Genomic DNA, 72,089 nt, shown 5'->3' on the forward strand with positions numbered 1-72,089 from the left:
TCACATTGCATTCCAATGAGGTCAAAGTCATGAACTTGAGGTACACAGGTGGGGAAGTCGGTGCAACCTCTGCCCTGGTCCCCAAGATAAGCCCCTAGGATCTATCTCCAAATCAGGTTGGTGATGACCTCGCCAAAGCCAGATGACTGGAAAGATCTAAGGATTCGGTGAAACTGGCCATTCAGAACAGACAGGTCCAGATTGAGGTGGTACTTCTGCTTCTGTCCTGATCATCAAAGACTTTAAGGAACCACCCAGAGAAAAAGAGAAGCAGAAAAATAACGATAGTAGAAATATCACTTCTGTTGAGATTGTCAACATAGTCTGACAGATGCCACATGGATCTTTAGCTAGAGAACGCTCTGGAACCAGTAAAGAGATTCTGGAAACTGCTCAGTCTGTGCACTGCAGTGTTGATGGCTCACATGATGTCAGTGATGACATCAGCAGAGGTGAATGAAATGCCTGGCAGTTAAGAACTACAAAGGGAAATAAGATAACATTTCAAAAAGAAGATAAAGAAAAAGTTCCATAGTGGACTTCCAATCATTGCATTTACTTTTAGGAATACATGTGCCAGCTGTGGTAGGTGAATGTGAAAAGTCAACCAGGGCAATTCCAGCGAGCATGGGAACTTCCAATAGGTCTTTCATCCTTAGTAAAGTGGTGAGCATTGCTTATCATGGGAAAAAGTGGGATTGAGTTCATATAGAGAAGATGCTTACACTAGTTAAAAGGAATTTGTTTGTATGTCTACATGTCCACTCAAAGGCTTTTATGCATTTCTCTAATCAAGAAAATGCAGCTGAACAACGTATTTTCCCTCACTTCAGAGGGTTGGGAAGTTATTAGGAATGACTTCTGAAACCCTTTTTGGCTTATCACCGCATAGTATATAGAATGAAAGTTTTGTACTTTCTCACAAAAAGATGAACCTTGACACAAAGCCACACCACTTAGCAAACATTCCAGCGAATTCACAAATTTATTGAAAATTCTGTGCCTCAGACTATGAATCCCTTGAATTTGGGCATCTCCTTCATTTCATGTAACCTAGTTGTAATTATTAAGAAACAAAGTTTCTGAAGTGAAATCAAGCCTAAAGCTGCTGAAGAAACATCTTTAAATTGAGGCCGCATGAATCATTAACTTCAATACTGTAAATTAGAAGACAAAGGTTCACCACTCCTGAAACTGAGATGCTAGTCAAATGGGTTCTGTGAGTGTCTAATCTCACAGTGTTCATGGGATATAGGTATCTGATGATGGACTTTGGAGAGGCCAAGTTGACGGGATAGGTTCATTTTTAACCAGGAGTGATTAGAACCCGTCCTGCAGCTTCTCTTCAATCCTTACCATGAACTTCCCATGATCGACATTATATTTGAATTCTATTTTCCTCATTTCTTTGGAGGAAGGAAATCTGCAAAAGTATTTCTGAGCAACAGCATTTCTCACAAGTAGATATATAAAGCCTGTACAAATTGAACTCATATTTTTCCTTTAGACTTTTCTTGTAGTTTCTCACACGAAGGTGGGACCTGACAGCCCCACGTCGTAGGTGTTGCGTAAGTCGTGCTCTATCCAGAAGTTCTTGCTTTTGGAAGATTAAGAGATGGAGAAAAAATACCAAGAACTGATGGAAGTAAATAGATAAACCGATAAAACCACATTTATAGAGGGATATTTTAGAACAATTCACCTCTCCGAAAAGCTAATTTTTGCATGGTCTGGGAATCGAACCTGGGTCTCCCGCACGGAAGGCGAGCATTCTACCACTGAACCACCCGTGCACCCAAAAACTAGTTTTATTTTATTATTTTTTTTGTGAAAAGCTCATTTTAAAAGATGCATATAAAAACTGAAAACAAAGTAATTTTAAGCAATGCAATTCAGAGATTAGACCTAACATATATAGAGAGAACATTGTATATGTCAACTTCAGGATTCAAACATTTTACAAAACACATGGAATCATCTCATATTTGACATTTTACCAGCCACAGAGCAAGGTTCCAAAAACATAAGGGGTGTAGAAAGATACACTCCATTATTTCACAGCAATAAAATTGTGCCATAAATGAATAACATAAAACTTTCAGTGTATTTTGTTTGCAAAATAAGAAATATACTTTTAAATAATTCATAGTTCAAAAAGAAATCACAAGTGAAATTAGAAATAATTTCAAAGTAAATAATAATAAAAATAGGAAATATCAAGAGGCATGTTGTGCAGTTGGAAGTGTTTTCAAAAGGACACACTTAAGGATATGTACTAATAAAATAAATGCTCAAGAATAATGATCTGTGCAATCAGTACATGAGGTTAGGAATCAATCATGAACTTATACTCAAAGAAATTATAGGAAAAGAAATAATGAAGCCAAGAGTAGATATTAATAAATAGAAAGTAAATATAAATGGAAATGATCAGTAAAAACAACAAAATGGTCATTTTCTTAACAAAATTGATGATCTCCTAATAAAATTGACAATCTCCCAGAAAACAGGAAAAAAACTAAAGTCATAATCAAATCAGTAATGGAGAAAGCACTATTATAACACCAGCTGATATCAAAATTGAGAAAAGGAAAAGATGAAAAGCTTTGTCATTAAATCTGAAAATTAAATATAATGCACAAATTTATAGAAAGAATACAATTCCCTAAATTATAATAGGTTAATTTAAAGTGTTCATGGCCCTACAATGTAGAAAATTGACCATGTCATTTAAATCAGTGCTCACAGTAAAGATTCATATGCAAACCAGTGTATTTCTACCAAATTTTTAAGGAAGATAATCACCACTCTTTGACTATTGAAGAGAACAGAAAAGGACTCAGAAACTTATGAGGTCAAACTAACGATGATACTAAAATCAGATAAACATATCACATGAATTAGCAGTGAATATCTTTAAATGGATTAGCAAAATAAATCCAGCACTGCATAGAAGATACAATAAATCATGGCATATTTGGGTTTATTTCAGAAATAGAAGGTGATTTAAAATAAAAAACTTAATCCATATAAAAACAAATCCTTTTAATTTATAAAATCAATAGAATAAAAGACAATAATTATATGATTGTGGTAGTTAGGTTCAGGTCCCTATTTTCTACATGTTTTAGCTATTCTAATAAGTGTGCAGCCACATCTTACTCTGGTCTTAATTTCTCTAATGGCCAGTGATGCAAATATTTGTTTTCCATATATCCTCTTTGTTTATATATCTTCATGTCTTTTGGTCATTTTCTAATTTGGTTCTTTTATCTGTTGAATTCTGAATGTTCTTTGTATATTCTAATACAGTAGATAAAGTATATTGTCAGATATGTGACAAAATATTTTCTCCCTGTCTGTAGCTTATCTCTTCATCCTTTAGACAGGGTCTTTTTTAGAGAAAAAGTGTCAATTTTGATGAAATCAAACTTACCAAATTTTTCTAAATTGAATCACACTTCTGTTGTTATCTCTAAGACCTCTTCTTCAAGCCGTAGGTCTCAAAGATGTTCTCATATATTTTCTTCTAAGGCTTTTGTAGATTTACACTGAAATCTATGATCCATTTTGAATGAATTTTGTTTAAATGTGAGGCTTAGCTAAAAGTTCAATTTTGCCTATTGATACTGAGTTTCTACAGCACTATTTGTTGAAAAGATGTTCATTCCTGAATTGGGTTGCTTGTGTAATTTGTCAAAAATCAGTTGGCTGCTAGGTTTATACTCAAAAGAACTGAAATCTGGAACTTGAACAGATATTTGTGCTCTGATGTTCATAGCACCATTATTTCACAATTGTCAAAAGATGAAAGCAGCCCAAGTGTCCAACAAACTGGCGAATGGATAAATAAAATGTGGTATATACATGCGTTAGAATATTATTCAACGAAATTGTGAAATACGCCATGGCATGGATGAACCCTGAAGACCTCGTATTAAATGAAATAAACCATCACAGAAAGACAAATACTGCACAATCTCACTGATTTGAAACAATTTGAATAAAGAAACAGAGTCAGGAACTGGAAAACAGGCTACTAGGGGCTGGAGCAGGACAGAGAATGGGAAGTTAAGGCTTAAAACAAACCAGGTTCCTACATGGAATGACAGGAATGTAATAAATGGTGGTGATGGCAGCACAGCATTGTGAATACAATTCACGGCACTGAAATATGTATCTGAATATGATTTAAAAGGGTAAATATTAAATTGTGTGTATGGTAACAGAACAAATTTTTTTTAAATCCATGGCGCGAGCCCAGCGCCCGCCCCCTCCCGCCACCTGGTTGACGTGGGGGGCTCGCGGATGGATGCTTTTGACCGAAAGATTTCACATAGCAGATTATGCTTTGGTAGAAGGTCACTGTCTCACACACAGTGCTGTCTGTGCCCCTGGATTTATCAGTAACGATTATGTTCGAGGGACTCAACTTTACTGTGATGGGGTGGGTAAACAGTGCGAAGACTGTACTCCAAGTGAGAAGACCGTGGAATTGGACATGTGCAGTCTGTGGCGCAGTAAACCCGTTTCTGTTCTGCATGATACTATGATGCCATTAACGTTAAAGTGTGTGTGCTCTGGCCACTTCTGCTCCAACGTCAGCAGAGTTGTGTGGTGTCATGATTGCATCCCTGTGGAGAGAGCAGCAATTCTTGTGCTTCTGAGATAACTTTGAAGAAATTACAACACCTTGAGCTGATGGAAGATGTAGATTTGGCAAAGAAGGTTGTGAATGATTCATTCTTTATTGGAGGCTCATTAAGAATTGCTTACAAAATAGCAGTGTAGACAACAAAAGCTATAGGGTGAGCCCCCAGTCTTGGGGTTTGTTCATATGAAACTTAACCCCACAAAGGATAGGTCAAGCCTACTTAAAATTAGGCCTAAGAGTCACCCCCAAGAGAATCTCTTTTATTGCTCAGATGTGGCCTCTTTCTTCAGTCAACATAACAAGCAAACTCACTACCCTCCCCATGTTCACTACCCTCCCCCTGTCTACGTGGGACATGACTCCCAGGGATGAGGACCTTCCTGGCAACTGTGGGACAGAGATCCTGGAGTGAGCTGAGATTCAGCATCAAGGGATTGAGAAGACTTTCTCGACCAAAAGAAGGAAGAGTGAAATGAGACAAAGTGTCAATGGCTGAGAGATTACAAACAGAGTCGAGAGGTTATCCTGGAGGTTATTCTTATGCATTAAGTAGATATCACCTTGTTATTCAAGATGTAATGGAGAGGCTGGAGGGAATTGCCTGAAACTGTAGAGTTGTGTTCCAGTAGCCATGTTTCTTGAAGATGATTGTATAATGGTATAGCTTTCAGTGTGACTGTGTGATTGTGAAAACCTTGTGTCTGATGCTCCTTTTATCTACCTTGTCAACAAATGAGTAGAACATATGGAATAAAAATGGATAATGGGGGAACAAATGTTAAAATAAATTTAGTTTGAAATGCTGGTGATCGGTGGAGAGGAGGAGTAAGGGGTATGGCATGTATAAATTCTTTTTTTTTTTTTAATTTACATGGGCAGGCACCAGAAATCGAACCCGGGTCCTCTGGCATGGCAGGCAAGCATTCTTGCCTGCTGAGCCACCGTGGCCCACCCTGTATAAATTTTTTTTGTTTTTGTTTTATTTCTTTTTCTGAATAGATGCAGATTTTCCAAGAAATGATCATGATGATGAATATGCAGCTATGTGATGATATTGTGAATTACTGGCTATATATGTAGAATGAAATGATCAAAATAGGAATAGCATTTGTTTGGTGTTTTTTTGGTATTAAAAAAATAAAATAATAAAATTACAAAAAAAAAAAAGAATTGCTTATAAAATAGGGAACAAAATTTTGGCCATGGAAGAGGCTTTAAATTGGGTGAAATAAATTGGGTGACTTAACAATACTACCTAAATTAGGAGCTGTTGACAAATTGTTGACCTATGTTGAGCATTTTCTTTACTGAATACAAGTATCACATAACTAAAGTTGTAATGGAAAACTGCAATTTGCTTGAAGAATTTAGAACCAAAAATTGTGCACAGTGTATAGAGCAAGGAGAACAAATGAAAATGAAAGGAAATGAAGAGTTCTCCAAAGAAAGATTTGACATAGCTACTATCTATTACACCAGAGCCATTGAATATAGACCTGAGAATCATTTTCTTTATGATAACTGAGCTCCATGTTTTCTTCACATCAGACAATTGAGAACACATTCTTATGTAGAAAATTTGGAAAATACAATTAAAAAAGAAGAAAAAATAATCACTAGTCATCTGGCCACCTCAGAGAATACCAGTGTTTTTAAAGTTGTGTAGCTTTTAGATGGTTTAAGCCATGGACAGATCAACGCTATATACACTAGAGGAATTTATAGGCTTGACATGTCTTCCATCAATACTACGCTCTTCCCCTGATTCTGACGAGAAATGAACTGCAAATGTTTTTAAACTCCTGCCTCTGCTAGGACCAGAATTGCATAGTACATGCTGATTGAAGGTGAATCTGTGTGCTTTCAAGATCAGATGAATAGGTTGACAACTTAGCTAGTCTCTTTTCAAAACTAGCTGAAACCTTGACTGGGTGGAAGGTCATCCCTTTGCCTGAAAAACATCTGAGAGCTGTGAGGCAAACCAGGGTGCTTCTGTTCTGTGTTATCAGTGTTGAATATTAGACACACAAGGAGGATCCTCCTAAAATCCTGCTGCAGAAGGAGGTGAATGAAAGTAGAAATAGAGAGAAGGCAGATAGCCTGAGAGGTAAAGGTCAGGAGCAGGGTTATGGATCCATTCTTGTACCTCCTTCCTGAAGGTCGAGCTTGTTATTCACCACCATTTACGTTTTCACTGGCGTCAGGTCCAGAGCATTTTATTGAGAATCCTTTGTTCCTTGTCAAGCAATCAACAGATTTATTAACGTGCCTATTAAATGTACCAAGCTTTAAAATTAAAAAAAAATCCATGGAGCAACACAACATAGTGAACCCCAAATTAAACCATGGACTTTAATTGATAATATAATTATTAAAATATGGTTTCATCAATTGTAACAGTTGTTCCACACCAATGCAGGGTATTGGTGATGTGATGGGGCACGGGAATCTTGTTGCGTGTGTATGATTTTTCTGTAAACCCATGGTTTCTCTAATAAAGAATATATATATATATATATATATATATAATATAGTTGGCTAGTTGGCTGTATTAACTTTTTTTTACAAATATGAAGAAAAGTAAGAAGGCACATTATTTTCTAAAGGGAAAATAAACTATAGGAAACACATTGTTTATAGTACAATGTTGAACAAATTACCTGTGTCAACACTTTTAAGATTACACCACATGTATTAGCACATTAAGGTTATAAAAAATGGTATGAGAAATCAAAAGAAAATACATTATATTATTACACAGACAAACCAAAACACCTCCAGATTAATTTTTAGAATTAATATATACATTAGGAAAGGGCAGTGTATTCGCAGCCAATTTAAAAATTAATTATATTTCCAGGTACAACATCAACAACAAGAAAATTCAGCATAGATGTGTGTGCAGTGACCTGTTTCCTGCCAGTGCTCCTTAATGTTAGGGACTGTCCCAGAGAGGAAGCGCTCGGGCTTTCTCCAAACCCTTTTTTTCACCTGAAGATTTTTGCCCAACTCTCTGAACACACCTTTTCTGCTTAAGAGTTCTTTTGTTTTGTTTTGTTGAACTCTTTGTATGTGCTACAGCATACCAGCTGGAATGTTTTCTTTCTATAGATTGCAAAAAAAAGGAAGGCTGCCCGTGTAGTCGTGGCCGAGAGGTTAAGGCGATGGACTAGAAATCCATTGGGGTTTCCCCGCGCAGGTTCGAATCCTGCCGACTACGAAGTTGGATTTTATGGATGTCACGAGCTACTCTCTGAGGAGAGAATGAAAAAGAAGCATTTCTTATTCTGTAAAAAAAAAAAAAAAAAAAAATGTTAGTGTTAATTTACTAATTTAGATTGGGAGGGAAGGGACAGGTCAACCATAATAAGATATGGCAATACTAGAATGGTGTAATGTATTCCACTCCATTCTGGTAGTTTGAATGCAGAATATAAATTGCGCCAATATCCTCCAGCCAAAGACCACCCGAAATATGCCCACGGTTCACCACGCTGAGTTTATTGGTCCTTGCAGTGAAGGAGAGCACACAATATGGGGTAGCAAGGGGCTTTCAGTAAGAGGACTAAAAGGAGATAAAGGACTTCTTGAAGTTAGGTGCTTAGGGGGAAGACTGAAGGAAACAGGCCTTTGCTCTAGATTGGATGCAGTTAGGAAACGGGTTATTCAGAGATTCAGTAGATTAATAAATCTCATCTAGAAGGAGGGAAGAATAGAGCAAGGCTGAGATTGAATTTGGTAATGAAGCTGCAGTCACTCATATTTGCCAAGGTAGAGCAAGTTTGGTCTTTATTGTGGCTTTAACAAAGTTCATCATTTTTGTCTGTGTTCAGACATGATTACAGAGTGGTCTTATTATGTCTTGCCCCATCATGGTCACGGAGTGACCTTGTCTGATACGGATGAACTGTGGACCGATTATGCTCAACAAGAGAACATCAAGGCCAGATCCTGAGTGTCACAGGCTGCTTTTCTCTTTCTCAATTATGTATGTTACTAATTTAACTGAATATTATATCATAAATCTTTTCAGGAACATCCCAGATGTCATTTTATTAGATTGGTTCTGTTCGTTTATGCTACCGCAGCAAAAATTACTTGAGTATTTTCCTTTGTTAGACATTCAAGTTCTTTCTATTTTGCTACTATGATAATGAAATACCATAACTCATTTGTGCCTGTGCTAGTTTGAAAGGCTATATGGACCCTAGAAAAACCATATAGTAATCTAAATCCCATTTCATAAAGGTAGAATAAGCCCTAATCAATACTGTATGTTTGAAACTGTAATCAGATCATCTCCCTGGAGATGTGATTTGATCAAGAATGGTTGCTAAACTGGATTAGGTGACAACATGTCTCCACCCATTTGGGTGGGTCTTGATAAGTTTCTGGAGTCCTATAAAAGAAGAAACATTTTTGAGAATGAGAGATTCAGAGAGAGCAGAGAATGCTGCAGCACCACGATGTGGGAAGTCCACAAGCTAGTGACCTTTGGAGGAAGAAAATGCCTCCCGGGGAGCTTCATGAAACCTGAAGCCAGGAGAGAAAGCTAGCAGATGATGCTGTGTTCCCATGTGCCCTTCCAGCTGAGAGAAACCCTGACTGTGTTCACCATGTGCCTTCTCACTTGAGAGAGAAACCCTGAACCTCATCAGCCTTCTTGAACCAGGTTATCTTTCACTGGATGCCTTATATTGGAAATTTATACAGACTTGCTTTAACCGGGACATTTTCTTGGTCTTAGAACTGCAAACTAGCAACTTATTAAATTCCCCTTTTTAAAAGCCATTCCGTTTCTGGTATATTGCATTCTGGCAGCTAGCAAACTAGAGCAGTGCCCAAATGATTTTTTAAAGTTAAGATTAATTCTCTAAGGCAAGGTATGATTTACCTTTACCTAAGGCAAAGTGAATTATTGATTCAAATGTTATTAACCTTAATACGAGTTGAAATAGCTGTTATTTGTTCAGTGCTATGCTTGCAGGAGAAAATGACATCTCTCAAGAATGCGGAGAAGAGAGTTTTATTCTTGCCCCAGAGGATAACATAGGCGAGTCATATTTAACTGCAAGGGATAGTTTGGGGTATAAGAGCATAAGTGAACTTTTCCCTTTTATCTGAAAATTTCATGTGATCTGTTTGCATCCTGGAAATGCTCTTCTGTTACCAGAATTGGGAACCAGAGTCTGTGAATTTACTTTCCCTGACATAGCTGCTTTAAAAAACATCCTGGTTCAATATCTACCTCTAATAAACCATATGAGCCCACCATCAACCCTCTTAATATAATAATATAGCTTAATTTTGACTGGTATTTACATATTTTTATCCTTTCTTTCCTCTCTTGGGCCGAACAGAAGGTCCTCCGTGGAGTCTGGCTCTTTGGAAACCTGCTCTCTGAGCTTTCCCCTTGGCTGGCTTCTGTAGCCACAGGCTTTCCTCTCTTGGGAAGGGATCTCCCGGAATTCTCTCTCCTTTCCCTCTGAGCACCTTGGAGAGCTTCCTGGAACCCTCCTCTTCAGTTAGGGAGGGAGCTGCTCTGTTCCCCACAGCCTCTCACCTGGCACTCCCTCTCCAATCAGATTTCCTTTGAGTCCTTTGAGCCAGGGAAAGGACAAGTCAGTTTCCTGCCATCAAACGAATCGATGATCATTTATAAAGGTGTGAAAGTGAATGCAGATGACCCCGGTTCTCTCAAATTCCCCTCACAGGGTCTCCCTCTCCCACGAGGTCAGTCCCAGCTCGCCTTCCCGCGGGCCCCCGAGACTTAGACGCGAGCCCGTGTGCCTCAGAGATGAGTGGCAGGAGGATAAACTCCCTGGTGAAGGAAGCTCGAATCTCTTGTAGGGCGCCCTTTTTCAATGTCACCATTCTCGTCTGGTTCACGATTTACAAGGGATGAGTTATTTAATCCACGAGCGAGGGGCCCTGGATAAGCCAGGAAATTCTTTGTTGCTCAAGTGCTTGCTGATGCGCCACAGACCAGACCCGGCTCAAGCGCACTTACCGTGTGCCTATCACTGTGCTGCATGAGGGTTAATAAGGCACTGTGAGTGGTTAAAGGACTTGAAGTTCTTTGAGGTCTCTGCGCGCAGGTGCCAACCTGCTGACCACCAAAGGCGCCAGAATCTTCTCCTGTGTTTCCTGGCTGGTTTCTCTCCCTATGCTCGCGAGCTTCGGCAAGTTCCTGCGCTCCAGTGGGTCCTCTTCAACACACGTTCTCCATCGCCTTACAGCCCTTTCCACTGATTCAGATAGTCCCCTTTCTCTCATTTAGAGATTCTCAGTCTGAAAAATCAAGTCAATCTCAATTGTCGGTGTCAGTATGTGTTTGGGTGCACCTTATGTCAAAAGCAGGCATACTTTACAGAAGGCTCCTTAGTCGTTACCAGCTGGAATCAGGGACATTTGCAAATCTTGAGCATTAAGTCAGATTCAATCCACCTATGCTGTGACAGTGTGAGTGGAAGAGGGTTAAGTCCACCTTAGTGGGCAATGTCTATTCAAGTAATCCAGAATTCCTAAAAACAAACAAAGAAAACTTGAAGACTAGAGAGATATACTTCATCGAATACTGAAAACACGCCAGAATTTGAGCTGACTTCCTCTACAAGGTAGGTAGATACCATTAATGCAATTTTACAGATGATGAAACCCAACAATATTTTTTCCCAAGTCCACACGTGAAATTGCATTGGAACTGAGCACTTCCCAAATGAGACTGCGAACTCAAATTTTCTCAATTATTACAGAATAGTTTCAAAAAATATGGAGAGGGTTAGGTGAAGTGGTCAAGACTTGAAAAGGTGAGAGTGGAATTTATTCACATGCTTGCAATAACCTCTTGATTTCTTTCTAAAAGGAGATTCCCTAGGGAAGATGGCAGGGTAAGAGGATTCCATTCCCCAAAATCTAATATTAGCTGGTTTGAGGGCTTTTTGTAATAGAATAAGAAACAATCCAGAATGTGGGAAAAGTGACAGTAAAAACCCCACCTGGAGAAAATTTAAAAAGAAAAGTGGTTGACAGATTCGTTTTTTCACTTGTTTTGTTTTCAGTATGCAGAAATGATTAATATCAGGTCTTGTTTTTTCAAGCACGTACTTACGCTACACTTCCAACAGCTTTGCCTGTATTAAGTTCTTGCGTCGTCACAACATTCTCATTTTAGGGATCAGAAGACTGAGGCCCATAGAGATTAAAAAGCATGGCCAAGGTCTCAGAGGCAGGGAAAAGCCGGGAGGATCTAGAATACTGACTGGCTCCAAAGCCCTCACACCCAACAGGGGTCCTGGTCGGCACCCGTGGACCTGGTTTAAAACGCCGTGACAACGTTTTCAATTTGGTTCACTGTTCTGAATTTATACTCCATAGATAAGTGGAATTGTTGGCTACTTTCTGATATGGCTGTGTGCTGGGTGACCTACACAGCTGGGCTTACCTTGAGAGGCTCAAATCAAGTTATCACATATGTAGGGGGCGCCGCATAGCAGACCAAGAGGTTTTACCTGATTTGAATGAATTGTGTCATAATAACTGCGTTTGTTACTTTATGAAGAGCTCCGCACACATCATACCTCTCAGGCTCTAAATTGCAAAACTTGAGTCTGGAAAGGACTTTTTCAACCTCTGAGATTAAGGGCAGACTGCTTAGCTCTGCTACAAGCTCAAGAGCAGCTTGTTGGTCAGAAATGTAAACATTTCTGATGGTGTCACTGCCCAAAAGACGGTGAGGATGGGAATCACACTACACATATTGAAAGAAGTGGGGTGTGCCAGTTTTAATTTGTGGACCTCAGGAAAATCTTGTCCTTTAATCCTCATTCAACATTGTTGGGTGGGAGCTTTTTTATTATCTCCATGGAGATGTGACTCACCCAATTGTGGGTATCAACCTTTGATTAGAGGAAATTATGACTCCATCCATTCTAGGTTTATTTCTCCACACCCTCCATCCCCCACCTCCGAGGCAGATCTTGATTTGTTCCCAGGAATACTTTAAAAGAGGAAGCATTTTGGAGAGAGTGAGCAGAGACATGAGAGAACCATGAAAATCATGAGAGCCCATGAGAGCCCACGTAGCCAGACCATTGGAAATGAAGAAGGAAAAATGCACCTGAGAATATTATTCAGCAGTAAGATAAAATGATGTCCTGAAGCACATGACAAGATAGATGAGCCTTGAGGACATAATGCTGGGCAAAATTAGCCAGACACAAAAGGGCAGATACTGTATGATTCCACTTTCATCACCAGCATAAAGGTATAATCAGAGACTTATCATACAGAATAAAGGGGACTTAGAGATACATAAAAGCTAGGGATGGGTGAACCGTTAGCTAACGAGGTTGAACTCCAGTGTAAGGAAATAGATAGGAGCAAAGGTGATTCTCTAGTGGGTCTAGAAGTAATATTACCATATTGAAGATGAACAAGATTGAAAGGGGTTGTATAGACCTACGTGTACCACTGACTCACACTAGAAATATGAATGAGTTCCTATAAGAATTACTTCAAAGATATGATTCTTGTATAGAAAGTGTTTAAGTCCAGGGTGTGGGGGGCGGAAATGCTATTGCATGCTATGAACTATGTTCAAAAGGAAACCATCAGCACTACCACAGCATCAGCAGAGGTAAATAATGGGGTGAGGGACAAGAATTAAGAGGAAGTTCAGATCTCCTATTTGGTAAGGGTGTGTTCATTGGTTTTCTGTCTCTTGAGAACAATGAAATTATCTGAAATTGAAAATGTTGATGGACTGTAGACTTTGGGTCCTCAGCACAATGCCTGATGTATGCAGATGGCTGAAGAATGCCCTGACGGAGACGTAGAATGGCGAACGATGGCGTATACTTATGAACGAAGGTTGTGCTGCTACAAAAAGAAACAATGTCATGAGACATGCAATGATGTGAATCAACATGTGAGACATTTGAGGAGACAAAATAGGCCAGAATCAAAAAAAACAACAATGGTATGGTCGCCTTTAGAAAATGCTTATGAGAAAACAGGGGTCTAGATTGTAAGCTTTTAGAGCAGACACATTAAGTCTGGAGTGGTGATTATGTTTCTGATATTTAGAGATGAGAATGAAGCTGAACAGGTTGGGGTTAAAGTAATTCAGAACATAGGGGTAAGGAAGACAGTGACTATATTTTAGGACAACACATACTCTTTGAAACCAGTAGAAGAAACTTTTATTTAATCTGGAATTGAAATTTTCTGTTGTACATAATCTAATTCAACCTATCTGTATAGTTCATTTGAACAACTGAAACATTATAGAGAGCACAGAATGAGAAAGAGGTCCTTTAATCCTGTATAGATTATTGTAATGAATGGAAACATTCTAGAGTATATTAACCAGATAATCAAAAAGTATTGGCAAAGTTGCCTGAGGGAGGGGAGAAAGACTATGCAACTATTAAACCTTACGATCAGGGAACCCCCTGATACTGTGTCAAACTTTAGGGACACTTAAATCAATAGGCCATGCCCTCAATCATGAACCTTACTCTTGTGAAGCTTGTATAGGTAGTATAGAAGCCTAGACTGCCTATAGGCATGCCTAAGAGTTACTCCTGGAGGACCTCTGCTGTTGCTCAAATGTGGCCTCAGTTTCTCTAAGCCCAACTCTGCAAGTGAAATCATTACCCTCCCCACTATGTGGGACATGACATCCGGGGTGAGAGTCTCCCTGGAGACATGGGAGAGGACTCCCAGGGATGAATCCAGACCTGGCACCATGAGATCAACAATTACACCCTGACCAGCTAGGGGGAAAGAAGTGTAATTAATAAAGTACCAGTGGCAGAGAGAGTTCAAATAGAGTCGAGAGGCTACTCTGTAGGTTGCTCTTACACATGTTTCAGGTAGAATTTGCTACCTAGCATAACCTGCCAACCCCCAACCAGGACCATTCCAGCCAATCCTAAAGAACACCTAGGGCAATTTATAAGATTCCACAAGGGTTCCAGGCACTGCAGTAACTTTCTAGAAACCTACAACCTCCAGATGGGTGTCTGGTTGAAATAAGTCCTGAAACTTAAGCCAGCCTCTCCAGCACATCAGATATGTCCATCTCCCTATACCATATTAGTGACAGACCCTTCCAAAATATAAAAAATTTAAAATTGCCATAACCCACACAACCCCAATGAGAGGTAAGGAAAGATCAAAGGTGATGATGGAATTACACATAGAAGATAGGACTTAACAAATGAATATGAATGTTGAATCATTAAATAGATATCTCTTTTAGTCTCCAGTATTTTAGAGTAGTTAGAAATAAAAACTTAAAATTGTGACATTGTAACCCACGTCAAAGTCTGAAATATATTCTACAACTAATTGTGGTGCCGTGCTTGGAAATTTGTAGCTTTTTTGATTATATGTTATTGTTCACAAAAAGAAGGGAAAAAAGTCAATTGTGAGGATAAAAAAGTGGGGGAAAAAAAGTCCTTGATATAGTATAACAGAGAAGACAGGATTTAACAAATGGGTATGACTGCTGAATCATTATATTGATATATCGGTTAGTCTCCACTGTCTTGGAATAGCTAGAAGAAAAAAAGTACAACTCATGGAAATTTAACCCATACCAAATTTTAATGTTTTATAACTGCTTGTTAAAATGTACTTGGAAATTTATTTATTTTTCTACATTTGCTATATTTCACAGTAAGAAAAGATTTTAAAAAGTTAAATAAATACTTGGTTCTTTTTCCAGAAAAAAAAAATGCACCTAGAGGAGCTTCATGAAATAAGAAGCCTGGAGAGAAAGCTAGGAAATGTCGCCATATTCGCCATGTGCCCTTCCAGTTGAAAGGGAAACCTTGAACTTCATGGGCCTTTTTTGAGTGAGTAACGTCTTGTTGTTGCCTTCATTTCGCCATTTTTATAGATTTGCTTTAACTGGGATATTCTCACGGCCTTAGGACTGTAAACTTGCAACTTAATAAATTCCCCTTTTTAAAAGCGATCGCATTTTGAGTATACTGCATTCTGGCAGATTGCAAACTAGAACATGGGGTTAAAACACTTTTATAAAACAAATCCAGGTCTATTTAAAATTAGGAAGCCCAAATTTCATGTTGGTAAGAATTGTGTTAAATGCTTCTGCCTGCAGCTTAGAGACCCCAGAGCAAAATGTATCTGAACTGGGCTCTTCCTTCTTTCTCTGCAGCACGTTCAGGGAATGAGATCATTTCTGTGGGCCTCAACAATGGCACTGTGGGAAAAATAAAAAAATTCCAAGGATATCTGATAGTTTCAAACTCTGAAGAAATAAGGGTGGGATCAAAGTTCCAGATGAGAAAGAAGAAGCAATGAGAAGCAAAATACAGGAGGTGGCTCACCCATCACCACCACTCTTATTCTGATCATCATAGAACACAAAAGCAAACAAACAAACAAAAACCATGCAAGAACTCTTTCTCAGTTTGTGCTCCTGAACTCTCTTTTTCCTATTGTCAGCCAAGGTCATTTGGTCAGAAGCTCATGAGATGTTAGTTTATGAGAATATATTAGGATAGCATTCAGAGAAACAACCACTAAATGTGGGTGACTCCTCAAAATGGTGGTTATTAATTTCTGCAAGACAGACGGGATTTAATATAACCAAAAACAGCATCCAATATTCTCACAAGCAGTGTGGACAACAAAAGCTATAGGCTGAGCCCCCAGTCTTGGGGTTTGTTCATATGAAACTTAACCCCGCAAAGGATAGGTCAAGTCTACTTAAAATTGAGGCCTAAGAGTCACCCCCAAGAGAGTCTCTTTTGTTGCTCAGATGTGGCCTCTCTCTCCAGCCAACACGACGAGCAGTCTCACCACCCTACCCCTCTCTACATGGGACATGACTCCCAGGGGTGTGGACCTTCCTGGCAATGTGGGACAGAGATCTTGAAATGAGCTGAGACTCAGCATCAAAGGACTGAGAAAAACCCTAGAATGAGCTGAGACTTACCATCAAGGGATTGAGAAAACCTTCTCGACCAAAAAGGGGAAGAGGGAAATGAGACAAAGTGTCAATGGCTGAGAGATTCCAAATACAGTGAGAGGTTGTCCTGGAGGTTATTCTTATGCATCAAGTAGATATCATCTTGTTATTCAAGATGTAATGGAGAGGCTGGAGGGAACTGCCTGAAAATGTAGAGCTGTGTTCCAGTAGCCATGTTTCTTGAGGATGATTGAATAATGATACAGCTGTTACAATGTGACTGTGTGATTGTGAAAACCTTGTGTCTGATGCTCCTTTTATCTACCTTGTCAACAAAGGAGTAGAACATATGGAATAAAAATAAATAATAGGGGTAACAAATGCTAAAATAACTTTAGTTTGAAATGCTAGTGATCAATGAAAGCGAGGGGTAGGTGGTATGGTAGGTATAACCTTTTTTTTTCTTTCCTGTGTTCTTTTTATTTCTTTTTCTATTGTCTGTTTATTTATTTTTCTGAATTAATGCAAATGTTCTAAGAAATGATTAATATGCAACTATGTGATGATATTGTGAATTACTGATTATGTATGTTGATGTTTGATTTTTTCTTAATTTTTTAATAAATAAATAAACTACAAATAAATAAATAATATTTTTAAAAAAACAGCATCCAAGACTGGCCATGGTATATCAAGAAATTAGTTCCACACTTGTTCTATTTCCATTTGTAAACAGGGTAGTAACAACAAGAACATTGACTCAAGTTGAGTAAAAGTGTTTGGGATGCATCAAATGCTTTGATTTTATTGAGATTTGTTTTACCTAAGCCACTGAAATGCAGATATTGTGAAGTGGATCAGCTTTAACAATGGGAATTCATTAAGTTACAAACTGAGAGTTCTGAGGCCATGAAAATGTGCAAATCAAGGCATCATCAAGTGATAATTTCTTCCCCCGGACCTCTCCCTCTTCCTCTCCATCTCCCCTTCTCTCTCTCTCTCTCTCTCTCTCCCTCTCTCTGTCTCTTCCTCTCATTTATGAAGGACCCTCATAAAATGATTAAGCACCACCCTGGGCAACGCTTTCACTAAAATAATCTAATCAAAGTTTCCTCTTTACAGTAAAGTTACAGCATTACAAATGGATGAGCTTTAAGAGTATGATTTTCTGGGATCCAGACACTTCGAATCATCACAAGGGTCTAGAAATCTTGGCAAAAATAGTGCTTCCAATGCTTCATTCTTTTCAGGAGAACCAGTATCCTCAGAAGGAAAAAGAAGGATCTCATGAAATGTTCTCCTGGGTGATGTATATGTAGATAATTTCTTTCTTGGCCTCGGGTGGGGGAACACTTGCCAGAGTGGGAAATGGGCATTTGCAAACAGTTAATATTCCAACAAGAGCAAAAAAAAAATTAGGCCACTGGACTGATTGGCAAGAGATAAATCTGTTAGAGCTTTAGGTGATTTCAGCATAAAAGGTGTAAATTTGGAATGAAGACTATTATTTAGCAGAGAGTTAGGATGTGGCTCTACAGTGAGGGGAGTCTCAGAATAAAGGTGAAGCAATGGCATCCACAATAGCATCTGCCTCTCAATATGCTCCCCATTTCCAGATTGAAGAGGGTGTTTCATTGACCCTTGCTGATGTCCACATGAACCAAAAAACAGTGGGGGAGGGGGTTTTAAAGTCTTGTACGTCAGGTCCTGTGGGAAAAACAAAATTGATTCTCAAAGATGCCCAGTGTCACTCAATTATCACAGAGGTCTGGAGGCAGTGACCTAACTACCGAAAAAGACTGCCCTTTAGCATGCACAAGGATGCGAACACATCAAGTGCCTCCTCAGTGAGAAAGGTACCACCAGAGAAGCAGAGGGGGGTAAACAGCACAACCTACAGCCAAGGAATTATAGGAGAGGACATTTTGGCAAAGAATGTTTGCTCATGGTCTGTGGTGTGAGAGAGCTGAGTTTTCAGAAGACCAAAGTAGTTCACCCCGATGGACTGCACAGTTTAAAGAAAATAGTGACAGATCACCACAGTTTTGTATCAAACTATATATGGAAAATACCAAAGTATTTTGATAATATGAGTACACAATCAGAGTGCTGATGACAGAGAAATGGCCTAAAGGACTTTTAATAAAAGTGATATTAGGGTCACTAGCTAGGCTACTGACACTGCACGGACCAAGAACAGGTATCATCTTGGTATCAAGTCATTTATTTGAAAATGTGTTCCCAAATGGATTTTTGATATTACTAAATAAGAGGAAATAAGGTATCAAAGAATATTTCATTCTGTTGACCACTAATTTTTCAAGCTTGCCACAGATCTCCTTACCAAGAGGCTTGAAGTAACACATTTGCTCTGCAGTAGCCCGAGGCATCTTATTCTTTGTAAAGGAGTCCTTATCACTGAACTTCTTTTACTTGCAGAGGTACAACTAATGACAAAGTTATCTTTACTGCTTTCCACCCAAACAGAGATCCTTGTGACAGAAAGTTTTGAAATCCCCTGAAAAGAGTGGTGTATAGACTTAATACTCAATTAATTATGTTAAGTAGCTTATAGTGTCCTTGGTTAAAAGGACAGATTTGACCTTCCTAAGTGACAGATACATCATTCTTAAAGACAAAGACATTCCAACTAATGATGAGCATATACGTAGAGGTGCAAACGAGATTCAGGAGAAAACAAGAATCTATTGTTTTCATACATCTTGGGCACAGATTAAGTTTGTCTTCTATTAAGAACAAAAAGAAAAATATCTCCCTACCTTCTCCACCTCAACGTCTGAGTTTGAGATGGTCCATGGCAGCTTATAAGGAATATCAAACGATTGACATCAGTAGTAGTTTGAAGGTGCAGGTGAAAAGAGAGAGAGTGAATTCCTGCCTACGGCATCTAAGTCTTAAAGGACACGACAAATCTGGATTTGGAAATTGAGAAAGACTTTGGTGGAGAAAATGGCAAAAAAGGCAATTTTTCAGGGTGAAAGAGTTATGGGGGCAGTTTTCAATGTGGTGGGAATGTAGAACACCATAGTGCAGAGAGGGAGAAGGATATAGGGAGCCAAACCGTAAGGAGGCCAGATTGCCAAGTCAGTAAGTCACCTGATCTCCATCCAATTTATGTCTTTTCTGTTTTAGGGATTTCCAAAACCTTGAGATTTTGTTATCCCCATTTAATAGATGGAGGAAAGAGGCCTAGAGAAGAACACTAAACTTGAATGTCAAGCAGTTAGTAGGGGACGGAGTTTGAATTTAACTCAATCTATATCCAACTCAAACAAGAGCCATCTCTAATCACTACTCTTCTACTCTGCCTTCTTGTATTATTTACTTTTCCAGTCACTGTACTTATATTATTGTACTACAGCCAGGTGGTAGTGTGCTATCGATCTCTGAATTTTTACCATCAGTCCTGTTGCACAATCTATATACTTTCAGCACAATTGCACAATCTCTACCCTATTTCTATGTCCTGATGACCTCTATTCTTAACTTCAATTCTCCAAGTTTGCTCATTAATATTCGTTCATATTAGTAAAACCATACGGCATTTATCCTTTTGTTTCTGGCTAATTTCACTCAGCACAATGTCCTTGAGGTTCGTACACGTTTTGCTACGTGCTTCCTGACCTCACGACGTCCTACAGCTGCATAATATTCCATCAAATGTATATCCCACAACTTCTTTAACCACTCACCCATTGATGGACATTTGGGCTGTACTCTGCCTTCTTTTAGACCACTCACTGCCAGACCAAAATACTACACGCAAATAATACAAATAATTTCAATTAGCTCCAAATTATTGCCGGCAGAGAAAATAGGTAGAGTTGAACATATGGTTTACAACTGGTGATGAGAACATTTTATTCCCTCCAGTTAAAAAAGTCTCTGAAACCGTGAAGTAGGGGGAACGGCTATGTTATGGAAGGAAGCACGAACACTGGATGAAAACCACTGACCTTCGCCAAGGTTTGAAATGAAAAAGTCACTTATACTCAGCAGCGTTTACCAAGTCAGCAGGAAGGTGAGGAGGTCCCTTCTAATTCTTACTCTCATCTCGCTCATAGGTACCATTTCATTACTTCCCATCCTTTTCCTGCGACAGCAGGGAAAGTGAAGGGGAAAAGATAGGAGAAGAAGGGAAGGTGTCCAGAAAAAGAAGAAAATTTCAGGCAGACCCTGAGAGCGAGGGGGAGGCGGAGCACTGGACAGGGGTGTGGGCTGACGCTGGCTTTGGACGCCTCAGAGAGCCAGTAAAAATGCTGGAAGAGGGCTGTAGGGGAGCCCTATCGTTTCTCGAGGGCGCCCTCTGCCTCTTTCTAAATTCTTTAATTTAGAAATTTAAGAGAAAGCCAAGTCTCGGGTAAACCGGCTGGAAGAGGTGTCTGCATGCGACGCCTGCAAGATCTCTTTACCCTCCCTCCAGTCTAGAAGTTCCCGGCGCTAAAGGGCGGTAAGATCCGTGGAAGCGGTGGTCAGCTAGGGGTGCCCGGGGCCGGCGAGGACCGGAAGCGGCTCTCAATACCTGGGATCCCAGGTGCCGGGGCGGTAAGAACTAAACGCTCCGCTAAACTTTCAGCGCGGGTCTAAAAGCTGTCCCTTCTCTCTGGCGTTTGCAGGCAGTCAGCTTACAGTTCGTGCTTTGTTCCTGCAAGTTTTAGAAGGAAGTCTTTTCTCTGATGGATGCAAGGCCAAGTCGAGAGGACCGAAGAGTCCAAGAATTTCCTTTCTCGCCCTCGTTGTTGTTAACTAGTGTGTGAGGTTCGCACGTGGGCATAAGGCCCGCGACTGGGACCCCGGGGGTCCTGGTAGAGGGCTCGTGTCGCCCCTGCGCCCGGCCCCAAGGCCGCGGGGGTTCGAGCGCGGTTCCCTCCCGCTCTCCCTGCGCGGCGCTGTCGCACCCGCTCCCCTGCTCGGCGTCCACAAATCCTGGCCTTGACCGCCACCCTCGATGACGTCACCTGCACTTTTCCTTCCGTCATAAAGGAACCCACCCGACGGACGGTCGCTCACCCGGCCGGGGCCGCTGGGCCACACGGTCTCAGAGAGAAGCCGCCGCAAAGAAAAAGACGTCTCTCCCGTCTCAGTTGAGTCGCCAAAAGCAAATTCCTGAGTCAGAAAACCTGCGATGGTTTTAAAGTTACCTGGTCGCGTTTTACGAACATTTTCTTTAACTGTGAAACTTGACATATATACAAAAAAGCATAGGTGTTAAAGGGCATTTTAACAAGTAGTTTTAGGCGTGCTGGAGTGGCGCCGCTTGGACCGGTGGCAGGTGCCGGCTGGTGTCTCCGCGGCTGAGGCGAGCGGCGGGTGGGTGCGGCATTTCCCGACGAGGTCCCCGCCACGACGAGTGCTGCCAGGGGGTCCGACCCGCGCGGGGTGAAGCGTCCCACCTCCCCAGACGACGATCTTGGATCTAGCAATTGGGAGGCAACAGACTTAGGTGATGAAGAAAGAAAACAAAAATTCTTGAGGCTTATGGGTGCAGGAAAGAAGGAACATACCGGTCGACTTGTTACAGGAGCTCACAAACCGACGTCTCACTTCCGGACGGGGGAAGAAGACAAGAAAATTAATGAAGAATTGGAGTCTCAGTATCAGTTAAGTATGGACAGTAAATTATCAGGAAGATATCAACGACATTGCGGACTTGGCTTCAGTGAGGCAGAAGGTCGTGATGGAGAAGGAGATGTGGCTGGAGGTGATGATGATGATGATGATGATGAGTCGCCTGAACCTGAAAGTCCTGATGACTCTGAAGGTGATTCAGAGTCAGAGAAAGAAGAATCTGCTGAAGAGCTTCAAGCTACTGAACACCCTGGTGAAGTGGAAGATCCCCAAAACAAAAAAGATGCAAAGAGCAATTATAAAATGATGTTTGTTAAATCCAGTGGTTCATAACTCCCAAACACTTTGTCTTTGTATTAAAAGTAAGCCTTAGTGTTTTGATGCACAGTGGACGGCTGCTTATAGCACACAGATCTTTGTATTATAATTTGTAAAAATGCCCTTTTAAATAATTACAGAGAGTGTTTGCTTTCAGATGCCAAGGGTTACACTTTTCTGGGCATGACTATAACCACTTGTGTAAAGAGTAAGAGTTGTATAAAATAAGAAATAAATACAATACTCAGCTTCCTTTCATATTAGCACCATCAGCCCTCTAACCTCACCGTGTTACCCCTTCGGATGCAATTATGGGGGAGACACTTTTGAAACACGTAATGTTTTGTGACTTTGTGATAGCTGTTTTATCTTTTTTTGTTCCTGCATATTTTTTTCTTATAAAAGGTTTAACTGATACTGTGATATATTCATGAAAAATACTCTTCTGTTATACTTTGTAACAGTAGAACTGTGTATCATGGCTATTTCTCCTGACAGTTGCAGTCTAAACTAATGTTGGCAAAAGGTTAGGTACTTAGTTTGGTCTTACTGATTCAGCTCTACTCTTTGGACTAAAGCAACCTGAGAGCAAGTACTTTCACACCTGTCAGGGCTTTACAGCTGTCATACATTTGGGATGTTATGAACTTAAGCTGTCTTTATATAATTTGAATTGTATCCTACATTAGATTTTTGATAAAATTCGGTTTTTACATGAATTATTTCTCTGATTATTTGGTCCTAGCTACTTTGGATTATGTAAAACTGAATTTTTTAAAAAAGATAATATGTGGCCATGGTTCATTTTCTCCATAAGGCCTAAATAAAGAGAAAGCAGTTTCCCCTATTTGGTTGTGATAACTTTATCCTCATTATATCAAAATGAGGGAAACGCTTACTGAACAAGCTGAGACAAATTCTCTCTCTTCTTTATTCCATTGCTATTGTCTTGATTATAATTACTATGAAGTAGTATTACTTTCTAATTTTATTGCTGCTCCTGTTGGAGTAAGATTAGAATTATCTGACCGCTATTACATGGTTGATTTGTACAGCAGATTAACATAAACTACATTATGGGATGGATAGTCAATGGTGTGACTAATTGGATGCAAAGTTTTAATGTTTTTCTGAGTAACGTGTTCAAAGACTTGTCATACTTCTTTGTGAGCTGAACTATGATAGATTTTAGATAAATTAAGCATGCATTTGATGCACTCGATTTTTAAAAATTATTCCTGTATCATTTTGAAATTTAGAATGTGTTAGAGGAATATAGCACCTAGAACAGGTGAGATTTCTGGTTTATACAATTCATCCTGAAATATTTTTCATATATTATAGACCCCAAGGTTTGCTTTTGTTTTGTTTTTTCTTATTTCTCACATTGTTTTAAAAATAGATGCTGTCCAGTATAGTAAAATACTGAGTCAGTGGATAGTGCACAATAACATGACATTTAACAAATTTTAATTGGTTAGAAAAAGTTTGGCTTCATTCAGCAAACTTTAGTTTGGCCGCTGGTTTTCAAATATCTAGTTTTGGGGGTTGCTTATTGTAATACATTTAAGGAAAAGGTAAGGACCGATTATGTTTAATAATTGAGGGAAGAGATCAGTATTATGTTTTAAAAAGTGAGTATTTTTCACCAGTTCATTGTTCAAATATGCTAGGTTATAAGTCTTTGTTCTGATAATGTAGATAGAAAAGCCTTCTAAAGTAACTAAACTAGAATACTTTCATCTTCAAATAGAGTAATTCTGATATCAATTAATTCATTATTAATGGACATTAACATAATTTAGGGTTGGAATAAACGTAGGTCAATTGTTTTTTTTTTTTTTTTTTTAAAGTAGTTTTAGAAGAAACTTCAAAGTATGATATGGGTTACAGGTCCACCATTGCGGACGTTTCCTTCCAGCTCGCCTAAGATGCTGGAGACTAAAAGGAAGTATCAACACAATGATTCGGTGGTGACACCAATTTGTTAAATCTTGTCTTCTCTGGTACAATTCCTGCACGCCCTTTGCCTGGACCTCTCCTTCCAGAGAGACGATGACAATGGACAACAAAAGCTCTCCTTTCTGTAGAAAGAACAACAGACTGGAGCTGGAGGAAAAGGGGTGCTGCGGCCAGGTTACTTATTAAAAATATCTCCTAAGGGCGTTTGCTGCAAGTCCCTCAAATTCCACTTTGTGAAGTCAAGGGTCCCGTGCGTGGCTTTGGAGAGGCCGCGTTAAATGAGATGCAGTCCTTGATCCTAAGTCAAAAGATCCCTTACCTCGTGAAAGGAGAGTTCCAGTGCCTGGAGGGCCCAGGAACTCCCCCAAGCAGGGAATTGCGCGTCCCTTGCGTCATCTTGTTTGTTTTCGTCTTCCTTGAACGTTCAACGCATACTGGAGCCCAACAGCTGTTCATAAAAGGTGTTGCTTCAAGAACGAACTAGATCAGTACCTCTTTAGGTAACAACCCGAAGTGTATGTGGGCTAGGCTCTGTGGCGCAATGGATAGCGCATTGGACTTCTAGCTTTCTGTGACAAGAAATTCAAAGGTTGCGGGTTCGAGTCCCGCCAGAGTCGCGGGTGTTTTTGGCATTCAGTGAGGACCTGCCTGGGAACGACTACGCTGTACACCTGTCCTGTCAGGAATTTCTCCACTTCCTCAGAGTATGACCTCTCCTTCACAGTCCGAGAGCCCCCTGTTCCCAGGGAATCGGGGATTTCTTCCATAGCCCGGGAATTTATTGTCCTATAGTTCTTCTCCCTGCGCTTTTGAAGACCTTCTTCAGACACATGCCCCCTTGTCTAGGCGACCGATGAAGCCATAAAATCCAAGGCGGGGGGCGGGGGGGAGCGTAGGTCAGTGGTAGAATTCCAGCCTGCCCTGCGGCAGACCCATGCACTTCCAAAAATCAAAAAAAAATTGAAGAGAAGGAAAACAGACGCAATGTAAGTTGAATGGCAAAATGAACACTAGTCACTGTTCCTTTCTTATGAAAAACAGCTTCCTGGGGTGGATCAACTTTCTCTTTTCCCAGCCGCCGCCGCTTAAACATTTCCGACAGGGTTCAAACCGGTCCTGGTAAACACTGCGCCAACGGCTAAGGGATTCCAGTCCTTGAACGACAGATGTGGTGAAACGCACGAGAGGAGGACCTGGATGGATGTGGAATCCCGAGGGTTCAGGTTGGCTACCAAGTGTCCACCTTGCCTTAATGGCCAGGAAAGAAGGGGCCTGAGTGGCAAATGCCGGATAAAGATCCGAGCAGAGGAGAAAGGAAAAGAGACAGAAGGAAGAGAGGTGGGTAGGAGGAGAAAAGGAGAAAGAACGGCCAGCGCTAGGGTGGGCATGCTGAGGAGCGCGAAGCGGGGAGAGGAGGATTCTGAGGGATGTGAACATGAGGAAATGAGCGCGTGAACTGTCTTTAAAAACCCTGCCTTGTGCTGTAAGACGTAACCCTCGTCTGTCCCCGTCTTTCGATTCTCTTGAGTTTTCTCTTTGCTTATTTCACTCATTCTTAAATTGAACGCATTCTCTCCTCTTCAAACTCCTAAAGGAACCCGTGCATCCTGCTCTTCTCTCATCTCCTACAAGTATGTTCCACCTGCCAGGAATGCTGTGCGCTGCCCAGCTAGCCCTTTCCGCAATCACTGACCCGCTGAAAGTGCCTCCGGCCGGATCCCGCTCTCTGCCGAGCGCGATTTCTCCCGTCATTGCCCTGGCTACCGAGCGCGTTAATCTGCTTTGAAACGAATATACAGGGAAGAGGTTAAATGATCCGCTGGGTGATAATAGGGTCCAGTGCCAGGCTGAGACGTGAGGTGACGGACCACACTTCTCGGAGACCTTAAGTATCCCTGAGGAAATGGGATTCTCTAGCTCCTTTTGGAGATCTCATGCTTTTACAGACCAGATTGGGACTCTGGCGGGGGCTGGATGGTTCAATGGGGAGAAGGTCAGACTTTTTGAACTTTTAATCCGTTTGTCAGTTGAAGGTCGATTTCACGCACATCTATATGCAGAGGATGCCAGATGCTGAAGGGGGAAACCTACAACGTTCCAGATACGTGTTTCTCTGACGGGAATCCCTTCACTCCTCTTCTCGGGACACACGATGTAGTGGAAATGAAAGAAATGAGCACGAAGTAAATGCAATCTTGCTCTGCACATGCAGTATCCACTTTTTGCCTAATAACCATTTAAAGTCCTACAAGAAAACTACAGTACACGGGGGGGGGGGGGGGGAATGCACAGAAGCTCATTTTCAGGGTCTTTACAAATTCATATCCAAATCCCTGCGGAAGGAGAATAGTTTTGTAAGGAAAGCACGAAAACGATAGCTAACATAATGTCAGAAGTTTGGATGTCATTTACCAGCTGTTTCTTGCAGGGGCCTGCAAGCCTTCCCTCCGCTAAGGTCTAGCCTAAGCAGCGGGAATCTGGGAGATCAAAGAGGCAAACGCCACTGCTCTCAGAGTTTACGTTCTAGTAGGACTGCCGCAAAAAAATCACCTTCACCGCCCTAACCTCTAGAACGATAAACCACCGGACCGGAACACCAAGGGTGACAGGTATTTTAAATTCTCATGTAAAGTTGAAGCGTTCCTCGGGGCGATGTCGTTAAAAGTAGGTGCCGGGTCTCCGTTTGATCTGTGGCTTAAATATAAGCTGAATTCTGACGCCTGAACAGGGACTTGAACCCTGGACCCTCAGATTAAAAGTCTGATGCTCTACCGACTGAGCTATCCAGGCTCCGGACGAGGCACTTGAGCGATCCCTATACAAGGTAGTTCCCCATGTACTTTCATCCGCGAGGAAGAAGTAGAGGCATCCAATGGCTTCAAGAATTATTAGGTTCCCCCCAAAGTTTAGCTCAGTCACCTGGGTCTCAGGATTCCTCAGTCATTTATCAATAAGCTAATCATTTAATTTTCACGCTGTACATTTGTTAAACAGCTGATTCAGCTGCGCAGTGGCAGGGAGAAGGGGAACTCCAGAGTCAATCATTGTGGAAGGGAGATAGCTGGTTTGGCCATAGAGTCCCTTGGAGACCACATTTACTCCTCAGATGTGGTGAGATTCCGCTCACCAGCCTGTAGGGGATGGGGGAAGGAGGCGACCATTTTAGGAACCTCTGCGGTAATTGAGGAGAATACTCGAGAAAATCAAAGTGGGGAACGAAGATGAAGAACTTCGATACAAGGCAGGGGATGCACGTCTGGTTTTCCCCTTCGCGATGCCCTCCCTTTCCCCTGCACTTTCAGAGATAGGGTACCTGGGTTCTTTGGAGCCAGAAAAAATTATCCCGTCTCTCTTCTAATTTTCTCTTCCCCATTTTATCTTGAGCCGCAGCTCGTTAAGAAATAGGAACCACCTAGCCGTTGAGGACATAGTGTCCCTGGTTCCCTCGGTGTGCCTTGGTTCTTGACATTTTTTGAGTGCCTGCAGAGAGAGAGAGAGAGAGAGAGAGAGAGAGAGAGAGAGAGAGAGAGAGAGAGAGGGAGACCATGGGGACAAAATCCCAAAGCAAATGTGGCAGAGAAAGAAGATAGGAAGAGCTCGGTTCTAAGAGGAGCTGCACCAACCATGGCCTCCCTCAGCCTGAATTACTTATTTGGAGTCAACACGATTATCATTAAAAACACTAGTATTTTTGATTGCTTGCTTTTTTTTTTTTTTGCCTTAAAGTGTAATTTATTGAAAAGAGCAAACCCAGTCACTGCACGCATCTGAAATGATGGCACTAACAGAAGCAACTAACTGAAGACATTTTAAACAAAATTTTTCCCATCATAGAAACTTGAATACCCTCTGATTAGGTGGCCTCCATATCACCATGACACGATCAGAGTTTGCACACGATAAACTAGGAAAATTTAGCTGAAGAAAAGGGTGCTATCGAAGTCACGAAGACACTAGTTGTTGCTTTTGTCTATACATGAAGAAATGCAATCCTGACCAAATATGAAGAAATAATGCATAAACGTGATGTGCAATCAATGGCACCGTCTGTTACAAAGCAGTGTATGTGAAAACGTCATTTTATTACATCGATTGCACACAGAATTTCAGGAATTAGAAGTAAAATGACAACTTTCACTGCCAACCCCCAACCAGGACCATTTCAGCCAATCCTAAAGAACATTTAGGGCAAAAAATAAGATTCTACAAGGGCTCCATGCATTAGAGTGACTTTCCAGAAACCTTCAACCTCCAGATGGGTCCCTGGTCCAGTTAAGTTCTGAAACCCAGCCCAGCCTCTCAGAACGTTGCACAGTTCCATCTCCCTACCACATATTAGTGACAGACCCTTCCAATATGAAAAACGTAGAATTGCCAAAGCCCAAACACCCCTAAAAAGAGAGGCGTGGAAAGATCAAAGGTGATGGTGGAGTTATACAGAGAAGATAGGGTTTAACAAACGAACATGAATGCTGAATCACCAAATTTATATCTCTTTTCGTCTCCAGTATTGTAGAGCAGCTAGAAGTAAAAACCTAAAATTGTGAAACTCTAACCTGTGTCAAACTCTGAAATATGTTCTACAACTAGTTGTGGTGTTGTACTTTGAAATTTATAGCTTTTTTGTAGATATGTCATTTTTCACAAAAAAAGAAGGAAATAAAAGTCTATTGTGATGATAAAAAAATATTTAAGCCCTCTAGCCTCCTATATTCTGCAGCAGCTAGAAGAAAAAATATGAGAGGATCGTATGGTAGCCCACGACAAACTCTGGGATCTGTCCTGTAACTACTTGTTGAAGAGTGTTTTGAAAACTATTGCTGTTTTATTTCTTTACCTTGTATATATGTTATACTATACGATACAAAAAGTTTAAGAAAAAAAAAAAGGTAATATGACATACACCTGGGGAATTCCTGATGTTCTCACAAGCAGTGGGGACGACCAATTTAATGGGCCAAGCCCTCGATCTTGGGGCTTACTCCTATGAAAATTATTCCTGCCAAGGAGAAGCAAAGCCTACTTTCCATTATACCCGACAGTCATCCCTGGAGGGCCTGTTTTGTTGCTCAGAAGTGGCCTCTCTCTCAAAGCCAACTCAGCAGATGAGCTCACTGCCCTCCCCTTCTTCTCCGTGGGGCAAGACTCTCCGGGGTGTAAATCTCTCTGGTAATGTGGGACATGACTCCCTGGGATGAGCTGGGAACCTTCTAATCTTTTAATTTGGGGGTGGTATCGTTGTGTGCGTGTAGGCGAGAAACTGTAAGCCAATATCATAGGACTCTCGTGTGGCACAGAGTTAAGTGTGTTGCTGGTTAAGCACGCCTCTTACCCGGGGCTCACATCCTTTCGGGAGAAGTGTCCAGATCTGGCGGTTCTCAAAACCTGCACTGCTGCCCTCCTGGTGCAAACCATCATCTCTGCCTGGGTTGCCGCAAAGGTCTCTAATGATGGAGTCTGAATTCAAACCCACTTACGTTTGACTCAAAACCCTCACTCTTTCCGATTCTCTACATGTCATTAAACTAATAGTTTAGGTGGCACAGTCAGGACGAAATAATTGGACAAGTAAAAACAAACGAACACACTCCTCTTTGACCATGGCCCATACACAAAAGGGGTCTGAAAATTACTAATTTGCAATCGGTTTATAAAAGGAGGATTAAAGCCCGTCTCACCGGCTCCCTCTTGACCCACGTTACCTCTTAAATGTAATTGCCGGAAGGAGCGCGAGTGAGCCCGGTTGGAAGCGGCTGAAGAGCCAGCTCCCCGCAGCCAGAGCTAGCAGGATGTGCAGACCCCTTCTTCAGCTCCGGAGATGCTCGCAGCCCAGGGGCCACTCGAGCGCTGCGCTGCGGGTCAGTGGGAGGAGGGAGACGCTCAGCTCGTGGCGCTCGCGGGCTCTGGGCTGCCCTAGCCACGTGCCCCGGCGATAGGCTCCAGGCGCCAGCAAGACTCGTCTTCTCGCCTCTTTGCTTCTCGCGAAGAGCCAGCACAGCTCGTGCCTTAGCTCTCCTAGCCGGGTTTCCGCCCCGAGCTCGCCGCCGGCTCATTACAGGGTGATTTTACCACCGCGGCTCACCCACGTGTCAGGATGGCCGAGTGGTCTAAGGCGCCAGACTCAAGCTTTCGCTTCCCGCGCTCGGGGTTTCTGGTCTCCGCATGGAGGCGTGGGTTCGAATCCCACTTCTGACACGCGTTCACCTTTTGTTTCTGCCATGTCCCGTCAAGAGTTTCCTCTCGGACTTGGCAACACCTGCCCATTTCACCAGATACGCTCACCCGGAGCTCCCGCTTTGTCTGGTAATTTTAGGTTGAATTCACGAGAAAACATTATGAAATCTGCAACAAAAGATAATTTCCAAAGCCATTCAGTGATTGATAATAGTGGTTGAGGATGGTCCTCTCCAAAAAATTTCAAACTTGGTCTTGAGCTGAAAAAAATCAAACAAATAAACCTTTTCCACTGCTAAGGTTTTGAACTGCTGTGCAGTAAGTAGGGCAGGGCAAGGCAGAATATTCAGCTTCTATGTTTTGGAAAACATTCCCTGAATGGAGACGAAGTCCATGAGAATGAATGAAGTTCACTGTGGACGCTACTGATTCAACAACACATCTGCCATGGCAGTGGGGAAGGGGCTTTACTTAGTTCCATTACGTGATTCGGTTTTTTCACCCATTCCAGAGTGGGGTATGATGGGTGTGCAGTCATGGATATGCCCCAAATAGTTGTTCTAAACAGTTCCTGGCTATTTACTAGCTGTTTTAGAGGACTAACTAAATCTACACCTCCCTATGCTACCATCTTGCCCCACCTCTAGACATGTGAGTTACATCATAAAATGTAGAGAGCTACTGGACAATTAATATCTCCTAATATGTGTGATCATGACATTTGCTGATTATGGTAAAGGGTAAATAATTGCCAAAATGTTGTACAAGGTGAGGAGGGAAAAATCCACCATGTCACCTGGCATGATTTAAGGAAAGTCTTTACTGGGGAATTTCTAAATCAAAGCTCAGCTATCAAAGACAGATGTTGACCAATCCTCCCTTTATACCACATAGAAGCATGCCAGGGGCAGTAAATGCTAGAAATGTGGTTTACAACACAACGATACAACCCCTGCATTCACTTAATGGTGACGACAGCAAGCTTTCCCTTTAAGATTTTGAACAAGGTAAGGATGCCCACTGTGCCAGTTTGAAAGTATTATGTACCCCAGAAAAGCCATGTTTAAATCCTGCTCCAATCTTGTGGAGTAGCCATTTCTTTCAATCCTGCTTCAATCCTGCAGGTTGGACTCTTTCAATTAGATTATCTCCATGGTGATGGTGGGTGCGATCTTTTGATTAGATGGACATGTAACTCCACCTATTCAAGTTGGGTCTTGATTAGTTTACTGGAATACTTTAAGAGGAAACATTTTGGAGAGAGTCAGAAACAACACACAGAGAGAGCCAACAGAAACTTCAGAGCAGAGCTGACAGGCAGAGAGCAGAGACACAGATGTTTGGAGATGCTTGGAGCCCAGCAGACCTCACCATGACATGTTAAGCAAGCCAGAACCTGGAAAGAGCCAAGGGAAGCCAAGAGATAAAAACCAGCCCTGGAGAAGCAAGTTGAGGAGCCCCCCACAGGAACAGAGGCTGAGAGCAACTGTCCCAGGAGCAAAGGACCAGAAGATGCCAGCCACGTGCCTACCCAGCTAATAGGTTTCGTGTTCCTGACCTATCAGACTTTGAAATGTGATATACCAGAAATGGAACAGTCTTTTATAAAGGGAATTTTTTAGCTTGCAAGTTTACCGTTCTAAACCTGTAAAAATGTCCAAACAAAGGCATCCAAGGAAAGATACCTCAATTCAAGAAAGGCCAAAGTCAGGAAAACTTACTGGAGACAATTTATCATGGTAAAAAAGAAGCAGTAACATAGCAATATTCCTTTTCAAGTATAGCAAAACTACTATACCAAAGCTAAGCATCAGCAATACTGGAGTATAAGGGTATAGGATTTCTTTTACAGCACAATGAGAATGTTCTCAAATTAATTGTGGTGGTGGATGCATAACTCTGTGATAATACAAAGAGCCACTGAATGTACTTTAGATGGATTGTATGGTGGGGGAATAAAACTTTTTTTTTTTTAAAGTGGGGAGCAGAAAACGTTTAGTTGGACAAGAGGACAAGGCTTGTGAAAGTGTAAGGTGATTCAAGCCTATGTTTACTTACTGCATTATTCATTAGCAGCTAATTTGCTGACAGTATTTGAAATTGTCATGTGTTGTTGAATCAGTAGCGTCCACAGTGAACTTCATTCATTCTCATGGACTTCGTCTCCATTCAGGGAATGTTTTCCAAAACATAGAAGCTGAATATTCTGCCTTGCCCTGCCCTACTTACTGCACAGCAGTTCAAAACCTTAGCAGTGGAAAAGGTTTATTTGTTTGATTTTTTTCAGCTCAAGACCAAGTTTGAAATTTTTTGGAGAGGACCATCCTCAACCACTATTATCAATCACTGAATGGCTTTGGAAATTATCTTTTGTTGCAGATTTCATAATGTTTTCTCGTGAATTCAACCTAAAATTACCAGACAAAGCGGGAGCTCCGGGTGAGCGTATCTGGTGAAATGGGCAGGTGTTGCCAAGTCCGAGAGGAAACTCTTGACGGGACATGGCAGAAACAAAAGGTGAACGCGTGTCAGAAGTGGGATTCGAACCCACGCCTCCATGCGGAGACCAGAAACCCCGAGCGCGGGAAGCGAAAGCTTGAGTCTGGCGCCTTAGACCACTCGGCCATCCTGACACGTGGGTGAGCCGCGGTGGTAAAATCACCCTGTAATGAGCCGGCGGCGAGCTCGGGGCGGAAACCCGGCTAGGAGAGCTAAGGCACCAGCTGTGCTGGCTCTTCGCGAGAAGCAAAGAGGCGAGAAGACGAGTCTTGCTGGCGCCTGGAGCCTATCGCCGGGGCACGTGGCTAGGGCAGCCCAGAGCCCGCGAGCGCCACGAGCTGAGCGTCTCCCTCCTCCCACTGACCCGCAGCGCAGCGCTCGAGTGGCCCCTGGGCTGCGAGCATCTCCGGAGCTGAAGAAGGGGTCTGCACATCCTGCTAGCTCTGGCTGCGGGGAGCTGGCTCTTCAGCCGCTTCCAACCGGGCTCACTCGCGCTCCTTCCGGCAATTACATTTAAGAGGTAACGTGGGTCAAGAGGGAGCCGGTGAGACGGGCTTTAATCCTCCTTTTATAAACCGATTGCAAATTAGTAATTTTCAGACCCCTTTTGTGTATGGGCCATGGTCAAAGAGGAGTGTGTTCGTTTGTTTTTACTTGTCCAATTATTTCGTCCTGACTGTGCCACCTAAACTATTAGTTTAATGACATGTAGAGAATCGGAAAGAGTGAGGGTTTTGAGTCAAACGTAAGTGGGTTTGAATTCAGACTCCATCATTAGAGACCTTTGCGGCAACCCAGGCAGAGATGATGGTTTGCACCAGGAGGGCAGCAGTGCAGGTTTTGAGAACCGCCAGATCTGGACACTTCTCCCGAAAGGATGTGAGCCCCGGGTAAGAGGCGTGCTTAACCAGCAACACACTTAACTCTGTGCCACACGAGAGTCCTATGATATTGGCTTACAGTTTCTCGCCTACACGCACACAACGATACCACCCCCAAATTAAAAGATTAGAAGGTTCCCAGCTCATCCCAGGGAGTCATGTCCCACATTACCAGAGAGATTTACACCCCGGAGAGTCTTGCCCCACGGAGAAGAAGGGGAGGGCAGTGAGCTCATCTGCTGAGTTGGCTTTGAGAGAGAGGCCACTTCTGAGCAACAAAACAGGCCCTCCAGGGATGACTGTCGGGTATAATGGAAAGTAGGCTTTGCTTCTCCTTGGCAGGAATAATTTTCATAGGAGTAAGCCCCAAGATCGAGGGCTTGGCCCATTAAATTGGTCGTCCCCACTGCTTGTGAGAACATCAGGAATTCCCCAGGTGTATGTCATATTACCTTTTTTTTTTTCTTAAACTTTTTGTATCGTATAGTATAACATATATACAAGGTAAAGAAATAAAACAGCAATAGTTTTCAAAACACTCTTCAACAAGTAGTTACAGGACAGATCCCAGAGTTTGTCGTGGGCTACCATACGATCCTCTCATATTTTTTCTTCTAGCTGCTGCAGAATATAGGAGGCTAGAGGGCTTAAATATTTTTTTATCATCACAATAGACTTTTATTTCCTTCTTTTTTTGTGAAAAATGACATATCTACAAAAAAGCTATAAATTTCAAAGTACAACACCACAACTAGTTGTAGAACATATTTCAGAGTTTGACACAGGTTAGAGTTTCACAATTTTAGGTTTTTACTTCTAGCTGCTCTACAATACTGGAGACGAAAAGAGATATAAATTTGGTGATTCAGCATTCATGTTCGTTTGTTAAACCCTATCTTCTCTGTATAACTCCACCATCACCTTTGATCTTTCCACGCCTCTCTTTTTAGGGGTGTTTGGGCTTTGGCAATTCTACGTTTTTCATATTGGAAGGGTCTGTCACTAATATGTGGTAGGGAGATGGAACTGTGCAACGTTCTGAGAGGCTGGGCTGGGTTTCAGAACTTAACTGGACCAGGGACCCATCTGGAGGTTGAAGGTTTCTGGAAAGTCACTCTAATGCATGGAGCCCTTGTAGAATCTTATTTTTTGCCCTAAATGTTCTTTAGGATTGGCTGAAATGGTCCTGGTTGGGGGTTGGCAGTGAAAGTTGTCATTTTACTTCTAATTCCTGAAATTCTGTGTGCAATCGATGTAATAAAATGACGTTTTCACATACACTGCTTTGTAACAGACGGTGCCATTGATTGCACATCACGTTTATGCATTATTTCTTCATATTTGGTCAGGATTGCATTTCTTCATGTATAGACAAAAGCAACAACTAGTGTCTTCGTGACTTCGATAGCACCCTTTTCTTCAGCTAAATTTTCCTAGTTTATCGTGTGCAAACTCTGATCGTGTCATGGTGATATGGAGGCCACCTAATCAGAGGGTATTCAAGTTTCTATGATGGGAAAAATTTTGTTTAAAATGTCTTCAGTTAGTTGCTTCTGTTAGTGCCATCATTTCAGATGCGTGCAGTGACTGGGTTTGCTCTTTTCAATAAATTACACTTTAAGGCAAAAAAAAAAAAAAGCAAGCAATCAAAAATACTAGTGTTTTTAATGATAATCGTGTTGACTCCAAATAAGTAATTCAGGCTGAGGGAGGCCATGGTTGGTGCAGCTCCTCTTAGAACCGAGCTCTTCCTATCTTCTTTCTCTGCCACATTTGCTTTGGGATTTTGTCCCCATGGTCTCCCTCTCTCTCTCTCTCTCTCTCTCTCTCTCTCTCTCTCTCTCTCTCTCTCTCTGCAGGCACTCAAAAAATGTCAAGAACCAAGGCACACCGAGGGAACCAGGGACACTATGTCCTCAACGGCTAGGTGGTTCCTATTTCTTAACGAGCTGCGGCTCAAGATAAAATGGGGAAGAGAAAATTAGAAGAGAGACGGGATAATTTTTTCTGGCTCCAAAGAACCCAGGTACCCTATCTCTGAAAGTGCAGGGGAAAGGGAGGGCATCGCGAAGGGGAAAACCAGACGTGCATCCCCTGCCTTGTATCGAAGTTCTTCATCTTCGTTCCCCACTTTGATTTTCTCGAGTATTCTCCTCAATTACCGCAGAGGTTCCTAAAATGGTCGCCTCCTTCCCCCATCCCCTACAGGCTGGTGAGCGGAATCTCACCACATCTGAGGAGTAAATGTGGTCTCCAAGGGACTCTATGGCCAAACCAGCTATCTCCCTTCCACAATGATTGACTCTGGAGTTCCCCTTCTCCCTGCCACTGCGCAGCTGAATCAGCTGTTTAACAAATGTACAGCGTGAAAATTAAATGATTAGCTTATTGATAAATGACTGAGGAATCCTGAGACCCAGGTGACTGAGCTAAACTTTGGGGGGAACCTAATAATTCTTGAAGCCATTGGATGCCTCTACTTCTTCCTCGCGGATGAAAGTACATGGGGAACTACCTTGTATAGGGATCGCTCAAGTGCCTCGTCCGGAGCCTGGATAGCTCAGTCGGTAGAGCATCAGACTTTTAATCTGAGGGTCCAGGGTTCAAGTCCCTGTTCAGGCGTCAGAATTCAGCTTATATTTAAGCCACAGATCAAACGGAGACCCGGCACCTACTTTTAACGACATCGCCCCGAGGAACGCTTCAACTTTACATGAGAATTTAAAATACCTGTCACCCTTGGTGTTCCGGTCCGGTGGTTTATCGTTCTAGAGGTTAGGGCGGTGAAGGTGATTTTTTTGCGGCAGTCCTACTAGAACGTAAACTCTGAGAGCAGTGGCGTTTGCCTCTTTGATCTCCCAGATTCCCGCTGCTTAGGCTAGACCTTAGCGGAGGGAAGGCTTGCAGGCCCCTGCAAGAAACAGCTGGTAAATGACATCCAAACTTCTGACATTATGTTAGCTATCGTTTTCGTGCTTTCCTTACAAAACTATTCTCCTTCCGCAGGGATTTGGATATGAATTTGTAAAGACCCTGAAAATGAGCTTCTGTGCATTCCCCCCCCCCCCCCCCCCGTGTACTGTAGTTTTCTTGTAGGACTTTAAATGGTTATTAGGCAAAAAGTGGATACTGCATGTGCAGAGCAAGATTGCATTTACTTCGTGCTCATTTCTTTCATTTCCACTACATCGTGTGTCCCGAGAAGAGGAGTGAAGGGATTCCCGTCAGAGAAACACGTATCTGGAACGTTGTAGGTTTCCCCCTTCAGCATCTGGCATCCTCTGCATATAGATGTGCGTGAAATCGACCTTCAACTGACAAACGGATTAAAAGTTCAAAAAGTCTGACCTTCTCCCCATTGAACCATCCAGCCCCCGCCAGAGTCCCAATCTGGTCTGTAAAAGCATGAGATCTCCAAAAGGAGCTAGAGAATCCCATTTCCTCAGGGATACTTAAGGTCTCCGAGAAGTGTGGTCCGTCACCTCACGTCTCAGCCTGGCACTGGACCCTATTATCACCCAGCGGATCATTTAACCTCTTCCCTGTATATTCGTTTCAAAGCAGATTAACGCGCTCGGTAGCCAGGGCAATGACGGGAGAAATCGCGCTCGGCAGAGAGCGGGATCCGGCCGGAGGCACTTTCAGCGGGTCAGTGATTGCGGAAAGGGCTAGCTGGGCAGCGCACAGCATTCCTGGCAGGTGGAACATACTTGTAGGAGATGAGAGAAGAGCAGGATGCACGGGTTCCTTTAGGAGTTTGAAGAGGAGAGAATGCGTTCAATTTAAGAATGAGTGAAATAAGCAAAGAGAAAACTCAAGAGAATCGAAAGACGGGGACAGACGAGGGTTACGTCTTACAGCACAAGGCAGGGTTTTTAAAGACAGTTCACGCGCTCATTTCCTCATGTCCACATCCCTCAGAATCCTCCTCTCCCCGCTTCGCGCTCCTCAGCATGCCCACCCTAGCGCTGGCCGTTCTTTCTCCTTTTCTCCTCCTACCCACCTCTCTTCCTTCTGTCTCTTTTCCTTTCTCCTCTGCTCGGATCTTTATCCGGCATTTGCCACTCAGGCCCCTTCTTTCCTGGCCATTAAGGCAAGGTGGACACTTGGTAGCCAACCTGAACCCTCGGGATTCCACATCCATCCAGGTCCTCCTCTCGTGCGTTTCACCACATCTGTCGTTCAAGGACTGGAATCCCTTAGCCGTTGGCGCAGTGTTTACCAGGACCGGTTTGAACCCTGTCGGAAATGTTTAAGCGGCGGCGGCTGGGAAAAGAGAAAGTTGATCCACCCCAGGAAGCTGTTTTTCATAAGAAAGGAACAGTGACTAGTGTTCATTTTGCCATTCAACTTACATTGCGTCTGTTTTCCTTCTCTTCAATTTTTTTTTGATTTTTGGAAGTGCATGGGTCTGCCGCAGGGCAGGCTGGAATTCTACCACTGACCTACGCTCCCCCCGCCCCCCGCCTTGGATTTTATGGCTTCATCGGTCGCCTAGACAAGGGGGCGTGTGTCTGAAGAAGGTCTTCAAAAGCGCAGGGAGAAGAACTATAGGACAATAAATTCCCGGGCTATGGAAGAAATCCCCGATTCCCTGGGAACAGGGGGCTCTCGGACTGTGAAGGAGAGGTCATACTCTGAGGAAGTGGAGAAATTCCTGACAGGACAGGTGTACAGCGTAGTCGTTCCCAGGCAGTTCCTCGCTGAATGCCAAAAACACCCGCGACTCTGGCGGGACTCGAACCCGCAACCTTTGAATTTCTTGTCACAGAAAGCTAGAAGTCCAATGCGCTATCCATTGCGCCACAGAGCCTAGCCCACATACACTTCGGGTTGTTACCTAAAGAGGTACTGATCTAGTTCGTTCTTGAAGCAACATCTTTTATGAACAGCTGTTGGGCTCCAGTATGCGTTGAACCTTCAAGGAAGACAAAAACAAACAAGATGACGCAAGGGACGCGCAATTCCCTGCTTGGGGGAGTTCCTGGGCCCTCCAGGCACTGGAGCTCTCCTTTCACGAGGTAAGGGATCTTTTGACTTAGGATCAAGGACTGCATCTCATTTAACGCGGCCTCTCCAAAGCCACGCACGGGACCCTTGACTTCACAAAGTGGAATTTGAGGGACTTGCAGCAAACGCCCTTAGGAGATATTTTTAATAAGTAACCTGGCCGCAGCACCCCTTTTCCTCCAGCTCCAGTCTGTTGTTCTTTCTACAGAAAGGAGAGCTTTTGTTGTCCATTGTCATCGTCTCTCTGGAAGGAGAGGTCCAGGCAAAGGGCGTGCAGGAGTTGTACCAGAGAAGACAAGATTTAACAAATTGGTGTCACCACCGAATCATTGTGTTGATACTTCCTTTTAGTCTCCAGCATTTTAGGCGAGCTGGAAGGAAACGTCCGCAATGGTGGACCTGTAACCCATATCATACTTTGAAGTTTCTTCTAAAACTACTTTTTTTTTTTTAAAACAATTGACCTACATTTATTCCAACCCTAAATTATGTTAATGTCCATTGATAATGAATTAATTGATATCAGAATTACTCTATTTGAAGATGAAGAAAGTATTCTAGTTTAGTTACTTTAGAAGGCTTTTCTATCTACATTATCAGAACAAAGACTTATAACCTAGCATATTTAAACAATGAACTGGTGAAAAATACTCACTTTTTAAAACATAATACTGATCTCTTCCCTCAATTATTAAACATAATCGGTCCTTACCTTTTCCTTAAATGTATTACAATAAGCAACCCTAAAAACTAGATATTTGAAAACCAGCGGCCAAACTAAAGTTTGCTGAATGAAGCCAAACTTTTTCTAACCAATTAAAATTTGTTAAATGTCATGTTATTGTGTACTATCCATTGACTCAGTATTTTACTATGCTGGACAGCATCTATTTAAAAAACAATGTGAGAAATAAGAAAAAACAAAACAAAAGCAAACCTTGGGGTCTATAATATATGAAAAATATTTCAGGATGAATTGTATAAACCAGAAATCTCAGCTGTTCTAGGTGCTATATTCCTCTAACACATTCTAAATTTCAAAATGATACAGGAATAATTTTTAAAAATCGAGTGCATCAAATGCATGCTTAATTTATCTAAAATCTATCATAGTTCAGCTCACAAAAAAGTATGACAAGTCTTTGAACACGTTACTCAGAAAAACATTAGAGCTTTGCATCCAATTATTCACACCATTGACTATCCATCCCATAATGTAGTTTATGTTAATCTGCTGTACAAATCAACCATGTAATAGCGGTCAGATAATTCTAATCTTACTCCAACAGGAGCAGCAATAAAATTAGAAAGTAGTTCTACTTTATAGTAATTATAATCAAGACAACAGCAATGGAATAAAGAAGAGGGAGAATTTGTCTCAGCTTGTTCAGTAAGCGTTTTCCGCATTTTGATATAATGAGGATAAAGTTATCACAACCAAATAGGGGAAACTGCTTTCTCTTTATTTAGGTCTTATGGAGAAAATGAACCATGGCCACATATTATCTTTTTTAAAAAATTCAGTTTTACATAATCCAAAGTAGCTAGGACCAAATAATCAGAGAAATAATTCATGTAAAAACCGAATTTTATCAAAAATCTAATGTAGGATACAATTCAAATTATATAAAGACAGCTTAAGTTCATAACATCCCAAATGTATGACAGCTGTAAAGCCCTGACAGGTGTGAAAGTACTTGCTCTCAGGTTGCTTTAGTCCAAAGAGTAGAGCTGAATCAGTAAGACCAAACTAAGTACCTAACCTTTTGCCAACATTAGTTTAGACTGCAACTGTCAGGAGAAATAGCCATGATACACAGTTCTACTGTTACCAAGTATAACAGAAGAATATTTTTCATGAACATATCACAGTATCAGTTATACCTTTTATAAGAAAAAAATATGCAGGAACAAAAAAAGATAAAACAGCTATCACAAAGTCACAAAACATTACGTGTTTCAAAAGTGTCTCCCCCATAATTGCATCCGAAGGGGTAACACGGTGAGGTTAGAGGGCTGATGGTGCTAATATGAAAGGAAGCTGAGTATTGTATTTATTTCTTATTTTATACAACTCTTACTCTTTACACAAATGGTTATAGTCATGCCCGTAAAAGTGTAACCCATGGCATCTGAAAGCAAACACTCTCTGTAATTATTTAAAAGGGCCTTTTTACAAATTATAATACAAAGGTCTGTGCTCTATAAGCAGTCGTCCACTGTGCATCAAAACACTAAGGCTTACTTTTAATACAAAGACAAAGTGTTTGGGAGTTATGAACCACTGGATTTAACAAACATCATTTTATAATTGCTCTTTGCATCTTTTTTGTTTTGGGGATCTTCCACTTCACCAGGGTGTTCAGTAGCTTGAAGCTCTTCAGCAGATTCTTCTTTCTCTGACTCTGAATCACCTTCAGAGTCATCAGGACTTTCAGGTTCAGGCGACTCATCATCATCATCATCATCATCATCACCTCCAGCCACATCTCCTTCTCCATCATGATCTTCTGCCTCACTGAAGCCAAGTCCGCAATGTCGTCGATATCTTCCTGATAATTTACTGTCCATACTTGGCTGATACTGAGACTCCAATTCTTCATTAATTTTCTTGTCTTCTTCCCCGTCCGGAAGTGAGACGTCGGTTTGTGAGCTCCTATAACAAGTCGACCGGTATGTTCCTTCTTTCCTGCACCCATAAGCCTCAAGAATTTTTGTTTTCTTTCTTCATCACCTAAGTCTGTTGCCTCCCAATTGCTAGATCCAAGACCGTCGTCTGGGGAGGCGGGACGCTTCACCCCGCGCGGGTGGGACCCCCTGGCAGCACTCGTCGTGGCGGGGACCTCGTGGGGAAATGCCGCACCCACCCGCCGCTAGCCTCAGCCGCGGAGACACCAGCCGGCACCTGCCACCGGTCCAAGCGGCGCCACTCCAGCACGTCACTCCAGTAGTTAAACTACTACTCCAGTAGTTTAACAAGTAAAACTACTTGTTAAAATGCCCTTTAACACCTATGCTTTTTTGTATATATGTCAAGTTTCACAATTAAAGAAAATGTTCGTAAAACGCGACCAGGTAACTTTAAAACCATCGCAGGTTTTCTGACTCAGGAATTTGCTTTTGGCGACTCAACTGAGACGGGAGAGACGTCTTTTTCTTTGCGGCGGCTTCTCTCTGAGACCGTGTGGCCCAGCGGCCCCGGCCCGGTGAGCGACCGTCCGTCGGGTGGGTTCCTTTATGACGGAAGGAAAAGTGCAGGTGACGTCATCGAGGGTGGCGGTCAAGGCCAGGATTTGTGGACGCCGAGCAGGGGAGCGGGTGCGACAGCGCCGCGCAGGGGAACCGCGCCCGAACCCCCGCGGCCTTGGGGCCGGGCGCAGGGGCGACACGAGCCCTCTACCAGGACCCCCGGGGTCCCGGTCGCGGGCCTTATGCCCACGTGCGAACCTCACACACTAGTTAACAACAACGAGGGCGAGAAAGGAAATTCTTGGACTCTTCGGTCCTCTCGACTTGGCCTTGCATCCATCAGAGAAAAGACTTCCTTCTAAAACTTGCAGGAACAAAGCACGAACTCTAAGCTGAGTGCCTGCAAACGCCAGAGAGAAGGGACAGCTTTTAGACCCGCGCTGAAAGTTTAGCGGAGCGTTTAGTTCTTACCGCCCCGACACCTGGGATCCCAGGTATTGAGAGCCTCTTTCGGTCCTCGCCGGCCCCGGGCACCCCTAGCTGACCACCGCTTCCACGGATCTTACCGCCCTTTAGCGCCTCGATGGGGCTTCCGGGAACTTCAAGAGTGGAGGGAGGGTAAAGAGATCTTGCAGGCGTCGCATGCAGACACCTCTTCCAGCCGGTTTACCCCAGACTTGACTTTCTCTTAAATTTCTAAATTAAAGAATTTAGAAGGAAGCAGAGGGCGCCCTCGAGAAAGGATAGGGCTCCTCTACAGCCCTCTTCCAGCATTTTTACTGGCTCTCGGAGGCATCCAAAGCCAGCGTCAGCCCACACCCCTGTCCAGTGCTCTGCCTCCCCCTCGCTCTCTGGATCTGCCTGAAGTTTTCTTCTTTTTCTGGACACCTTCCCTTCTTCTCCTATCTTCTCCCCTTCACTTTCCCTGCTGTCGCAGGAAAAGGATGGGAAGTAAAGAAATGGTACCTATGAGCAAGGTGAGAGTAAGAATTAGAAGGGACATCCTCACCTTCCTGCTGACTTGGTAAACGCTGCTGAGTATAAGTGACTTTTTCATTTCAAACCTTGGTGAAGGTCAGTGGTTTTCATCCAGTGTTCGTGCTTCCTTCCATAACATAGCCGTTCCCCCTACTTCACGGTTTCAGAGACTTTTTTTAACTGGAGGGAATGAAATGTTCTCATCACCAGTTGTAAACCATATGTTCAACTCTACCTATTTTCTCTGCCGGCAATAATTAGCAGCTAGTTGAAATTATTTGTATTATTTGCGTGTAGTATTTTGGTCTGGCAGTGAGTGGTCTAAAAGAAGGCAGAGTACAGCCCAAATGTCCATCAACGGGTGAGTGGTTAAAGAAGTTGTGGGATATACATTTGATGGAATATTATGCAGCTGTAGGACGTCGTGAGGTCAGGAAGCACGTAGCAAAACGTGTACGAACCTCAAGGACATTGTGCTGAGTGAAATTAGCCAGAAACAAAAGGATAAATGCCGTATGGTCTTACTAATATGAACGAATATTAATGAGCAAACTTGGAGAATTGAAGTTAAGAATAGAGGTCATCAGGGCATAGAAAAAGGGTAGAGATTGTGCAATTATACTGAAAGTATATAGATTGTGCAACAGGACTGATGGTAAAAATTCAGAGATTGATAGCACACTACCACCTGGCTGTAGTACAATAATATAAGTACAGTGACTGGAAAAGTAAATAATACAAGAAGGCAGAGTAAAAGAGTAGTGATTAGAGATGGCTCTTGTTTGAGTTGTACATAGATTAAGTTAAATTCAAACTCCGTCCCCTACTAACTGCTTGACATTCAAGTTTAGTGTTCTTCTCTAGGCCTCTTTCCTCCATCTATTAAATGTGGATAACAAAATCTCAAGGTTTTGGAAATCCTTAAAACAGAAAAGACATAAATTGGATGGAGACCAGGTGACTTACTGACTTGGCAATCTGGCCTCCTTACGGTTTGGCTCCCTATAACCTTCTCCCTCTCTGCACTATGGTGTTCTACATTCCCACCACATTGAAAACTGCCCCCATAACTCTTTCACCCTGAAAAATTGCCTTTTTTGTCATTTTGTTCACCAAAGTCTTTCTCAATTTCCAAATCCAGATCTGTCGTGTCCTTTAAGACTTAGATGCCGTAGGCAGGAATTCACTCTCTCTCTTTTCACCTGCACCTTCAAACTACTACTGATGTCAATCGTTTGATATTCCTTATAAGCTGCCATGGACCATCTCAAACTCAGATGTTGAGGTGAAGAAGGTAGGGAGATATTTTTCTTTTTGTTCTTAATAGAAGACAAACTTAATCTGTGCCCAAGATGTATGAAAACAATACATACTTGTTTTCTCCTGAATCTCATTTGCACCTCTACATATATGCTCATCATTAGTTGGAATGTCTTTGTCTTTAAGAATGATGTATCTGTCACTTAGGAAGGTCAAATCTGTCCTTTTAACCAAGGACACTATAAGCTACTTAACATAATTAATTGAGTATTAAGTCTATACACCACTCTTTTCAGGGGATTTCAAAGCTTTCTGTCACAAGGATCTCTGTTTGGGTGGAAAGCAGTAAAGATAACTTTGTCACTAGTTGTACCTCTGCAAGTAAAAGAAGTTCAGTGATAAGGACTCCCTTACAAAGAATAAGATGCCTCGGGCTACTACAGAGCAAATATGTTACTTCAAGCCTCTTGGTAAGGAGATCTGTGGCAAGCTTGAAAAATTAGTGGTCAACAGAATGAAATATTCTTTGATACCTTATTTCCTCTTATTTTAGTAATATCAAAAATCCATTTGGGAACACATTTTCAAATAAATGACTTGATACCAAGATGATACCTGTTCTTGGTCCGTGCAGTGTCAGTAGCCTAGCTAGTGACCCTAATATCACTTTTATTAAAAGTCCTTTAGGCCATTTCTCTGTCATCAGCACTCTGATTGTGTACTCATATTATCAAAATACTTTGGTATTTTCCATATATAGTTTGATACAAAACTGTGGTGATCTGTCACTATTTCCTTTATACTGTGCAGTCCATCAGGGTGAACTACTTTGGTCTTCTGAAAACTCAGCTCTCTCACAGCACAGACCATGAGCAAACATTCTTTACCAAAATGTCCTCTCCTATAATTCCTTGGCTGTAGGTTGTGCTGTTTACCCCCCTCTGCTTCTCTGGTGGTACCTTTCTCACTGAGGAGGCACTTGATGTGTTCGCATCCTTGTGCATGCTAAAGGGCAGTCTTTTTCGGTAGTTAGGTCACTGCCTCCAGACCTCTGTGATAATTGGGTGACACTGGGCATCTTTGAGAATCAATTTTGTTTTTCCCACAGGACCTGACGTACAAGACTTTAAAACCCCCTCCCCCACTGTTTTTTGGTTCATGTGGACATCAGCAAGGGTCAATGAAACACCCTCTTCAATTTGGAAATGGGGAGCATATTGAGAGGCAGATGCTATCGTGGATGTCATTGGTTCACCTTTATTCTGAGACTCCCCTCACTGTACAGCCACATCCTAACTCTCTGCTAAATAATAGTCTTCATTCCAAATTTACACCTTTTGTGCTGAAATCACCTAAAGCTCTAACAGATTTATCTCTTGCCAATCAGTCCAGTGGCCTAATTTTTTTTTGCTCTTGTTGGAATATTAAGTGTTTGCAAATGCCCATTTCCCACTCTGGCAAGTGTTCCCCCACCCGAGGCCAAGAAAGAAATTATCTACGTATACATCACCCAGGAGAAGATTTCATGAGATCCTTCTTTTTCCTTCTAAGGATACTGGTTCTCCTGAAAAAAAATGAAGAATTGAAAGCACTATTTTTGCCAAGATTTCTAGACCCTTGTGATGATTTGAAGATGTATGGGTCCGAGAAAATCATACTCTTAAAGCTCATCCATTTGTAATGTTGTAACTTTACTGTAAAGAGGAAACTTTGATTAGATTACTTTAGTTAAAGTCTGGCCCAAGGTGGGACTTAATCATTTTATGGGGGTCCTTTATAAATGAGAGGAAGAGACAGAGAGACAGAGAGAGAGAGAGAGAGAGAGAGAGAGAGAGAGAGAGAGAGAGAGAGAGAGAGAGAGGGAGAGAAGGGGAGATGGAGAGGATGAGGGAGAGGTCCAGGGGAAGAAAGTATTGCTTAATGATGCCTTGATTTGCACATTTTCATGGCCTCAGAACTCTCAGCTTGTAACTTAATAAATTCCCATTGTTAAAGCTGATCCGTTTCACAGTATCTGCATTTCAGTGGCTTAGGTAAAACAAATCTCATTAAAATAAAAGAATTTAATGCATCCCAAACAATTCTACTCAACTTGAGTCAATGTTCTTGTTGTTACTACCCTGTTTACAAATGGAAAGAGGACAAGTGTGGAACTAATTTCTTGATATACCATGGCCAGTCTTGGATGCTGTTTTTGGTTATATTAAACCCCATCTATCTTGCGGAAATTAAAAACTACCATTTTGAGGAGTCATCCACATTTAGTGGTTGTTTCTCTGAATGCTATCCTAATATATTCTCATAAACTAACATGTCATGAGCTTCTGACCAAATGACCTTGGTTGACAATAGGAAAAAGAGAGTTTGTCCAGGGGCACAAACTGAGAAAGAGTTCTTGCATGGTTTTTGTTTGTTTGCTTTGCTTTTGTGTTCTATGGTGCTCAGAATAATAGTGGTGGTGAAGGGTGAGCCACCTCCTGTATTTTGCTTTTCATCTCTTCTTCTTTCTCACCTGGACCTTTGATCCCACCCTTATTTCTTCAGAGTTTGAAACTATCAGATATCCTTGGAATTTTTTTATTTTTCCCACAGTGCCATTGTTGAGGTCCACAGAAATGATCTCATTCCCTGAACGTGCTGCAAGAGAAGGAAGGAAGAGCCCAGTTCAGATACATTTTGCTCTGGGGTCTCTAAACTGCAGGCAGAAGCATTTAACACAATTCTTACCAACATGAAATTTGGGCTTCCTAATTTTAAATAGACCTGGATTTGTTTTATAAAAGTGTTTTAACCCCATGTTCTAGTTTGCAATCTGCCAGAATGCAGTATACTCAAAATGCGATCGCTTTTAAAAAGGGGAATTTATTAAGTTGCAAGTTTACAGTCCTAAGGCCGTGAGAATATCCCAGTTAAAGCAAATCTATAAAAATGGCGAAATGAAGGCAACAACAAGACGTTACTCACTCAAAAAAGGCCCATGAAGTTCAAGGTTTCCCTTTCAACTGGAAGGGCACATGGCGAATATGGCGACATTTCCTAGCTTTCTCTCCAGGCTTCTTATTTCATGAAGCTCCTCTAGGTGCATTTTTTTTTTCTGGAAAAAGAACCAAGTATTTATTTAACTTTTTAAAATCTTTTCTTACTGTGAAATATAGCAAATGTAGAAAAATAAATAAATTTCCAAGTACATTTTAACAAGCAGTTATAAAACATTAAAATTTGGTATGGGTTAAATTTCCATGAGTGTACTTTTTTTCTTCTAGCTATTCCAAGACAGTGGAGACTAACCAATATATCAATATAATGATTCAGCAGTCATACCCATTTGTTAAATCCTGTCTTCTCTGTTATACTATATCAAGGACTTTTTTTCCCACTTTTTTATCCTCACAATTGACTTTTTTCCCTTCTTTTTGTGAACAATAACATATAATCAAAAAAGCTACAAATTTCCAAGCAGGGCACCACAATTAGTTGTAGAACATATTTCAGACTTTGACGTGGGTTACAATGTCACAATTTTAGGTTTTTATTTCTAACTACTCTAAAATACTGGAGACGAAAAGAGATATCAATTTAATGATTCAACATTCATATTCATTTGTTAAGTCCTATCTTCTATGTATAATTCCATCATCACCTTTGATCTCTCTTTACCTCTCATTGGGGTTGTGTGGGTTATGGCAATTTTAAATTTTTTATATTTTGGAAGGGTCTGTCACTAATATGGTGTAGGGAGATGGAAATATCTGATGTGCTGGAGAGGCTGGCTTAAGTTTCAGGACTTATTTCAACCAGACACCCATCTGGAGGTTGTAGGTTTCTGGAAAGTTACTGCAGTGCCTGGAACCCTTGTGGAATCTTATAAATTGCCCTAGGTGTTCTTTAGGATTGGCTGGAATGGTCCTGGTTGGGGGTTGGCAGGTTATGCTAGGTAGCAAATTCTACCTGAAACATGTGTAAGAGCAACCTGCAGAGTAGCCTCTCGACTCTATTTGAACTCTCTCTGCCACTGGTACTTTATTAATTACACTTCTTTCCCCCCAGCTGGTCAGGGTGTAATTGTTGATCTCATGGTGCCAGGTCTGGATTCATCCCTGAGGGTCCTCTCCCATGTCGTCAGGGAGACTCTTACCCCTGGATATCATGTCCCACATCGTGGGGAGGGTAATGATTTCACTTGCAGAGTTGGGCTTAGAGAGACTGAGGCCACATCTGAGCAACAGCAGAGGTCGTCCAGGAGTAACTCTTAGGCATGCCTATAGGCAGTCTAGGCTTCTATACTACCTATATAAGCTTCACAAGAGTAAGGTTCATGATCGAGGGCATGGCCTATTGATTTAAGTGTCCCTAAAGTTTGACACAGTATCAGGGGATTCCCTGATGGTAAGGTTTAATAGTTGCATAGTCTTTCTCCCCTCCCTCAGGCAACTTTGCCAATACTTTTTGATTATCTGGTTAATATACTCTAGAATGTTTCCATTCATTACAATAATCTATACAGGATTAAAGGACCTCTTTCTCATTCTGTGCTCTCTATAATGTTTCAGTTGTTCAAATGAACTATACAGATAGGTTGAATTAGATTATGTACAACAGAAAATTTCAATTCCAGATTAAATAAAAGTTTCTTCTACTGGTTTCAAAGAGTATGTGTGGTCCTAAAATATAGACACTGTCTTCCTTATCCCTATGTTCTGAATTACTTTTACCCCAACTTGTTCGACTTTGTTCTTACCACTAAATACCAGGTCATATATATAAAAGAGCCTCTCAAAAATCCAGAAACAATACTCCAGACTTAATGTGTCTGCTCTAAAAGCTTACAATTTAGGCCCCTGTTTTCTCATAAGCATTTTCTAAAGGTGACCATACCATTGTTGTTTTTTTGATTCTGCTTTATTTTGTCTCACCAAATATCCCACATGTTCATTCACATTGTTGCATGCCTCACAACATTGTTTCTTTTTGTAGCAGCACAACCTTCACTCATAAGTATACACCATCCTTTGCCATTCTATGTCTCCTTCAGTGCATCCTTCAGCCACCTGCATTCATTGGGCATCGTGACGAGGGCCCAAAGTCCACAGTCCATCAACACTTTCAATTTTAGATAATTTCATTGCTCCCAAGAGACAGAAAACCAATAAACACACACTCACCAAATAAGAAATCTAAACCTCCTCTTAATTCTTCTCCCTCACCCCGTTATTTATCTCTGCTAATGCGTGGTAGTGCTGATGGTTTCCTTTTGAACATAGTTCATAACATGCAATAGGATTTCCCCACCTATACCCTGGACTTAAACACTGTTTATACAACAATCACATCTTTGAAGTAAATCTTACAAGAACTCATTCGTATTTCTAATATGAGTCAGTGGGACACGTAGGTCTATACAACCCCTTTCAACCTTGTTCATCTTCAATATTGTAATGTTACTTCTAGACCCACTAGAGAATCACCTTCTATTCCCTTACATTGGAGTTCAACTTCACTAGCTAACGGTTCACCCATCCCTAGCTTTTATGTATCTTTATGTCCCCTGTATTCTGTATGATAAGTCTCTGATTATACCTTTATGCTGGTCATAAAAGTGAAATCATACAGTATCTGTCCTTTTGTGTCTGGTTAATTTTGCCCAGCATTATGTTCTCAAGGCTCATCCATCTTGTCATGCACCTCAGGACATTGTTTTGTCTTACTGCTGCTAATATTTCCTGGAGCATATTTTCTTCTTCATTTCCAATGATCTGGCTACGTAGGCTCTCATGCCTCTCGTGATTTTCATGGTTGTCTCATGTCTCTGCTCACTCTCTCCAAAATTCTACCTCTTTTCAAGTATTCCTGGGAATGAATTGAGACCTACCTTGGAGCTGGGGGGTGGGGGATGTGGAGAAAAGAACCTAGAATGGATGGAGTCATAATTTCCTTTAATCAAAGGTTAATACCCACGATTGGGTGAGTGACATGTCCATGGAGATAATAAAAAGCTCCCGCCCAACAATATTGAATGAGGATTAAAGGACAAGAATTTTCTGAGGTCCACAAATTGAAACTGGCACACCCCACTTCTTTTCAACGTGTGTAGTGTGATTCCCATCCTCACTGTCTTTTGGGCAGTGACACCATCAGAAATGTTTACATTTCTGACCAAACAAGCTGCTCTTAAGCTTGTAGCAGAGCTAAGCAGTCTGCCCTTAATCTCAGTGGTTGAAAAAGTCCTCTCCAGACTCAAGTTTCCCAGTTTAGAGGCTGAGAGGTATGATGTGTGTGGAGCCCCCTACCTATGTGATAACTCGATCTGAGCCTCTTACATACACTAAGCCCAGCTGTGTAGGTCACCCAGCACACAGCCATATCAGGAAGTAGCCAACAATTCCACTTATCTATGGAGTATAAATTCAGAACAGTGAACCAAATTGAAAACCTGGTCATGGCATTTAAACCAGGTCCACAGGTGCCGACCAGGACCCCTGTTGGGTGTGAGGGCGTTGGAGCGAGTCAATATTCTAGATCCTCTCCGCTTTTCCCTGCCTCTGAGACCTTGGCCATGCTTTTTAATCTCTATGGGCCTCAGTCTTCTGATCCCTATAACGAGAATGTTGTGACGACGCAAGAACTTAACACAGGCAGAACCGTTGGAAGTGTGAGTGTGGGTAGTGCTTGAAAAAACAGGACCTGATATTAATCATTTCTGCATACTACAACAGAACAAAACAAGCAAATAACGAATTTGTCAACCACTTTTTTTTTTTTACTGTTTGCATTTTTTTTTTAAATTTCCTCTAGGTGGGGTTTTTACTGTCAGTTTTCCCACACTGTGGATTATTTCTTATCCTATCACAAAAAGCCCTCAAACTAGCTAATGTCAAATTTGGGGAATGGAATCCTCTTACATGTCATCTTTCCAAGGGAGTCTCCTTTTAGAAAGAAATCAAAAGGTTACTGCAAGCATGTGAATAAATTCCACTCTCACCTTTCCACAGTCTTGACCACTTCACCTTACCCCCTCCATATTTTTAGAAAATACTCTGTAATAGTCGAGAAAATTTGAGTTCACAGTCTCATTTGGGAAGTGTTCAGTTTCAATGCAATTCCATGTGTGGGCTTGGGGAAAATTATTCTTGGGTTTCATCATCTGTAAAATTGTATTAACAATATCTACCTACCTTGCAGAGGAAGTCGCTCATTTTCTGGCATGTTTTCAGTATTCAGTGAAGTATGTCTCTCTAGTCTTTAAGTTTTTTCTTTCTTTGTTTGTTTTTTAGGAATTCTGGATCCCTTGAATAGACATTGCCCACTAAGGCTGACTTAACCCTCTCCCACTCACACTGTCATGCATAGATGGATTGAATCTGACTTAATACTCAAGGTTTGCAAATGTCCCTGATTCCAGCTGGTAATGATTTGAGCCTTCTGAAAAGTATGCCTGTTTTTGACATAAGGTGCACCCAAACACATACTGACACCGACAATTGAGATTGATTTGATTTTTCAGACTGAGAATCTCTAAATGAGAGAAAGGGGACTATCTGAATCAGTGGAAAGGGCTGTAAGGCGATGGAGAACGTGTGTTGAGGAGGACCCACTGGAGCGCAGGAACTTGGGGAAGATCTCGAGCAAAGGGAGAGAAACCAGTCAGGAAAAACAGAAGATTCTGGCGCCTCTGGTGGCCAGCAGGTTCGCACCTGCGCGCAGAGACCTCAAAGAACTTCAAGTCCTTTAACCACTCACAGTGCCTTATTAACCCAAATGCAGCACAGTGGTAGGCAAACGGTAAGATAATAGTCCGCGTGAGCCGGGTCTGGTCTGCGGCGCGTCAGCAAACACTCTGGCCACAAAGAATTTCCTGGCTTATCCAGGGCCCCTCGCTCATGGATTAAATAACTCATCCCTTGTAAATCGTGAACCAGACGAGAATGGTGACATTGGAAAAGGGCGCCCTACAAGAGATTCGAGCTTCCTTCACCAGGGAGTTTATCCTCCTGCCACTCATCTCTGAGGCACGCGCGGGCTCGCGTCTAAGTCTTGGGGACCCGCGGGAAGGCGAGCTGGGACTGACCTCGTGGGAGAGGGAAACCCTGTGAGGAGAATTTGAGAGAACCGGGGTCATCTGCATTCACTTTCACACCTTTATAAATGACCATCGATTCGTTTGATGGCTGGAAACTGACTTGTCCTTTCCCTGGCTCAAAGGACTCAAAGGAAATCTGATTGGAGGGGGAGTGCCAGGTGAGAGGCTGTGGGGAACAGAGCAGCTCCCTCCCTAACTGAAGAGGAGGGTTCCAGGAAGCTCTCCAAGGTGCTCAGAGGGAAAGGAGAGAGTTCCGGGAGATCCCTTCCCAAGAGAGGAAAGCCTGTGGCTACAGAAGCCAGCCAAGGGGAAAGCTCAGAGAGCAGGTTTCCCAAAGAGCCAGATTTCACAGAGGACCTTCTGTTCGGCCCAAGAGAGGAAAGAAAGGATAAAAATATGTAAATACCAGTCAAAATTAAGCTATATTATTATATAAAGAGGGTCAGTTGTGGGCTTATGTGGTTTATTAGAGGTAGATAGTGAGCTAGGATTTTTTTTTAACAGCTATGTCAGGGAAAGTAAATTCACAGACTCTGGTTCCCAATTCTGGGAACAGAACAGCATTTCCAGGACAGAAATAGATCCCGTGAAATTTTCAGATAAAAGGAAAAAGTTCCCTCATGCTCTTACACCCCAAACTATCCCTTGCAGTTAAACATGACTCGCCTATATATCCTCTGGGGCAAGAATAAAACTCCGTTCTCCGCATTCTTGAGCGTTATCATTTGATCCTGCAACCATAGCACTGAACAAATAACAGCTACTTCAACTCATATTAAGGTTAATAACATTCAAATCAATTATTCATTTTGCAGAATATCATACATTGCCCTAGAGAATTAATCTTAACTTCAAAAAACCTTTTGGGCACAAAAGAGTTAAAGTATTTCGTTATCATAATAGCAAAATAGAAATAACGTGAATGTCTAACAAAGGAAAATACTCAAGTAATTTTTGCTGCGTCTGCATAAAAGAAGAAAACCAATCTACTAAATCACATTTGGGACGCTCCTAGAAAGATTTATGATATAATATTCAGTTAAATTAGTAACATACGAAATTGAGAAAGAGAAAAGCAGCCTGTGACATTCAGGATCTGGCCTTGATGTTCTCTTGTTGAGCATAATTAGTCCACAGAACATTCGTATCAGACAAGGTCACTCCATGACCATGATGGGGCAAGACATAATAAGACCACTCTGTAATCCTGTCTGAACACAGACAAAAATGATGAACTTTGTTAAAACCTCAATAAAGACCAAGTATCCCCCACCTTGGCAAATATGAGTGATTGCATCTTCTTTACCAAATTCAGCCTCAGCCTTGCTCTATTCTTCCCTCCTTCCTGATGAGATTTATTAACCTACTGAATCTCTGAATAACCCGTTTCCTAACTGCATCTAATCTAGAGCAAAGGACTGTTTCCTTCAATCTTCCCCCTAATCACCTAACTGCAAGAAGTCCTTTATCTCCTTTCTAGTCCTCTTACTGAAAGCCCCTTGCTACCCCATATTGTGTGTTCTCCTTCACTGCAAGGACCAATAAACTCAGTGTGGTGAACCGCGGGCATATTTCAGGTGGTCTTTGGCTGGCAGATATTGGCCCAATTTATATTCTGTGTGACTATTTTTGCATTCACACTACTAAAATGGAGTAGAATACACCATTACACCATTCTAGTATTGCATTTTCTATTATGAATGACTTGTCCCTTCCTTCCCAATCTAAATTAGTAAATTAATAATAATTTTTTTTTTTAGACAATAAGAGAGGCTTCATTTCCATTTAGAGAGGAGAGCTCATGACATCCATAAAACCCAACTTCGTAGTCGGCAGGATTCGAACCTGCGCGGGGAAACCCCAATGGATTTCTAGTCCATCGCCTTAACCTCTCGGCCACGACTACATGGATAACTTTTTTTTTTTTTGCAACCTATAGAAAGAAAATATTCCAGCTGGTATGATGTAGCACATGTAGAGTTCAACAAAGCAAAGCAGAAGAATGCTTAAGCAGAAAAAGTGTGTTCAGAGAGTTGGGCAAAAACCTTCAGGTGAAAAAAGGGTTTGGAGAAAGACCAACCTCCCTCTCTCGGACAGTCCCTAACATTTAGGAGCACTGGCAGGAAAGAGGTCACTGCACACACATCTACGTTGAATTTTCTTGTTGCTGATGTTGTTTCTGGAAATATAATTAATTTCTAAATTGGCTGCGAATACACTGCCCTTTCTTACCGTGTATATTAATTCCAAAAATTCATCTGGAGGTATTTTGAATTTGTCTGGGTAATAATAATATAATGTATTTTCTTTTGATTGCTCATACCATTTTTTATAACCTTAATGTGCTAATACATGTGGTGGAATCTTAAAAGTGTTGACATAAATGGAAAGGCTGGAGGGAACTGCCTGAAAATGTAAAGCTGTGTTCCAGTAGCCATGTTTCTTGATGATGATTGTATAATCATTCAACTTCATTCAGTGTTTTAACATAATTGTATTACGTTAGGTAGTATTGTGCTGTCCATTTCTGAGTTTTTATATTCAGTCCTGTTGCACAATCTGTATCCCTTCAGCTCCAATTACCCAATATCTTATCCTATTTCTATCTCCTGATGGTCTCTGTTACCAACGAAATATTCCAAGTTTATTCACTAATGTCAGTTCATATCAGTGAGACCATACCGCATTTGTTCTTTTGTTTTTGGCTAGTCTCACTCACCTTGATGGATGTCTTCAAGGTCCATCCATGTTGTTACATACTTCATAACTTTATTCTGTCTTAAGGCTGCATAATATTCCATCGTATGTATATACCACAGTTTGTTTAGTCACTCGTCTGTTGATTGACATTTTGGCTGTTTCCATCTCTTTGCCATTGTAAATAATTCTGCTATATATTTTTTTAAAAAAATTTTAAAAAGCATTGACATAGGTAATGTGTTCAACATTGTACTATAAACAGTGTATTTCCTGTAGTTTATTTTACCTTGAGAAAATAATGTGTCTTCTTACTTTTCTTCATTTGTAAAAAAAATGTTAATACAGCCAGCTGTATTATATACATATATATTCTTTATTAGAGAAGCCGTGGGTTTACAGAAAAATCATACACACTCAACAGGATTCCCGTGCCCCACCACATCACCAATATTCTGCATTGGTATGGAACAACTGTTACAATTGATGAAACCATATTTTAATAATTGCATTATCAATTCAAGTCCATGGTTTAATTTAGGGTTCCCTGTGTTGTGTTGCTCCATGGATTTTTAAAAATTTTTTATGGTATAAAGCTTAGTACATTTTACATTAATAAATCTGTTAATTGCTTAACAAGGAACAAAGGAGTCTCAATAAAATGCTCTGGACCTGACGCCAGTGAAAACTTAAATGGTGGTGAATCACAAGCTCGACCTTCAGGAAGGAGGTACAAGAATGGATCCATAACCCTGCTCCTGACCTTTACCTTATCAGGCTACCTGCCTTCTATTTCTACTTTGATTCACCTCCTTCTGCAGCAGGATTTTAGGAAGATCCTCCTTGTGTGTCTAATATTCAACACTGATAGCACAGAACAGAAGCACCCTGGTTTGCCTCACCTCTCGGATGTTTCCCAGGCAAAGGGATGACCTTCCACCCAGTCAAGGTTTTAGCTAGTTTTGAAAAGAGACTAGCTAAATTGTCAACCTACTCATCTGATCTTGAAAGCACACAGATACACCTTCAATCAGCATATACTATGCAATTCTGGTCCTAGCAGAGGCAGTAGCTTAAAAACATTTGCATATGACTGTGTGATTGTAAAATCCTTGTGTCTGATGCTCCTTTTATCTACCTTGCCAACAGATAAGTAGAACATATGGAATAAAAATAAGTGATAGGGGGAACAAATGTTAAAATAAATTTAGTTTCAAATGCTAAATGATCAATGAAAGGGAAGGGTAAGGGGTATGGTATGTATAAATTTTTTTTCTGTTTTCGTTTTATTTCTTTTTCTGAATAGATGCAAATGTTCCAAGAAATGATTATGATGATGAATATGCAGTTATGTGATGATATCATGAATTACTGATTATATATGATCAAAACAGGAATGTTTGCATTTGCTTTGGGTTTCTTGGTATTTAAAAAAATAAAATAAATTAAATTTAAAAAAAACAAAAAAAAACATTTGCAGTTCATTTCTTGTCAGAATCAGGGGAGGACTGTAGTATTGATGGAAGACATGTCAAGCCCATAAATTCCTCTAGTCTATATAGCCTTGATCTGTCCATGGCATAAACCATCTAAAAGTTACATAACATTAAAAACACTGGTATTCTCCGAGGTGGCTAGATGACTGGTGATGATTTTTTCTTCTTTTTCAATTCTTGTACTTTTCCAAATTTTCTACCATGAGAATGTGTTCTCGATTGTCTGGTGTGAAGAAAACGTGGAGCTCAGTTATCATAAAGAAGATGATTCTCAGGTCTATATTCAATGGCTCTGGGGTAATAGATAATAGCTATCTCAAATCTTTCTTTGGGGAACTCTTCGGTTCCTTTCATTTTCATTAGTTCTCCTTGCTCTATACTCTGTGCACAATTTTTGGTTTTAAATTCTTCAAGCAAATTGCGGTTTTCCATGACAACTTTAGTTATGTGATACTTGTATTCAGTAAAGAAAATACTCAGCATAGGTCAACAATTGTCAAGTGCTCCTAATTTAGGTAGTATTGCTAAGCCACATGTGTATTTTCCCCAATTCAAAGCCTCTTCCATGGTTATTTTGTAAGCAATTCTTAATGAGCCTCCAATAAAGAATGAATCATTCACAACCTTCTTTGCCAAATCTACAATCTTCCATCAGCTCAAGGTGTTGTAATTTCTTCAAAGTTATCTCAGAAGCACAAGAATTGCTGCTCTCTCCACAGGGATGCAATCGTGTCACCACACAACTCTGCTGACATTGGAGCAGAAGTGGCCAGAGCACACACACTTTAACGTTAATGGCATCATAGTATCATGCAGAACAGAAACGGGTTTACTGCGCCACAGACTGCGCATGTCCAATTCCACAGTCTTCTCACTTGGAGTACAGTCTTCGCACTGCTTACCCACCCCATCACAGTAAAGTTGAGTCCCTCGAACATAATCGTTACTGATAAATCCAGGGGCACAGACACCACTGTGTGTGAGACAGTGACCTTCTACCAAAGCATAATCCGCTTCGTGAAACAATGGTGCTATGAACATCATAGCGCAAATACCCGTTCAAGTTCCAGATTTCAATTCTTTTGAGTATAAACCTAGCAGCCAACTGATTTTTGACAAATTACACAAGCAACCCAATTCAGGAATGATCATCTTTTCAACAAATAGTGCTGTAGAAACTCAGTATCAATAGGCAAAATTGAACCTTTGTCTAAGCCTCACATTTAAACAAAATTCATTCAAAATGGATCATAGATTTCAGTATAAATCTACAAAAGCTTTAGAAGAAAATATATGAGAACATCTTTGAGATCTACGGCTTGAAGAAGAGGTCTTAGAGATAACAGAAGCATGATTCAGTTTAGAAAAATTGATAAATTTGATTTAATAGAAATTGAAACTTCTGCTCTAAAAAAAAAGACCTTGTCTAAAGGATGAAGAGATAAGTTAGAGACAGGGAGAAAATATTTTGTCACGTATCTGACAATATACTGTATCTATTGTATCAGAATATACAAAGAATTTTCGGAATTCAACAGATAAAAGAATCAAATTAGAAAATGACCAAAAGACAAGAAGATACATTAACTAAGAAGATACATGGAAAACAAATATTTGCATCACTGACCATCAGAGAAATTAAGACCACAGTAAGATGTGGCTTCACACTTATTAGAACAGCTAAAACATGTAGAAAATAGGGATAAGATCAAATGCTGGGAAGGATGTGAAGAAATTAGATCACTTGTACATTGTTGGTAGGAATGTAAAATGGATAGTCACTCTGGAAAATAATTCTGCAGTTTCTTATAAAATGGAACATGAAATTAGCATATGACCCACACTTGAGCATTTATCCCAGAGAAGTGCAAACTATGTTCACACAAAAAGCTGTACATGAAAATTCATAGCAGCTTTATGTGTAATAGCCAAAAACTGAAAGCAATCAAAATATCACTCAATGATTAAACAAACTTTAGTCTATTCATACCATGGAATAATACTCAGCAAGTAAAAGGAACATATACTGACAAATGCAAGAACATGGGAGGATGTCAAGTATATTATGTTAAGTGAAGTAAGCCAATCTATAAAATCACACACTATATGATTGCATTTATATAACATTATCACAATGACAAAATATGAATGCATGGGTAGTTTGGTGGTTAGAATACCCACTTTTCATGCGGGAGACCTGGGTTCAATTCCTGGACCATGAACCAAAGAAAAAAAGCCAAAATGACAAAATTATGGAGATGAGAACAAATTCATGGTGATCAGGGATAATGGGCAGAGAACACGGATATAAAAAGAGGGAAATCTTTGTGATGATGAAGTAGTTGTATATTGATTGCTGTGGTGGTTACACAAATCCGTATGATAAAATGTATAGAACTATATTCAAACATTATACCAATGTTAATTTCAAGTTTTTGAGATTATACTACAGTGATGTAAAATATAACCATTGGGAAAAACTGCATGAAAGGGAAATGAGACCTCTCTGTATCATTTTTGCAAATTGATAAGAATCGATAATTATTAAAATTTTTTAATGTTTTAAAATATGAAAGGATATTGCATTTTCTCAAATCATTTCTACACATGTATTGAGATCATCATATAATTATTTTCTTTTATTCTATTAATTTTATAAATTAAAAGGATTTGTTTTTATATGGATTAAGTTTTTAATGTTAAACCATCTTGCATTTCTGAAATAAACCCAAATGTGCCATGATTTATTATCTCTTTTATGCAGTGCTGGATTTATTTTGCTAATAGTTTAAAGGTGTTCGCTACTTAAATTCATGTGATATCTTTGTCCGATTTTGATATCACAGTTAGTTTGACCTCATAAGTTTCTGAGTCCTTTTCTGTTTTCTTCAATAGTCAAAGAGTGGTGATTATCTTCCTTAAAAATTTGGTAGAAATACACTAGTTTGCATATGAATCTTTACTGTGAGCATTGATTTAAATGACATGTTCAATTTTCTATATCGTAGGATCATGAACACTTTAAATTAACCTATTATAATTTAGGGAATTGTATTCTTTCTATAAATTTGTCCATTGTATTTAATTTTCAGATTTAATGACAAAGCTTTTCATCTTTTCCTTTTCTCAATTTTGATATCAGCTGGTGTTATAATAGTGCTTTCTCCATTATTGATATTGATTATGATTTCTTTAGTTTTTTTTCCTGCTTTCTGGGAGATTGTCAATTTTATTAGGAGATTATCAATTTTGTTAAGAAAATGCCCATTTTGTTGTTTTTACTGATCATTTCCATTTATATTCACTTTCTATTTATTAATATTTCTCTTGGCTTCATTATTTCTTTTCCTATAATTTCTTTGAGTATAAATTCATGATTGATTCCTAATCTCATGTACTGATTGCACAGATCATTATTCTTAAGCATTTATTTTATTAATACATATACTTAAGTGTGTCCTTCTGAAACACCTCCAATTGCACAACATGCCTCTTAATATTTATTATTTTTATTATCATTTATTTCAAAATTATTTCTAATTTCACTTGTGATTTCATCTTTGAATCATGAATTATTTAAAAGTATATTTCCTGTTTTACAAACAAAACACACTGAAATTTTTATGTTATTCATATATGGCACAATTTTATTGCTGTGAAATAATGGAGTGTATCTTTCCACAGCCCTTATGTTTTGGAACCTTGCTCTGTGGCTGATAAAATGTCAAATACGAGATGATTCCATATGTTTTATAAAATGTTTGAATCCTGAAGTTGACATATACACTGTTCTATATGTTAGGTCAAATCTCTGGGTTATATTGCTTAAAATTACTTTGTTTTTAGTTTTTAGATGCATCTTTTAAAATCAACTTTTCACAAAAAAAAAAAAAAATGAAATTAGCTTTTGGGTGCACGGGTGGCTCAGTGGTAGAATTCTCGCCTTCCGTGCAGGAGACCCAGGTTCGATTCCCAGACCATGCAAAAATTAGCTTTTCAGAGAGGTGAACTGTTCTAAAATATCCCTCTATAAATGTGGTTTTATAGGTTTATCTATTTACTTCCGTCAGTTCTTGGTGTTTTTTCTCCATCTCTTAATCTTCCAAAAGCAAGAACTTCTGGATAGAGCACGACTTACACAACACCTACGACGTGGGGCTGTCAGGTCCCACCTTTGTGTGAGAAATTACAAGAAAAGTCTAAAGGAAAAATATGAGTCCAATTTGTACAGGCTTTATATATCTACTTGAGAGAAATGCTGTTGCTCAGAAATACTTTTGCAGATTTCCTTCCTCCAAAGAAATGAGGAAAATAGAATTCAAATATAACGTCGATCATGGAAAGTTCATGGTAAGGATTGAAGAGAAGCTGCAGGATGGGTTCTAATCACTCCTGGTTAAAAATGAACCTGATCCCATCAACTTGGCCTCTCCAAAGTGCATCGTCAGATACCTATGTCCCATGAACACCGTGAGATTAGACACTCACAGAACCCATTTGACTAGCATCTCAGTTTCAGGAGTGGGTGAACCTTTGCCTTCTAATTTACAGTATTGAAGTTAATGATTCATGTGGCCTCAACTTAAAGATGTTTCTTCAGCAGCTTTATGCTAGATTTCACTTCAGAGACTCTGATTCTTAATAATTACAACTAAGTTACATGAAATGACATAGTCTGAGGCACAAAATCTTCAATAAATTTGTGAATTCTTAAGAATGTTTGCTAAGTGGTGTGGCTTTGTGTCAAGGTTCATCTTTGTGTGAGAAAGTACAGAAGTTTTATTCCGTATGCCATGGGTGCTAAGGCAAAAAGGGTTTCAGACGTTGCTCCTAATAACTTCACAGTCCATTGAAATGAGGGAAAATACACTGTGAGCTGCATTTTCTTGATTTGAGAAATGCATAAAAGCCTTTGGGTGGATATGTAGACCCACAAAAAATTCCTTTAAACTAGTACAAGCATCTTCTCTATATGAGCTTAATCCCACTTTTTCCCATGACAAGCAATGCTGACCATTATATTAAAGATGAAAGCTATACAGGAAGTTCCCATGCTCACTAGAATTGCCCTTGTTATTTTTCATGTTCATGCATTCCTAAAAGTAAACGGCTTTGGAGGCTTGTCTATGCAATGATTTTAAGTCCACTATGGGATTTTTTCTTTATCTTCTCTTTTAAACTTTACTATCTTATTTCTTCCCAGAATAAACTCTTGCCTCTTTTATTATCAGGATCCACAAGCCAAACTCCTACTACGCATTTTCTAAATAGGAAATCATGGCCCAGCACTTTCTTCAGAGCAGCAAAATCAATTCTTGCCCACCCTAGAAAAAAAGTGATCTATTTTTATTTGTATTTCAGCTTTCCATCCTATGAGAACCATTAGACTGGCAGTTACAGGCCTGTTGTCTAGGCTGCCCCTTAATGGGTTTTGTTTGATGTACCCGTTTCTGAAGCACCCCTCTCAGTAGCCACTGATCTCCACAAAGGCAGGAACTCTGCCTTTATCTTGTTTACCTTTCTGTTCCTGGGACCATGCACATCACCTGGCTCAAGAGTTTAAAAAAACTAAATTACCTAGAAGTGTTTGCTAATCTAATGACTTTTTTTCATAAGAACTTAAAAGAATCATTCTCTCTTTGAATACTCACTTATGTCAGCTCTAATTTCTTCTCTTCCCAGTTCCTCCTTCATTCTTTCAGATCTATATATTTTCTTAGAACAACCCTAGTCCAAGAAGTGGCTGCCCAGAGGGACCAGGTCTCTCACCAAGCCTGTTCTTTGAGGAATGCCTCTATATCCACTGGTACAAGTGCTGGGAAGGCGGTCTGCATTCCCACAATTCCTCCAACACAAATTCCAAGGTGTGACTTGGCTAAAGCTCTTGGATTTGGATGGAAATTTGCAGCTAAGGTAGTTTGATTAAAAATGAATCAAAGACCAAAATATAAGAGCTAAAACTATAAAACTTTGGGAAGATGATGTAGGAACAAATCTTCATGACCTGGAATTTGGCAATGGATTATCAGATATGACACCAAAAGCAGAAGCAACAAAGGAAACAATAGATAAACCTGATTTCATCAAATTTAAAACCTTTTGCACAAGAAAGTACATTATCAAAAAGATGAAAAGACAACCTAGAGAATGGGAGAAATAGTTTTGATGAGAACTTAATAGTCAGAATATATAAAGAACTTTTACAATGCAACAATAAAAAGATCAACAACCTAACTTAATGTATTTTAATTGAAACATTTTGTCGGCCTTGGAACTGTAAACAAGCAACTTATTATATTATCCTTTTTAAAAGCCATTCTGTTTCTGGTGTATTGCATTCCGGCAGCTAGCAAACTAGAGCATGGTTCCAGAGAGTTCTCCGGCTAAAGATCCATGCAGCACCTGTCAGACAATGTTGATGATTTCATCAGAAGTGATATTTCTATAGTTAATATTTTTCTGCTTCTCTTTGTCTCTGGGTGGTTCCTTAAAGAATTTGATGATCAGGACAGAAGCAGAAGTGCCACCTCAGTCTCGACCTGAGAGGCCAGTTTCACTGAATCCTTAGATCTTCCCAGTCATGTTGCTTTGGTGAGGTCATCACCAATTTGATTTGGAGATGGACCCTAGGGGCTTATCTAGGGGACCAGGGAAGAGGTCGCACCAACTTCCCTACTGGTGCACCTCAAGTTCATGACTTTGACCTCATTGGAATCCAACACGGATGTTGTAGAGGAGGTGGCTGGTGTTGGATGAACCCAGATGCCCATCCTCCGAAGAAAGTTGCACCTTGGCCTCCTCTGAGATGAATGTAAAAGCCATAATATGTAACTTTTCATTTGAATATTTTATTTGAAAACTGAGATATGCAGTTTTGTTTGCATGTTTTAAATTTTATATAAATGGTAGTTGATACATTTTACAATTAATTTGTTATTTCCACTTACTATACCATACTTCAGTATGTATATTCACCCAAGTTTTGTTTATCAATTCACTAAGTTCTGGACAAACGGAATGACTAAAATTCCCACTGGTAGATATCTTCCTACAGATTTGTGGGAAAAATTCAATGGGATAAATAGAATGGAGCAAAAAAGATCAATCAAATGGTGTGTTTAATTTTTTAATTGGATGGTACCAGATTTCTCTCCAAAATGGCTCCATAAATTTTGAAACAATAGTCCACAAGCATTTGAATATTTTGAAATTTCTGTCATTTAAATTTTTACCCATTTAAAAGGCGTCATGAGATACATCATTATTTTAAATTGTGTCTCAAAGGTTACAATGATTTTAAGTACATGTAGGATTTTTAGGTTATATCTAAAAATAGATAGGAAATACATATATATTTAAAAAAATATATGGAAAGACACTCTCTTAACTGATCGATTCTTTAACTCCATGATGAATTCCCTCTAATTTCTCCCACAAATGAAACTTTAAACATATTTAATGTTTACATTTTTACTAAAATGTGTTCCCATAAAGCAGGCATTAATGTTTTGTGCATTTAATTTTATTTTACATGAAGATACTTTCAAGGTATTTTAAAAGATTTGTCCAAATAGTTATGATGAGATCTAGCCATTTTAAATGTTGCACAGTACTTTCTGTTGTGAATTAATTTGTTTTTGACACAAAATGTATCTCAACTGAATATAATATAATATGCTTGACTTCCATTATATTTCCTTAAGAGTCTTTTAGACATTTCTCCATTCTCTTGCAACAATGAATATTACTCAAAAGTAGGCTGCTTCCAGTATGATTTTCTTCCCCTTAGCAATTAGGTGATTCATATCTGAACAAACAAAATAATTATTCTTTTATCTTCAAGTTCAAATAATGTTACAAGAAAATATCTTGGTACTGATCGGTTGCAGTCAACTTTCCCTTAAAAACACATTGATGGGCGGGCCGCGGTGGCTCAGCGGGCAAAGTGCTTGCCTGCTATGCCGGAGGACCTCGGTTCGATTCCCGGCCCCAGCCCATGTAACAAACAAACAAAATACAATAAAACAAGAAAATGTTTAAAGATGTTTCCCTTTCTTCCTCCCTTCCTTCCTTCTATCCTTCCTTCCTTCTCTCTGTCTTTCCTTCCCTTCCTCCCTCAAAAAAAAAAAAAAAAAAAAAACACATTGATATATTTATGTACTTCCTATATTTTATACCTATAATTTTTTTCTCTAATGAATGTTATCCTTTTTCCTCTGCCCTATCCTTGCCATCTCTTCTCTCTCACCCAGAAGTTTGTACCATCTTTTTGTCTTCTGGGTGGAAATCAAATTCATTAGCTTCTGAATCTACCATTGGTTTCTCTCAAATGTTTGTGAAACCACAGAAACGCTTCAGCACACAAAGTTCTGGAGGAGTTAGGGAGTGCTGACAAAAGAATTTGCTCTGGGATCTCTATGCAGCCGAATTAAAGTATTATTTCTTACTAATGTAAAATTTGGTCTAGCTTGTGGCTCTTTACTTTGTAGATTCTTTATCTTCCAGTATGTGTGGTGTGACTCCCATTTCTCTCCATCTTTGTGGCCAAGAAAGTTTTGTAGCTTTCTCTCAAACCAACCTTGGACTCTGTTGATTAAAAAAGTATTTCCAGGGTGGGCCGCGGTGGCTCAGCGGGCAAAGTGCTTGCCTGCTATGCCGGAGGACCTCGGTTCGATTCCCGGCCCCAGCCCATGTAACAAAAACGGAGAAACAGAATACAATAAAACAAGAAAATGTTTAAAAATGTTTCCCTTTCTTCCTTCCTTCCTTCCTTCTCTCTGTCTTTCCTTTAAAAAAAAAAAAAAAAAAAAAAAAAAAAAAAAAAGTATTTCCAATCTCTGGCTCTGGGTTCCAGGGGCTGAAAAATATCTAATGTGTGGAGAGCATTTTATAAACCCTTTAAAAAGATCCTGGTCAAAAGGTTAAACTCATGGACTTATGAGGGATAGTCCTTGCACAGGAGATAGCAAAGCACCCACCAAACACCTGAGGGGTAGTGACACTCTACCTACCCCAAGCTAAACCCAGCAGCTTAAATCAGGACACTTTGTGATATTTTCAGGGAGTTACCAATGGCTCCACTAATCACAAAGGATAAACCCCAAGCAGTGAACCAACTCTCAATGATAGAGGCTGGTGGTGGCATTAATCCCCAGCATAGGTAGGAGCAGACTGAGCACTGTGGAAGGTCAAAGTCAAGCAAATTCAAGTTCCAGGTTGCTGCTGTCCAGTGGGGAAGCTGTCATATTAGCTTCTGTGGACCTTCTGGTTGGTAAAATGAGTATGTTGTAAGGATGTTATAAATTATAAGACCTGAAAAGTCTTTGGGAGGGTAGTATGTAGTAAAGATTTGTGACTAGGAGCTGCCAATAGTCATTAGCTGACTAATACAGTATCCTTCATCTCTTTTGCCATATCTTTCCTCCATTTGATTTGATTTTTGATGTGATTTTTCATGTCTGTTCTAACATCCTTAATTAGTTGTTTAAACTCCTATATCTCATTTGATATGTTGGTTTTTTCCTTTGGCTGAGCCATATCTTTGATTTTCCTATTATGACTCGTTATTTTTTACTGGCATCTAGGCATTTGATTTCCTTAATTAGTTTATTCTGGATGTCATTTTCACTCTTTTACCTAGTTTTTTCTTGCTGGTAGGCTTTGTTCTCTACCTGTTCTTTGGCTTTCAGTTCAACTGATTCTAGACTTCTAGCATAACTTCTGTTTAACCAATCAGAATTTTTCAGTGCTTATTTTTCTGGTTCTTCCCCTGCCTACGTGGAAATTTTTTTTGAACAGGGTCTCCTCAGATATGATGAAACACAGTCAGATTTTCCCTAACCAGACAGTCCTGTATCTCAGGAGGAAGAAATAACCAGTATTAAGTTTCCCTGAGGGTGAGACCCAACAAGTTGTCAAACTTTCCTATGAAGCTTATAGACTCTGAGTTTTTCCTTTCCTGCCCAGCATGAGCACTTGTCTGCCTGCAGCTTCCCTTAGGCATAATGTGATGCAGTGCCTTTAATTTCAGCAACCTCTCCCTGTCAGGGGTATTGTTGAAACAGAACCTTAGGTAGTAGGTGGGTTTTGATTGCTTCTGTTTTCCAGTCCTTGGGGCCTGAATTCCCTGAAGAAGGGCCTCCACCTGAGATGGAGCCCACCCCTCTTTTCTTGGGGAAGATTCACCCTTCAGGATATTAGTCCCATTCAGCTGAGTAGTAAGTTTTTCTCTCAGACATGCCTTAATTCTGTCCTTGCCTAGGGCAGTGTTGAGGCCTGAGAGTGCTCACAGTTCTATCTTAAAAAAAAGAAAGAAATAAAAAATAAAAGAGAGAGAGTGAGAGAAAAAAGCCTTTTCAGAACTGTATTCCAGTTCCTTAGGTTTGACAGTCAAGAGTTGGAGTTGGGGAATGGTCCAAGATGGCAGTTTAGTGAGGTGTTGAATTTAGTTCATCCTCCAGAGCAGCTAGTAAATAGCCAGGAACGGTAAGGAACAACTACTGGGCCACATCAGTGACCGGACACAGCATACATCAGTCTGGACAAGCTGGACTGGCTGTGATCCCACCGAGAACCCTGAGTCCCTCAAGCTGTGGAGGCCAGCACCCCTACCACACAGGCTGCTTCCCAGAGGGGAAAAGAAAGAGACTTTACTAACAGCAAAGGGCTGAGCTCAACCGAGCTACAATTATGAAATTAATTAACAAATTCTGATTACTAAAGATAGACCCTTAGCTCAGCTGAACCTCAAGGAAAAGCTGAGGTTGCTGGTTTTGCCCTGGTGCAGAGGGGGCAGGGTTGAAGGAAAAAAAAATAGCAGTTTTTTTTTTTCAGATCAGACAGCACAAAATACTTGAAAAGTTCTAGGCCCTGAAGGAAAGGAGGGGTCACATAGGACCTGGAGATACATAGAGCAATATATCAACTTAAGCTCTTGATTGGCAAACCCGAGGAATGGGGCCCTGCTCTGAAAAGGATTTTTTTTCTTTTCTTTTTTGTAGCTGTGTTTCTATGGCTTGACTGCTCTTTGCATACAATTGCAAGGTTTCTCAGGCTCCAACTGCCCCAGGCAATGGGGAGAATTGAGCTTGTCTGAGAGGCAAGGAAGCTGGTTAAGTGAAAGGAAGTAACTCCCTGGAGGCTGCGCCTTCCCCAGGAGAAGTGCGGGGCCCAGCTGAATTCCTCCCTCAAGGAATTCAGACCCTAGGGTTTGGAAAACAGAAGCAGTTAAAGCCGGACTGCAATCTCTTCTCTGTCTGGACCATGTCCCTAGCAGGGAGAGTCTGCTGAAGTTAAAGGTACTGCATCACTTTATGCCAGTGGGACCCGCAGGCAGACAAATAGTGGGCAGGATAGGAAAAACACAGAGTCTAGAGGTTTCATAGGAAAGTCTTCCAACCTGCTGGGTCTCACTCTCAGGGAAAACTGACACAGGTGACTCTTTTCCCCTGAGAGAAGGCCAGTCTGGTCTGAGAAAATCTTACTGGGGTCTTTAATATCTAAGTAGACCCTCCTAAGGAAGAAAAAAGGCACCATACAAGCAGGGCAAGAAACAAGAAAACAAGGACTGAAAATTTCTTATCTGTCAAAATCTAAGCTAGAGGTCTAGAACAAGACAAACTGAATGTCAAAGAACAGATAGACAACAAAGTCATCCTGCAAGAAAGTCCTAGGTAAAAAAGTAGTGAAAACAATCTCCAGAATAAACTAATTAAGGAAATTAAATGTCTAGACACCAGCAAAAATAACGACCCATACTAGGAAAATTGAAGATATGGCCCAGTCAAAGGAACCAATGAGCAATTCAAATGAGATACAGGAGTTGAAACAATTAATTCAGTATGCTTGAACAGACATCGAAAATTCCATCAAAAATCAAATCAGTGAATTGAGGGAGGATATAAAGAAGGCAAAGGATGAACAACAAAAAAAAGAAAGCGAAAGTCCGAAAAAACAAATCACAGAACTTATGTGAATGAACGGCACAGTAGAAGAGATGAAAAAAACAACAGAAACCTACAGCGTTAGATTTCAAGAGGCAGAAGATAGGATTAGTGAACTGGGGGATGGGACATATGAAATCCAAAAGGCAAAAGAAAACATAGGGGAAAGAATGGAAAAATATGAGCAAGGACTCAGAGAATTGAATGACAAGATGAAGCACGCAAATATATGTGTTGTGGGTGTTCCAGAAGGAGAAGAGAAGGGAAAAGGAGGAGAAAACTAATGGATAAAATTATCACTGAAAATTTCCCAACTCTTATGAAAAACTTAAAATTACAGATCCAAGAGATGCAGTATACCTCAAACAGAATAGATCCAATAGGCATACTCCAAGACACTCACTAATCAGAATGTCAAATGTCAAAGAGAAAGAGAGAATCCTGAAAGCAGCAAGAGAAAAGCAATCCATCACATATAAGGGAAGCCCCATAAAACTATGCGCAGATCTCTCAGCAGAAACCATGCAGGTGAGAAGACAGTGATACGATATATTTAAGTTACTGAAAGAGAAAAACTGCCAACCAAGAATTCTATATCCAGCAAAATTGCCCTTCAAAAATGAGGGGGAAATTAAAACATTTTCAGACAAAAAATAATCACTGAGAGAATTTGTGATCAAGAGACCAGCACTACAAGAAATACCAAAGGGAGCACTAGAGAAAGATAGGAAAAGACAGGAGAGAGATGTGTGGAGAAGAGTGTAGAAATGAAGACTATCAGTAAAGATAAAAAGAAGAAAACTTAGATGTGACATATAAAATCCAAAAGGCAAAATGGTAGAAGAAAGCACTGCCCTTACAGTAATAACACTAAATGTTAATGTATTAAACTCCCCAGTCAAAAGACATAGGCTGGCAGAATGGACTAAAAAACAAGACCCATCTATATGCTGTCTACAGGAGACACATTTTAAACCCAAGGATAAGCATAGGTTGAAAGTGAACAGTTGGGAAAAGATATTTCATGCAAACAACAAGCAGAAGAGAGCAGGAGTAGCTATACTAATATCCACCAAATGAGAATTCAGATGTAAAACAATTCAGAGATAAAGAAGGACACATTGTATTAATAAAAGGAAAAATTCAACAAGACATAACAATCAACAAAACCAGAAGTTGGTTCTATGAGACAATCAATAAGATTGATGGGCCTTTAGGAAGGTTGAAAAAAGAAATAAGAGAGAGAATGCAAATAAAAACAGAAATGGAAGAGGAGACATAAGCACTGACTCCACAGAAATAAAGGAGGTAATGAGAGGATACTATGAACAACTTTTTGATAATAAACTAGACAACATAGATGAAATGGGCAATGCTGTAGAAAGGCGTGAACAACCAACATTGACTCAAGAAGAAATAGACGACCTCAACAACCCAATCACAAGTAAAGAAATTGAATTAGTCATTAAGAAGCTCCCAGAAAAGAAAAATCCAGGACCAGATGGCTTCACATATAAATTCTACCAAACATTTGAGAAAGAATTAGTCAATCCTGCTCAAACTCTTCAAAACAATTGAAGAGGAGGGAAAGCTACATAACTCATTCTATGAAGCCAACATCACCCTCATGCCAAAGCCAGATAAAGATACTATAAGAAAGGAAAATTACAGACCGATCTCTCTAATTAATATAGATGCAAAAATCCTCAACAAAATTCATGGAAATCAAATCCAGCAGCACATTAAAAGAAGTATGCACCATGACCAAATAGAATTCATCCCAGGTATGCAAGGATAGTTCAACATAAGAAAATCAATTACTATAATACATCATATCAACACATCAAAGCAGAAGAATCACATGATCATCTCAATTGATGCAGAAAGGTATTGGACAAAATTCAACATCCTTTCTTGTTGAAAACACTGCAGAGGATAAGAATAGAAGGGAACTTCCTCAATATGATAAATGGAATATGTGAAAAACCCACAGGTAACATCATCCTCAATGGGGAAAAACTGAAAAGTTTCCCCTTAAGATCAGGAATAAGACAAGATGTCGACTGTCACCATTGTTATTCAACATTGTATTAGAAGTTTTAGCCAGAGCACTTAGACAAGAAAAAGAAATGCATGGCATTAAAATTGGAAAGGAAGAAGTAAAATGCTCACTGTTTGCAGATTATGTGATACTATATGTCAAAAATTTGAAAAATCCGCAGCAAAACTACTAGAGCTAATAAATGAGTATAGCAGAATGGCAGGTTACTAAGTCAACACTCAAAAATCTGTAGTGTTTCTATACACTAGTAATGAGCAATCAGAGGGGGAAATCAAGAAAAAAAAATTCCATTTACAATTGCAACCAAAAGAATAAAACATTTAGGAATAAATTTGACTAAGGATACAAAAGACCTATACAAAAAAAAAAACTATAATAAATTGCTAAAAGAAATTTCAGAAGACCTAAATAAATGGAAGGGCATGCAACATTCATGAACTGGAAGACTAAATATAGTTAAGATGTCAATTCTACCTAAATTGATTTATAGACTCAATCCAATACCAATTAAGATCCCCGAAACTTTGCAGAAATAGAAAAACCAATAACCAAATTTATCTGAAAGGGCAGGGTGCCCTGAATAGCTAAAAATATCCTGAGAAAGAAAAATGAAGTCGGAGGTCTCACACTACCTGACTTTAAGGCATATTACAAAGCTACAGTGGTCAAAACAGCATGTTACTGGCATAAAGATGGATATACTGACCAATGGAGCAGAATAGAGTGTTCAGATATAGACCCTCTCATCTATAGACAATTGATCTTTGATAAGGCAGTTAAACCAACTCACCTGGGACAAAACAGTCTCTTCAATAAATGGTGCCTGGAGAACTGGATATCCACATGTAAAAGAATGAAAGAGGATCTATATCGCACACCTTAAACCTTATACAAAAATTAACTCAAAATGGATCAAAGACCTAAACATTAGATCTAAGACCATAAAATTTTTAGGAGAAAATGCAGGGAAATATCTTATAAATCTTATAATAGGAGGTGGTTTCCTAGATCTTACACCCAAAGCACAAGCATTGAAGAAAGAAATAGATAAATCAGAACAGCTCAAAATTAAACACTTTTGTACATCAAAGAACTTTGTCAAGAGAGTAAAAAGCCAGCCTACACAAAGGGAGGCAATATTTGGAAATGATTTATTAGATAAGGGTTAGTATCGGGAATATATAAAGAGACTGTTCAGCTCAATAACAAAAAGACAAATGACCCAGTTAAAAAATGGGCAAAAGACATGAACAGACACTTCTCAGAAGAGGAAATACAATTGACTCAAAGGCACATGAAAAGATGCTCAACTTCTCTGGCTATTAGGGAAATACAAATCAAAACCATAATGAGA

General features: G+C 40.5%; 1 long non-coding RNA gene, 8 other non-coding genes and 2 pseudogenes across 9 annotated transcripts; 6 read left to right on the top strand and 5 right to left on the bottom strand.

Annotated features, from left to right (window-relative positions):
- The first annotated feature begins 7,792 nt into the window (after window positions 1–7,792).
- Window positions 7,793–7,874, top strand: TRNAS-AGA (transfer RNA serine (anticodon AGA)). Its single transcript has one exon. It is a non-coding gene; the product is annotated as a tRNA-Ser (tRNA).
- A 13,873-nt stretch (window positions 7,875–21,747) lies between these two features.
- Window positions 21,748–23,186, top strand: LOC143668712 (small acidic protein pseudogene; annotated as a pseudogene).
- A 1,811-nt stretch (window positions 23,187–24,997) lies between these two features.
- TRNAR-UCU (transfer RNA arginine (anticodon UCU)) lies at window positions 24,998–25,087 on the top strand. The gene is given in 2 exon segments: window positions 24,998–25,034; window positions 25,052–25,087. It is a non-coding gene; the product is annotated as a tRNA-Arg (tRNA).
- Window positions 25,088–27,187: 2,100 nt separating this feature from the next.
- TRNAK-UUU (transfer RNA lysine (anticodon UUU)) lies at window positions 27,188–27,260 on the bottom strand. Its single transcript has one exon. It is a non-coding gene; the product is annotated as a tRNA-Lys (tRNA).
- A 3,298-nt stretch (window positions 27,261–30,558) lies between these two features.
- Window positions 30,559–30,665, top strand: TRNAL-CAA (transfer RNA leucine (anticodon CAA)). The gene is made up of 2 exons: window positions 30,559–30,596; window positions 30,620–30,665. It is a non-coding gene; the product is annotated as a tRNA-Leu (tRNA).
- Window positions 30,666–33,170: 2,505 nt separating this feature from the next.
- On the bottom strand, window positions 33,171–33,277 carry TRNAL-CAA (transfer RNA leucine (anticodon CAA)). The gene is made up of 2 exons: window positions 33,240–33,277; window positions 33,171–33,216 (listed from the first exon to the last, which is right to left on the bottom strand). It is a non-coding gene; the product is annotated as a tRNA-Leu (tRNA).
- A 3,296-nt stretch (window positions 33,278–36,573) lies between these two features.
- On the top strand, window positions 36,574–36,646 carry TRNAK-UUU (transfer RNA lysine (anticodon UUU)). Its single transcript has one exon. It is a non-coding gene; the product is annotated as a tRNA-Lys (tRNA).
- Window positions 36,647–38,747: 2,101 nt separating this feature from the next.
- Window positions 38,748–38,837, bottom strand: TRNAR-UCU (transfer RNA arginine (anticodon UCU)). The gene is given in 2 exon segments: window positions 38,748–38,783; window positions 38,801–38,837. It is a non-coding gene; the product is annotated as a tRNA-Arg (tRNA).
- Window positions 38,838–40,941: 2,104 nt separating this feature from the next.
- LOC143668713 (small acidic protein pseudogene) lies at window positions 40,942–42,125 on the bottom strand (annotated as a pseudogene).
- A 166-nt stretch (window positions 42,126–42,291) lies between these two features.
- Window positions 42,292–53,959, top strand: LOC143669266 (uncharacterized). Its single transcript, XR_013168811.1, has 3 exons — window positions 42,292–42,352; window positions 42,415–42,717; window positions 51,733–53,959. It is a non-coding gene; the product is annotated as an uncharacterized LOC143669266 (long non-coding RNA).
- A 403-nt stretch (window positions 53,960–54,362) lies between these two features.
- TRNAS-AGA (transfer RNA serine (anticodon AGA)) lies at window positions 54,363–54,444 on the bottom strand. The gene has a single exon. It is a non-coding gene; the product is annotated as a tRNA-Ser (tRNA).
- Between the last annotated feature and the right edge of the window lie 17,645 nt (window positions 54,445–72,089).

The sequence above is a fragment of the Tamandua tetradactyla genome, chromosome 25 (genome assembly GCF_023851605.1).
Source record: "Tamandua tetradactyla isolate mTamTet1 chromosome 25, mTamTet1.pri, whole genome shotgun sequence".
Classification (NCBI taxonomy): Eukaryota; Metazoa; Chordata; class Mammalia; order Pilosa; family Myrmecophagidae; genus Tamandua; species Tamandua tetradactyla.